At 42.3% G+C, this 60,948-nt stretch overlaps 1 protein-coding gene across 3 annotated transcripts; it reads right to left on the reverse strand.

Annotated features, from left to right (window-relative positions):
• Positions 1-32,122: 32,122 nt before the first annotated feature.
• LD (Homeodomain-like superfamily protein) lies at positions 32,123-48,864 on the reverse strand. Of its 3 annotated transcripts, none has more exons than XM_087697937.1 (14): positions 48,281-48,864; positions 45,114-45,141; positions 44,492-44,622; positions 38,074-38,414; positions 37,883-37,976; positions 37,658-37,751; positions 37,472-37,555; positions 36,229-36,268; positions 36,078-36,141; positions 35,933-35,994; positions 35,779-35,852; positions 35,052-35,552; positions 33,529-34,976; positions 32,123-33,424 (listed from the first exon to the last, which is right to left on the reverse strand). In XM_087697937.1, exons 1-14 carry the CDS (start codon positions 48,470-48,472, stop codon positions 32,591-32,593), a joined length of 3,987 nt encoding a protein of 1,328 aa, XP_087554063.1. In that variant the 5' UTR covers positions 48,473-48,864; the 3' UTR covers positions 32,123-32,590. The 3 variants fall into 3 exon arrangements, with proteins under 3 accessions (XP_087554063.1, XP_087554062.1, XP_087554064.1); XM_087697936.1 differs by having other exon boundaries at positions 35,052-35,561; XM_087697938.1 differs by lacking the exons at positions 45,114-45,141; positions 48,281-48,864 and adding an exon at positions 40,804-40,940 and having other exon boundaries at positions 35,052-35,561; positions 44,492-44,620.
• Between the last annotated feature and the right edge of the window lie 12,084 nt (positions 48,865-60,948).

Below are 60,948 nucleotides of genomic sequence, written 5' to 3' on the forward strand. Positions count from 1 at the left end.
GTTCTAGGTATATACAATCCTTCATTAGGGTCTATTCTTACATTCAAGAAGTTTGTGTGACCCCTCATAACCAAAATCATTAGAATCGAGTTTATTTTTGGCATCCTGGAAACTCGTCTGCAGGAGTCGGATACCATTACGAGAGTATGATTCCCAAAATAAAACTCGGATGGTTGAATTTTTGGAGTCAGACCAATCCATCTTGTTCGATCGAACATACCCTTTCCGATTTTGAAAATTGGACATTCTAGAATCAGACACATGAAAATTAGACCAACCAAAATTGGACATCCCATAATCGAACCATCTAAAATTAGACACTCCAAATTGCACACTTATCAAATTGGACTTTCGACTTCCAGAATCGGATCCACAAAATCGGACGTTTCCATAAACAGATGTCCAATTTCCAAAATTAGACTCTTAGAATCAAATGCACGAAAATCGAACGCACAAAAATCGGATCACTGGACTTGGATCTCGTCCGATTGGACCAACCAGAATTGGACGTCCAATTTTGATAATTGGACCTCTGAGAATCAGACACAAAACTGTCAAAATTAGACAAGTGAATAGAATACAGATTTGACACATCTAAGCCTTGAAACCGATCAGATACCGTATAGAGTTGAAAGCACATCATAGATCTATCACCGAGTTGAAATCTAGAGCAAATAGTTCAAAACTTGGCTACGAAGAATGGTTCTTCAAATTGCGCATGATGGTATTTAGCATAATGGCTCTACAGACCGGGGGGACTACCCCTTAGACCCCTACAAAGGGGGATCTACCCCCTCTGCACCTCCCCCAAGTAGGCTGGAGAGAAAATGTGCATCATGACAGGTCCTCCAAATCAGATCCTAGTGTAGTAATGGCTCTACACAAGCATATATTCTCACTTACAAAACAACAACCAAAGGTCCATACCCGAAACAGAGACACTAAAACCTCAATGGGCCAATCTAGCCAACAAGGGCAAAAAGGCCACACCACAAAAACATGTATATATTGCACATCAAGCTACAACTGTGAGGATGACTAGACATGACAGTCTTGATGAGAGATGCACCTTGAACGGCATTGCATAGACCACCCAAGACATCATTAGAGAATCCACATCTGGTTGTGCAGTTGGGGACTTAAGGGCATGTATCAAAAGACTTGAATTTATAAGCCAAGACATGGAAGATGAAGATATAGTAGTACCACTTGCTTATCTTAGGGTCAAACTCACTGCCAAAAAAGAGCATAGTGTTGATGCTCTCATCGATGAAGGAGTAGATTTTAATATCTTGACTTATGAAGCATGGACCATACTAGGCCAACCAGAGCTCACACCGACTAATGCAACTCTTAATCCTTATGGGGAATACCCACAAGCCCTTATAGGAAAGTGCAAAATCCTTGTAACTATTGAAACGGAAAGCTTACCTATCCTATTCCATGTTCCTCCAAATAGTGCAAATTGGGGAAAGGAAACCATCGTAGGAAGACCCTTCAAAAGGGTGACGAAGTGTGAGGCTGATTATGTAACATAGAGGATACACTTGACACTACCTGGTGTGAGGATAATCACAACTTTAGTAAGGGTGACCTCATCAAACCTCGAGGGAAAGACAAGGAACATTTTGACATACCAGTAAGGAGAGCAAGGACTTGTTGAAAGAGTTGATACAAGCGCATGATGTTGACCAGAGAGAACCAGTGAGCGAGGCCATGCTTGAAATAAGAAGGTTAGGAGACAATGCCAAGAATAGGATTTGGACTTACAAATATCGTAGAAGACCACAAAAGAAGCCCAAGCCTTACATATGAATGTATCGATGGAGAGCCAGCACAATGCCACAATGAATATCCAAAGTGTTGCTACATGCTCAAGGATATTACACAGGTAACCGATGGATTTGGGTACCAAAACCCCCCGCTAAACCACCTTTGTTAGCTAAAGGCAAGGTCGTATCAAAAGTAAAGAAGCGCAGGAGGAGATCTAAACAAAAATCCAAGTTGCAAGTTAACAATATTGGAGTGACTAAGCCCCTCACGATTGAAATCAAGAAACCAAACATGACCATTTGAAAGGTAGATCCTCAGTCAATGAGATCCTCAGTCATCCAGCATGCTTAGCAAGAAGATATCAGATGTAACCATTGGGTGTTTGTTAAGACTACTAGTGTCCAAGGAGCCTTTGACTTCCCAAGAGGATAATGAGCACCACATGTGCAATGTTGCTCATTATAAGGCTAATTGCTCAATAAAGCAAATGGTAGAATCGTCTAATAGCCATGAGTAAATCTTTTAGCCAGTGCCAAGTCCACATAGGAGTCCCAAATCTCCTATACCCTCTTTCCCCAAACGGACACAAGAGGCACAACAACAATCGTCAAGTGCAATTTCTCAATCCCAATCTCTATCTCCATCTGAGCTTTCAAATGTCCAAAGTGTAGGACATAACAGCACCCCTAATTCTCAACCTAGGGATATGCTTGCGCAATCCATTGTGGCTAGCTCAACTGATGCTCGATCTATACAAGTGAATGTTCAAAGGGCAACAAAAGACATAACCACTTCCGATCTGCCTAAGGACTTGACACTGCAATCTACCAACAGTAGCTAGTCCACTGAACTAGCTGCTACTACTTCCAATCAAGAATCACAACAGTCACAGCCTTTGGCCGTGACAACACCCCTTGCGGAATGTGTCCTTGTCAATTCACATGTGAAAGAGGTGTCACAACCAATATCTTTGACACCTCCAGCACTTCCGAAGAACCTAAAGCCTAGGCTTGAGGAGAAATCTCTCGAAGATTTGGCCAAGGAGATGGCACATCTGACCAATGAACCAAAGATGAATTGCATGATGAAGCTTGATCAAAAGCTGATAGCCATCACACGTGTGTATGTCCATGTGGACATTGGAAGGCCAACACCAAAGCACACAAAGCTCATAGTTGAACCCTTGACTTGGGACACAACAACATGTTTGCTCCCGCTATGTAGCGGTCACTGAAGAAGTCATAAAGGACATCCCAAAAGCCATAGCTAGGGAATTGCTTTTGATACCCTCACGCTACACTGCTAAATGTGAGACAAATAAGGAAAAGCTCAAAGCAATCAAATGAAAAGGGAGAGGACAAGGTAACTTTGTGCGGAAATGGTACATTGGCAACCAAAATTTGCCATCGACTAATGATACTCGTTGAGCAAAGGAAAGCCCTTTGGACATCAATACATGATCCCACGTATGTTGCCCCAACCTCATTACGAGTGTCGGCAGTGGTCCATGAGGTCCAGCTTTTTGCCACTGTCCAAAAACATCCCTTGTATGATAAACTGCTTCTAGAAGAATATCTATACGTGGCTAGGAGGCTAGGAGTAGGGAGTATGATACTATCTACATGGTCAAAGTTTGCAACCCCTTCAATGCCTCATCCAAAATGCTAGTGACTTGGCTTCTAAGGATTGACTCAATGATCTTTCAAAGAGAGATTAGCCACTTTTCAACCCACCTATCATCTTAGTGTAAAGAAGATGACATGAGAGAAAGAAGGAAAGAGAGAGAGAAGATTGTAAGAGAGGAGAGAGAAAGAGAGAGAAGAGGGAAAAGAAAGCCTAGAGAAGGAGAGAGAAATGCAAAAAGAGAGAGAAAGGAGAGGAGGAAGCCGTGGAAGCTCGATGAAGATAAAGAGATTATTCTTTGATAATTTGTGGTTGCCCTAAATTAGGTCTCTTACACCTTTTATGCATCGGTCAATGTGAGTAGGTATTTACTCATGGTTCTTGTGTGATCTCATTATTTACACTCTATCCCAACCTCAAATGTTTTTGCTCTAAAAAACAAAAGAAAATGGGGAGAGAGAGGTGCTTATTATAGTGGCTAGGGAGTGGGGTTGCAAAGTATTACTACGATTAGCATTATTTTGAGAAGATTTGATAAATGGGGAGCTCATATCCAAGAAGGACTAGGGCATCTGGATATATATAGAGGATATACATAAAACAAGCATTGGCACATAGGAATTGGGCCACCAATTCATCATAAATGAGGTCTTGAAGACTATGGACAACATGCTATCCACTACATGCTTGCTAGAGTAAAACTTTCATAACTTTTGACAAGCTACTCAAAATGGGGTGTGCCACATGTCAAAATGGAGCTTATGATGAGTACTTTCAGTCCATGTTTGAAGCTCTTGGCTATAATTAATATATATACAAAATTGCTTTAAAATAGAGTGTTGTTTGCATGTTGTCTAGGATCAAAACATGGCATATCCAATTAGTCTTCAACTCGTTAAGCCACTCTTAAGTGGAAAAATTGCTCGAAAATGGTGGCTGGTCACCAAGCGACTTCTTCCAGGGATAAGCCTTGCCATCTAATGAGGTATTATGTGATGGGGTGAGACCTCAAATTCTTATCACATTGCCCAATGATTGCCTTAGGGATATACTAAATGATGCTTTCTTCGTCTTTAGGTGGTAACTCCTCCACATAGTCCATTGAGGTACCAATAAAGGGCTTTAGTTGGTTGACATGAGATATGCAATGAATCTCAGTTGAGGAGGGGAGTTCTAAGTGATAAACCAAGTCATCGACTCTCTTTATGAACTGATATGAACCATAGAACCTATGTGTGGGAGCTTTCGCTCAACTGCCAAGACCCACAGACTGCTTGTTGTTTCAAGCGTTCCAAGCGAGCTCTAATGGCTATCTCTCACCTAGCCGATGCACCGTCGATCCTATGAGTGTAGTGAGCTTACCTTGATGCCGATACGAGTTGCCTCCTCTCTCACACACACCGGTAGCTCCACGATCCTAGATGCGAGCTCAAGCATCCTCAAGCCTCCTCCGTCTCCAAGCTCCATTCTCCATAGCCGCGCGCGTAAGAAAAGAGAAGAGAAGAAAAGAAGAGAAGAGGAGATGGTGAAGAGCTTCACCCTCTTGATCCCTCACTCTCACACACTCACTCCCTCACACTCTCACACTCCCTTTCTCAAGAGCACGCACAAGCAAGAAGATGAGGAGAAGAGAAGAAGAAGAAGACTCTTGTTGCCACACACCAAAAGAATGAGCTCTCATTCACTTTTTGAACTTTATGTATACAAACCCTAAAATCCCATGGGCACCCATCCCTTTTTTACATGACCGGCCCTTGTGGCAATGTCTTTTTTCCATTTCCCTCTTCTAGCCTTATGCCTCTAGCCTACACCTGTCTAGTATTTTACAATTGGCACAGGAGGGAGCCTGACTCTTTTACAAGAGTTTTCCGATTTTTTGAGGCGCCCTTCATTTAAAATTGCACTTTTTGCCCTGGCTTGGTTTTGGAGGTCGCTTACGTATCTTTGCTCTTTTCCATGTTTTTTCTGCTTTTTTCTTCCTTTTTCCACTATCTCGATTTGGGGTTAACATTACCCCCCTCCTAGATGGGTGCCAGTCCCATCGCACTTCTGTGTTGTTGTAGGTTGGCAGGCAATTGGCCAAGTGGTGCAATGGTGAGGGCCACTTGGAGACTTAGGTGCTTGTAGGGGCTGTGAAATTTTTGTCTGAGGAGCCAAATGGGTATTACGTGGTTGACCGGCCTCTGAAGTCGGTGGTTTGTTGCTCTCTGATGTTTGGAAGGAGAAGGTGCGGTGCTATTCCTAAGGGGAGTGCTTACCTCAGCGTGTTAGTGCATTGTGCTCGTGCTGGTGGAATGAGGAGGTGGGTCTAACCGCAGGCGAGCCTAGGCGATGTCCCATACTTGAGGACCCCATTTGTGCCAAGGGGGATGCGGTGCAAGTGGCTTAGGGTGACAGGTCTAACCATAGGTGAGTGTTACCTCCCTAGGTATGTCCTGCCCTTGATGTGCCCTAAGCGTGAAGTGGGGGAGCAAAAAGGGCTAGGGGGTTGGGAGTGGAGCCGGCCGTCCGAAGCCACTAGACACGCCTAACTTAAGAACCCCTAGGTGCAGTGATCGTGCTTTATGTGGTGGTAAGTGCTTCTGCAAGTGGGTGGTGTTGTCCAGTTAGTGTTTTTATTGCTGTTGTTTTCTCAGCTTTTTTCTTTTTTGCCAGTAGTGGAATGAATGACAGCCAGGCATAATCCTCTTCATCTGAATGAGGGGGGGAAGGAGGGCGGATGGATTTGCACAAAAATTGGTGGCTTTGCATGTACCCTTTCAGGTTCTGGCAGACGTGGAGAGAGGTGATGGAGAGGAAGGGGTGATTACACCTAGTAAATTGGCTGTCACTCATGTCCTCTAAGAGAGCTAGGCAAAAGCAGGGGAGTAGGCTAGCTCTCATCATTAAGCGTGCCATAGCACAGCTATCAATAGCATTGAGATAAAAAAAGAGGGGGGGCAAGCCATTCTCCTGCAGTGTCAGATCTTGCTTGAGTAATAGCTTAAGAAGCATAAGGTAATTACATGTAGTTATAAAGGCGGGATCTGGACAGGAGGAGAAGTTTGTGAGAAAGCGCGTCATGGAGTCAATTAGGTTTCCTAAATAAAAAAGGAGGGCATTCTCGAAGGAGGTGGCATTGGAATTGTAGATGATGGGGAAGTCATGCCGCCCATGGAGGGTGGCAACAAAATCCATGCCTACCCTATGAGGATACGCCATGAATGTGGGGTCGTTCCTCTCGTAGGTAGGGTGTTGCAAAATGCCATCCAGGCAAGCATGTTAATATCACATATTCGCCTTCTCCAGAGAGGTTGGCAGTTGTAACCCCTTACAGTGTGTGGCACCTTGAACACTTTGACTTGCCAAAACTCTGCTTCCTCCATGCCCCACAGAGTAGGGGTCTTTGCCGTGTCTTCCAGCCATTTTTGGCCCAGTCAGCTGCCAGCCGCGATCACCTCCTCCATTACTTTAATCGGCAGGACCCTTCCCAGGCTGTTAGGCATAAGGAAACTGAAAGAAAAAGGGTCCTTTTTGATTTCCTGTTGTTCCCAGATCACCAGCTCCACGTGGAATTATGTTGGGAGATCATCGGGGCATGGTGGGAGGGATGCACATGGCTGCATGATTGGCTTGGCTTGCAGCTGCCTTCTGGCTTCTTCCACCAATTTTCTCCGTCGCTCCTTGAGCGTGGTTTGTCTGTCCATGGGCGGGTCAAGTTGTTGCTGTTCCTGATCGTGCGGCGAGGGGGATTGTGGGATTATTTCTTCGCTGGTTTTTCTTATGACGAATTCAATGTCAGTGTCCTCCCCCTGCCAGTCGTCTAGCTGCACCCCTTCCTCAAAGCCGAGTGCATCCGCCTCCTCTTGGGGGGTTCTTTGCTCATGTTCTCTTGCTCTTTCCTCTCGAGGTGTAGTTGATCGGTCATGGACTCGATCTCTTTTCGTTGTTGCTCCCTCTCTTGTCTTCTCTCCTCTTCTTTGACATTTAGTTCCTCCATCATCTACTCAATGGTGGCGGTTTTTGCCTCCAGTTCCTTATATTGCATCAGGAGAAGCTTGTATTCTCGCTGCATTTGCACAAGTTCTTGATTCTCGTCCTCAAGCCATTGTTTGTAGCTTTCTTTCATGTCCTCTTTTGCTTTCAATTCTTGCTTGAGTTCAAATATTTGACGTTGTTGCATGGCGATGATGCGGGTTTTCTCCAGTTGGAAGGCCGCCACTGACTCTTTCTCTGCCACCAACTCAGCCACCGCCATTCTTTTTTCCTCCTTCGCCCTCTCCAGTTGGGAGAGCAGCTCGGCGACGTATTCATTGTAAGTGGCTGGTGGCATCATTGTTGCGTGGGTGGGGGTGGTTGAGGCCTCCACACGTGGACGCTTCTGGTCCTGCCTCGATTTTGCATTTGCGGCTGGCCTTTTTGGCCCTATGGTCATGGTTTCCGTGCTCTTCCCTTGGGCCATTTCTTTACTGATGAAGTATTGTATCCAAGCCACCAGGTTGGAAACTTCCAAGCTGGTGGGGATGCTAGGAGTGAGCATAGTGGGTTCAATGGAGGGTGCCATGAGGGTGGGGATAGGATGGAGGGGTGCTTTGCCTTTTCCTTTCGAAATTGCAGGCAGCGCGGATTCTGGTGCCTGTGTGCTGGAGCTAGGCCCTTCTTCCCTCGGCTGGTTCTAGGATTTTGGATCATCCCCCTTGCATTGCTGCTCAATGGACCGGCGTGTGGCCTCAGCCAAGTCCTCCTCTTTCTTTCTTCTTAACTCCTCTTCCTCCTCCACAACTCTTCTTTTTCTTTCCTTTTCGGCCTTTTTGTATTCTTCATCTAGTTTCTCTTTTTCTTCCTGCTCTTCTCCTTTCAGCCTCTTGCTTTGACGCCTTTTTAGCCCGCTTGACTTGCTCTGTTGTTTCTTCTTCTTCCTGCTTCCTCTTCCTTTCTCTTTCCTCGGCCTCCATGAGGGATTGTCTTTTTGCTTTTTCCAAGTCTTCCTTCTCCTTCCTGCGGCCTTCATCCTATTTCTTTTTCTTCTGCATTGCCTTCTTCCTGGTTTCCTTGACCTGCTTTTTGCTTTTCTATTCTTCCCCTCCTTCCTTGGTCTCAGTCCTGTCACTGGACCTCTCCTGGTGTTGATGAGGGGGTGACCTATCAAGCGTTTTCCTCTCCCCCTCTTCTGCATCCTACGTCTCTTTTACAGCCTCCTGGATGAGCGCTATTAAGATGCTCCCTTAGGCGATGAATAAGGCTTTGGAGGGGGCCTTCTTTCTTTCTACGGCCTTAGACGCTGGGGATTCTCCTCCTGTGGGCATGCTTCCTAAGGCTAGTGCTCTAGCTGCCTGGTTTTGCGCATGTAGCCATTCCAGTCGACTTCATGCAGGATATGGGCCACGACATTCTCTAGTATCAACACATTGATTCGGTGCATCAATGCATTGTAATGCTGGATGGAAAAGAGCGCATGTATGAGTTTCGCCTGCAACCTGGTTTCTGCGTCGGGGATATCTTGGATGTTGATGCTGTCGTTTGTCAGTACGTCCTCCTTCCTCATCCCTAGCATGGCGTGCATGTCTCTTTTTTGATTCTTTTCCATTTTTGGTTCTAGTCCCAGTGCCTTTTCCACCAAGACCGGGGTTAAGTGAACCAATACTTGCTTGGTATTCTGTCCCCTTCCCACTGTGACGGTGCCACATTCGTTGTCGGGGTCGTAAGACCTGAGAAATTTCACACAGCCTGTGTGGTCGAGTTCTTGTGTGAATCTTTCCAGGTACTTGTTGAAGTTGTAGCTTTCAACGACTCTCCTGGCCGCCTCTTCCTTGGCCACTAATCCTTCTATATTATGAATAGTTCGGAAATTTAATTGGTTGTAGGCGCGACTCTCCAGGGTGATGCTATATTGTGTTCTCCCTCTTTCGTAAATGGAAGCCGGTGGGCTCGGTCTTGTTGCGACATTTTTCGTTCCTGTCATAAACCGAAATTTTCATTAGTGCTTTCCACATAGTAATTTGCTGATTGCAGAAAAAGAGCTTTATGCTTTTTGAATGAATTCATTAAGAACCATTGTAGATTTTCCATTTCAGCCCTTGACTTTTTGCATGTTTTTCATAATATATGTTTATGTGTTTCACTAATTTTGCTTTGGTTGGCCTAATTTGATTCACCTTATTCACCCCCTCCCCTTCTACCTTGAGAAGAATCATTCCTAGGATTTAGGGTCAGAAGGGCAATGGCGTTTTGGCATGGTGGCGTAGGAGTTACTTGTGAAGGAGCCAATCATTGAACTGGGGGTTGTACTCTAAGTGAGCGTCGCGGTCTAGATCAGAGGGTTGAATCCCCACTTGCATGACGTATGTGAGAACATCTGTTAGGAAGTCACCAGAGTTGACACGGCTAGCAATGTCTAACTCTTCCTCAGTCAACAAGCGGTCGAGGTAGGGATGTCTTTTGATGTGTTCTTCCATGGGGCGGCCCCGAAGAGTGGTTAATACTCGATATGAGATTGGCGCGACATATGTGGGGTCGTATTTCGCTGTTTTGATAGCGCGGTGTTGCTCAGCGTTGGTCATTATGCGGCACCCTTCGACGTTCCATTGCAGCCTAAAGAGTGTACCAATGCTTCAAGAATGGGGAGTTAGTATTAGCAGCTTTGATAACACTGTGATTTCTTGATTAGTGATAGCAGAAGTGGTTCGCTGATCGTATGACATGATGAGGCGCTGCTTGATGGCTTGCTCCTGGAGATCTCGCTATTGAGCAATTCAGCGGAGCGAGAAGCATTTGCGAATGCGAATTCAAAGGTTTCCCAGGAGCAGGGCATGGTTTGAACTTCAGTTGCAAAGGGTTTCTCCAATAATCCTAAGTCCAAGCAGTCATAGCTTAGTGCTAACGACATGAAGGTGGTGTCTAGTCGTTTAATGCATTCTACCACATCATCCTCGGTGTCCTCAGCGAGGTCGGAGGCCAGCGCTAAAAAGGATTTGCGTTCATAAGAGGGTGTAAGGTCGATGGGTGGTCGCGGTTTGCTAGAACTAGCGCTCGTGGCAATGGCGAGTTGCGGTTGGGTGTGTGCTTGAGTCTGTGGTTGAGCTGTTTGGATTATGGGTGGATTAGGAGCAGCCACAATGGACGGGCTGCTGCATTCAGGGTGGATTTGGGGAGTCATGTTGACTTGGTCGGGTGATGACTCATGTGACGGAGTCTGTTGTTTGGGCCGATAGACTTGTGTGACTTTCTTGGGTTTAGGCGTGGATGAGTCGAATGGCTGTGGTTTTGGAGGGCGCTGTGGCGAATGGTTTGGAGGGTTTATGGAACTTGGGTTGATCAAGCTTGAGGGCGGTGTATGAGTAGCGCCTTTGGCCGTGTAGGCCTTAGGGATCCACAGCCAGGTGTTGCCCATGTAGTAGCCTTGCGCATGCAAGAGGGTTTTAGGGACCCATCTTTGCTTGATCATGCGGTGCTTGTTGTGACTGCGTCCTGGCCTCTTAGATTAAGCGTTTTTGGTTTTATAAGGATAGGAGCGGCGATTCTTAGGCGGCGGTGCGGCTGCTTAGGCTGCCATTGAGATCTAGGTTGTTGGGCTTTGGGTTTTGCTGTTGCGGGCTGTGATTCATGAAATCTGGGGGGTGGCGGTTGCGCACTATCCCCCTCCTTGGAGTTGGTTACGGATATTTCTACCGGTGGCGTTGCGGACAGTGGTGAGGTTGCATGGCCCTTGCTGAAGGCAGTGACAATGCGAAAGTTGCCTATTGCGAGGTGGATGCGCTGTGACTCATAATCAACATTGCAGTGAGTCTGCTTTTTGAAAGTTTGCCCCAGTAGCGACTCCGTGCCTGCGTGTTTAGCATTTGGCAATACATAAAAAACCATTGGAACATCCTCAGACTCGATAGAAATGGCAGCTCTGCACTTGCCGAGAAGTGTGTAGGAATGGGCCCCATATGGGCTTAATTTCACATTAGTAGGTTGAAGTTGTGGTCTGCCAAGTTGAGTTCAATGATCGTGAGTTAAGACATTGAAGTTTGCTCCCTCGTCGATCAAGGCGTTGAAAGTGCATGTTTGTTTTGCAGTGACCGTAATATGGAGGTATGCGGGCTCTACGGCTTCCTCATCCTCATCATCAACCTTCGTGATTGTGGCCACTCGTATCTTGACAAGCGGTTCTAACATCAGGGGCTTGTGCAAAGGATGGGTGGGAGGGTAGTACTTCTTGATACGACTGCCATTGAAAAAGCCTATGCTCTCATCATCTAAGGTCTCGAGCTCGACATTGCCTGTGCGGCTGATAGCACGAACCTTGAAAGGTCCAAGACCTCTAAATTTCATTTTCTGCTTGTGCCCCTTAACTGAGTAGAGGAGCATTAAGTCGCCCTGTTCAAAGTCGCGCTGCTTGACATGCTTGTCAAACCAAGTCTTGCGTCGGGCCTTCTCATATATAAGCGCATGGGTGGCTAGAAGGCGAGTCTCTGAGAGGCACTCGAGTTCGACCAGGCGCTTCGTCCATGCCTCCTTCCCTTCCCATCATTCTTGAAGTGCTATTCTTAGGCTAGGAATGAAGAATTCTAATGGTAGAACCGCTTCAGTTCCATAGGTCAGCCTGAAGGGGGTTTGATCGACAGCCGTTTTATAAGCTATGCGGTAGTTCCACAGAGCTACCATCAGCTTGTTGTCCCAGTCGCCGCGTGAGGCTGAGACCACCCTCGTCAGGACATTGATAAGAATCTTATTTGTGGATTCTGCCTGGCCGTTTGCCTGAGGGTAGTATGTCGAGGATTTGCGATGGATGATGAGAAAGGTGGACAAGAGATGTGCTATCACTTCGTTGATGAAGTGCGTGCCTTGATCACTGACCAGTTTCATGGGGCAGCCGAATCGTGAGATCACCTGCTCCCAAAAGAACTTGGCAATCATCCTAGCATCGTTTTTTCGTGTCGCTCTCGCCTCTACCCATTTTGTGATGTAGTCCGTGGCCATAATGATGTATTTGGCCTGTGAATACTGGGTCGTAGAACTGATGGGTCCTATGAAGTCATTTTCCATTTTTCGAAGGGTTGTCATGCGATAATAGGGGTCAACTCCATCTGATCCTTGCAAATCGGGACTTTTGTCCGTTGGCACTCATCACAATGCTTGACAAATCGGGTTGCATTGCAAAAAAGCATGGGCCACTACAGTTGAGATTCCAATACTTTTCGTGCTATTGTGTCTCCGCTAAAATGCCCTCCAGCAATGCCGCTGTGCGTTGTGAGAGCACATCGTGCATCTCATGTTCGCATATGCATCTGCGCAGCAATCCGTCTTGCCGCAGCCTGTAGAGTTGGCCTGTGATCAGCTGATAGGGCTGGATCTTAAGGATTAATCGCCTAAGTCGGGCTTTTTCTATCGGTCGATCAGGTAGTCCGTGTTCAAGCACTTGGACTATATCATCCGCCCAATATGGTGTTAGATCAGCCTTGAATAAATCTCTCTCGCTGGACAGGGTAAAGAGATGGGCGTCAGGTAATTTGTCAACAATGCCTTGTCCAGCGGCCTCTCCCATGGGAATGCGTGACATATGGTCAGCCATGTAGTGCTGTTTTCCTTTTCGTACAACCACGAGAAGTCGAATTCCAAGAGCAGAAGGAGCCACCGAGCTATGTGTCCTATAGCACAAGGTTTGTTTACTAGATAGAGCAGGGCTTGATGGTCCACAAAGAAGGTAAAAGGTGTGGCCAATAGATAGTGCCGGAATTTCTTCACAGCAAACACCATGGCTAACCCTTCTCTTTCTGTCGTTGAGTAGTTCATCTCCGTCTCAATGAGTTGTCTGCTAGCAAAGCTCATTGGATAGTCTAAGTTGTGTTCGCCAGGTTGGCACAACACTGCCCCCACGGCAAATTTAGAAGCATCGATATGCACGTGAAAAGTAATGGTCCAATTTGGGGCTCGTAGAATTGGTGCTATGGTTAGAGCCTTTTTCAATTCTTCATATGCTCGTTGGCATGCCTCGGTCCATTCAAAGACGATCAACAGCTTGTAAAGGGTTCGCGATCAATGCATAGTTCAGTACGAACCACCGATAGTACCCCGTATGGCCTAGGAAGCATTGAACTCCCTTGTAGTTGATTGGGGGTGGAAGGTCGACAATAACCCTAACTTTTGAAAGGTCAGTGGCAATGCCATTCTTCGACACCACATGCCCTAAGATGCATCCATGCTATACCCAAAACTGGCACTTTAAGGGGTTCAAGGAGAGACGATATAAGTGACACTGCTCAAAGACTGTGCGGAGTTTGTCTAAGTGTTCGGTCTAGGTCAAGTGAACACAGAGGTCGTCGACAAAGACTTCCAACTCCTTGCGAAGCATGTCTTTAAAGATGGTGCACATGAGGCATTGGAAGGTGGCAGGGCCATTTGTCAACCTGAAGGGCATGACTATGTAAGCAAAGACGCCCCACTCAGTGGCGAAGGCAGTCTTGTGCCTGTCCGCAGGATGCACTTGCACCTGGTTGTACCCTGAGAAGCCATCCAGAAAATTGTAGGCTTCCTTGCCCGCCACTCTCTCAAGCATGTGCTCAGTGTACGGCAATGGATAGTTGTCCCTCTTAGTAGCAGCGTTCACGTTCTTGTAATTGACGCACACTCGGATTTTTCCATTCTTCTTCATCACAATGACTATGGGTGACATTCAGTCTGTGTGTTCAATTTCGTAAATGAATCCCGCTTTCATCAGCTTATCAATCTCCTCTTTGACAGCATGAGCGTGTTTTGGATTCATAGGGTACAGTCAATGCTTGACTGGCATTGCGTCTAGCGTCATGGGTATGTTGTGAGTCACAACACTCGGATCTACCCCCTTAAGCTCGTCTAGGGACCAGGCGAGCACATCTATGTACTCTCGCAAGAGAGTGACAAGACTCATTTCTTCTTCCTCAATCAAGTCATCGGCAATGAATACCGATCGGGGTGTTTCCCCTTCCTGGGCTAGGTTCATATCCTTGACCTTGGCTGGTCCCTCAATTGGTTCGCTCGTTTGCCCTTGACGCTTGACATCTAACACAACTACTACCCTATCCTCTTTTGTGAATTTTGTAAATCATTTAGGGAGGTCCTGCGGTTTTCGTTGTTCTTCCGTTTGGGTGTCCCTGGGTTTTTTGCATTTTTCTGCCTTAATAGTCTGCGCCTCAGGTGGACGGGTAGATCCCCCTTTGTGCATCTAGCTGTAGGCAGCCTAGGGATTTCTGGATCACTATCCGAACTAATCTCCGACTCAGAGTTGAACTCCCCGCCGTCGCTAGAAGAGGTGGTCTCCCCTGGTGGGTGTAGTTCGGACAGCGACTCCATCTTAAGCACTGATGTCGTTCCTAGTTGGGCTAGGCCTGCTTGCTCAAGATCTATGGCCCCTACGTGTTCCAACCAGGTACGATCGCATTCCATGCGCATGACTCCTCGCTCTATCATGAAGATACTCTTTTTCTGCGGCTTGGAGTCTGCTCGTATTTGCTCTATTTCTTGCCCCTCAGTGTCGTACTCTACGGTGTCTACCTCACCCTCGCTTTCGTCATTGAAGGATTGGCTGTTTTCGTATTCGTTGTGAGAGTCCTCTCTGTTAGACTGCTCATCGTCTCCTAGGGCTTGGTATATCTCTTGTCGTTGGTTAGGAACTAGGGCCTAGTTATATATGAGGTTTAAGTCATGCACTCTGGTCCATTGCCACTTGGATTCACCCAGGAAATCCTGGAGTGGTTTGAAGTTGGCAACTGGAATGCCAGCTAGTTTGTCCGTTAAGTATTCCAGTATCTCCTGGAGTTCCCTTTTGTTGGTTGGGACTTGGAAGTTGACAGGTTTAGGTTTCCCCCGAAGGATTCTTGCCATCATGCAGACTGGTGGGAGGATGTGTCGTTAGACTTGCTGATTGTTTTGATGGCTTGCTCATATGCCTCGTGATCGGAGAACGGCAGGTCGATTGTAGCGAGAATGTGCATCCAATCCCGCTCATCCTCTAGGCATGGGATATACTTGGTCAAGTGCCCATAGGAGCTCTTGATCTGGGTATTACCCTTAAGCATAGCAGAGATGGCATCTAAGTCGACCGCTGAGGTCTCCCAAGTGTCCATCTCTATTCTCACGGCGTCCTTTCTATTGCCAAGGAAGATCAAGCCGTTTTCGATGACTCTAGCATTGTGCATCCAGGGTCGGCCTAACAGGATATCGTAGTCCACTCCCTTCATGACTATAAAGTCCACAGAGAATTGGATACCTGCGATCTTCACTGGCCAATTCTTAAGCACCCCGAATGGCTTGACTCTCATACCATTTGCTAATGTGACATTGAACCTAGCAGTTTCGATAGGCAGGTTTCCCCAAGTCTGAAGCACCGCGTGGCTAAGCACACTAACCCCAGCTCCTGTGTCCATGATCCCCTTTCTCGTTGTATCGCCTAGTCTGAAGCACCGCATGGCTAAGCACACTAACCCCAGCTCCCGTGTTCACGATCCCCTTTCTCGTTGTATCGCCTAGGGCTAGAACCGGTAAGACCACATGCATCTCGGAACCTTCCCAGAAGGCATTGACGTGTAAGGATTTAGGCATAGAGTGCAGCGTCAAACTCAGTATTTGCATCTCTACATCATGGTCATGAGGGTCTGCCGTGACCTGCTCTCGTGACCCTTGAACCCACTGCTTAAGATCCTGCCATAGGGTGGGATGCTGCCTAAGCAAATCCCCTAGGCTAAGTGTTACAGGGGTAGTTACCAACGAGGTCAAGAGATTGTTGGGTGCTCGTCTCTCTCCTAACCTAGATCGTCCTGACCAATGGCTGTGACTGATCTGCGGTTCTATAGCACCAAGGCTTGGCCTTAGCGGCATTGCTTCTGGTGCAATTGCTTCTCCCGACTTTGGTTGAGGAGGTGAGGTTGGCGTGCTTATGCTGGAGAGGTCATCGATTTCGTCCTCTATGATGGGCTCAGCGTCTTTCAGATGCTCTTGAGCCTCCTTCACCCATTCCTTCACTTTTTCTATGGCCTCTAACTGTCGCTTCGGATGCGGGTATTCCCCTACCTTAGAGCTTCCCTTTTCGGCTTTCTTAGGGGCTGAAGTCTCTGGCTCTGCGTCAGAGACCTTCTTTCCAGCAGGCAGAGTTGTAGCACTCTCCGTTTTTAGTGTGATTTTAGCTTCTGACCTTTTCTTCTTCTGCCTACGACTTTTCTTCCCTATTGAAGCTACGTCAAGGTTGCTAGGTCCTGGCAGTGATATGCCGGCTTACTTTGTCTGGGCACGTGTCATGACCCGTAACGGAATAGATGTCGCCTCCCCATCGAGGTTCTCAACTCCAAATAGCCCCAATGGGATAGATGGTACGTTGGCTAAGCTAGAAGACGGCTTCCACTTTGGGCAATCGACGAAGAGATTAGTGATTCCGTACTCAGCACACCTTTGGTCAACCTTGTCTCTATTTTGCTGCTCCCTTTCAGGGCAGCGTGATGAGACATGACCTGGGTGACCACAATTCCAACAGGTGATTGGATCCTGTGTCTGCCCTCCTAGGCCTCTACCTCGCCCTCTTCCTAACGCCATCACTGGCGGGCGATAATCCATGAGGACAGCATTCCCCTCATCGTCTTGCAAGATGTAAGGGCATATGTAAGCTTCTTCCTCATTTGGTTCTTCCACGTAGTGGACTGGCGCATCGCTCGGTGGATGGGTCACGTAAGGACCAAGTGGTCTGGGTATGCCAGTAGGGTTTATGCCCATCCTAGGAACAACTGGCTTAATGTCATTAGGTGCAGGAAGGGCTAATGGGGCTCCCCTTCCGAAGAATGGCTGTGGCCTGTTTGCTAGGTAAGGCTGGCTGTAGGCTTGCGAATATGAAAGTCTTCTTGGTAATCTACAATGCGCGACGTCATGACCGAACCTACCGCAGTTAGCACAAGGTCTTGACCTAGGGTCTTGGCACTCGGCTAGCAAGTGGTTTCCACCACAGTACACGCATTGGACGTGTGGGCGCGTTGGTCGTCTCAACATGTCTTGCAACCTGGCTAACTCCATCTTTACATCGGCCAAGTCTTGGTTCGTCTCGATGGCCTTCCCCTTATCTTGGGATGATGGGATCGATCGCTCACTAGAGGCCCACACTCTCTTTGAGCTTCACAAGTTGGTCTCTTCTAGGTTTGCACTCCTAGAGCTCCACTCCTTCAGCTGATCATCGACTCTGATGGCTTCCTCAAACACTCTAGCTAGCGTGTCTCGCTGCAAGCTCGAATTGCCTGCCAAAGGCTTATATAACTCCTCATCGCGAATTCCGCTGATGAATATAGTCGAAACTGCTCTTTCAGTCGGTCGCTTGTCTATAGGGATTCTCTTGAAGAGACTCCTCATGTGGGTTACGTAGTCGCGAATGTCCTCCTTCTCTTTCTGCTTAACGTTCATCAAGCGTACTAGCAGATTGTTAGAGTATCCAGGCTCGGCAAATCTCTTAATGAAGAGATCCTTGAGGCCACTGAAGTTGGCTCATTCTGCGGCATCTAGGCTTGTATACCAAGTCCTTCCCTTGTCACCTAAGCAGAGCCCGAATGCTTGAGAGCATTGAGTCAGGTTGTTGAGGCCGTTGGCTTCGCAGACTTGTTCAAACTGCTCTACAAAGCTGTATGGATCGTCGTGGGGTTAGTATTTGTCGAGTTGCTTGGCAATGATAGGGATTTTAGACTGGCTCTTTGAGCCTTGGTTCGCTCCTAATCCTGAGAGTAGAGATGTCGCTAGTGCCGCAGCACTTTGCTCTGCTGCCTGTTATCTAGCAGCTGCTTCATGACAAGCTCGCTCAACGTCAAGTCTCCTTTTAGGGCTCTCTCGTGATCTGTTCGGTTTCTTCTTGCTAGGTTCAGCACTCGCTGCACCTCACGCAACTCCGTGCTTTGCCTTTGGCTCCTAGCCTATTGGTCCCTATTGTATTCGACTATGCTTTGCAAAGCCTTGCGGGCTAGTTTCCTCTCTTCTTCCAGGTATGCGATGATAGTGTCTGCCATCCTGCCGCAGTGCTCGTACCGGGCGAGTACATCGTAGCCGCCGCTGACCAGCTGCTGCTGAATAGCCTCCGGGAAGACTTTCAAGTTGAGTTCCTCATTAGACCTATGGTTTGAGCCTTCTTCTGCCATAGTCGTGTTGTTGTGCTCCGCCAAGCTGTTGATCAGGTTGAGTAGATTTGTCAGATCCACGTCGTTGATGCCACTTGCTTGGTCCTACTTCGTGCGTTGATGGTTTGTCTACGTCTTGGGTCCTCTCCTACCGGTGGGTTCCTTGAGTGGTTTAACTGAGTGAGTTCCTTCAGTTATTGAATACAATCCTCAATTTATGGTCACTCAGCGTGCGCCTCGCTCCTAGTGCACTTGTGCTCAACCAGACTTTCAATTTCTTTAGGTGCATTCAAGTGCGGAAATTCAAGGTGAGTGCAACAAACAGCCTCGAAGCGTCTTAGGCACTCTTGCTTTGTTTCGGGCCTGATAGGCTTGTTGGTCAATTTTCTGACTGCCTTGACAGGGTTCAGGGTCTTTCTAGTATGTTGCCTCATTTGTTCTTGGCCAATTAGGTTTTAACTGCTCAGCGCTTGGCGTCTAGGTCTCTGGGTCTCGCTGCTGCCTACTTCAAGCTGCCAAGCAGCTGCTCCCTACGATTCTGTCTATTCTAAGTGCCAAAATCGACTTCTGAGCATCAGAAGGACTTTAGACAGTTTGTGCTGCTGAGCTCCAGTCAGGTCATGTCAAATTTCTGAGAATTTGATAAAAATTTCCACTCGGCCCAGCTGGTCCGAATGTAGGGTTTGAGTGGGTCACTCGGACAAGCCAAGGCGCATGGACCAAGGGCCGGATTCGGGACTTGGACAGGGTAGGCTCGGACGGGCCGAGTGGTCAATTCGGACGAGGTCACTCAGACGGGCTGAGGGACTTGGGCCGAGGGCCGAGAATGACACCTGGCCGAGGGCCGAATTGGTTGATGGTCCAAATGGTCGACTCGGACAGGCCGAGTAGGGTTTCGGGCTGAGTGGGTCGAATGGCCGAGAGCTGATTCTGGGACTCAGTCAGAAGTGACCGTTTAGACGGGCCGAACGCGATGCAAAGTTGACATCGAGAGTTTGATTTCGGTCGTTTCGTTTGATTTACTCAATCCTATCAAGCACAAACCTCCAGATCCTATCTAGGGGGGTAGAGTAAGGGATTCATATACCTGGATAGAGCGGTAGGCTCATTGATGGTGCGATCGGATCGAATCAGGCGATAGCTCTCTCTCTCTCTCTCTCTCTCACTCTCTCACTAAAATGGTCACAAATGAGCTCTACCTTGCCCTCTTGGCTCTTATGCCCCTTTCCGGGTATGGTGTTGATGCCTCCAATAACTCACTTGCCGATCTTAGGCACCACAAGCGAGCTTTTTGCCAAGTTTTGCATGATTTTTTCCCTCCTTTGCAACAGTAAACCCTACCCTTCTCCGGTGCGATATCCTAATCCTAATCTACTCTAAATGCAACAAGAATCGAAAGCAAAAAACTGAAATAATTTCTTCATGTTTCCCAATCATCAAACAAACAAAATATACCAAAATACTTACTTGTTTTGAAGATCAAAAACACCCAAACTTCCTACCTATCTCAAGCTCCGTTTCAGGGACGAATCCCTTACTTCGATGCTCGATATGAGGTGCACAAGTGCTCAAGCTTGAATCCGTTTGTCCCAGCAACAAAACCAAAATGTGGGAGCTTTCGCTCAACTGCCAAGACCCACAGACCGCTTGTTGTTTCAAGTGTTCCAAGCGAGCTCTAATGGCTATCTCTCACCTAGCCGATGCGCTGTCGATCTTATGAGTGTAGTGAGCTTACCCTGATGCCGATACGAGTTGCCTCCTCTCACACACACACCGGTAGCTCCACGATCCTCGATGCGAGCTCAAGCATCCTCAAGCCTCCTCTATCTCCAAGCTCCATCCTCCATAGCGCCGCGCGCAAGAAAAGAGAAGAGAAGAGAAGAAGAGAAGAGGAGATGGTGAAGAGCTTCACCCTCTTGATCCCTCACTCTCACACACTCACTCCCTCACACTCTCACACTCCCTCTCTCAAGAGCACACACAAGGAAGAAGATGAGGAGAAGAGAAGAAGAAGAAGATTCTTGTTGCCACACACCAAAAGAATGAGCTCTCATTCACTTTTTGAACTTTATGTATACAAACCCTAAAATCCCATGGGCACCCATCCCTTTTTTACATGACCGGCCCTTGTGGCAAGGTCTTTTTTCCATTTCCCTCTTCTAGCCTTATGCCTCTAGCCTACACCCTTCTAATATTTTACAATTGGCACAGGAGGGAGCCTGGCGCTCTTTTACAAGAGTTTTTCAAGTTTTTTGGGGCGCCCTTTATTTAAAATTGCACTTTTTGCCCCGGATTGGTTTTGGAGGTCACCTGCATGTCTTTGCTCTTTTTCCATGTTTTTTCTGCTTTTTTCTTCCTTTTTCCGCCATCTTGACCTGGGGTTAACACTATGGGCCAGCTTGTTACTACTATCATCCTTGAGAGTGGAGTAATGGAACTTTGACACTTTCAACATAACCAACTCTTTTTCAGAGTACAATAGCGGTAGAGTGCTATTGGCATAAAGCTTCATGTGATCTTGTGCTTTTTAAAGATTCACTTTACATTGCTAAAGTAGGGCATACTTGTGCTCTAACTCTTTGCTCTCAAGGATTTATCTTGTCATTGAACATGACTGTAGGGAAGAGGGAAACCTAATATAGTGCCTAAAAAAAAAGAGAAACCCCAATGCTAGAGTGAGTGGAGTTGTTATATGCAAACTCAACTAAATGGAGCCATATATCCCAACTATGTTGTACATCATGACAAAAGTACCTTAGGTCTTAAGCCATTTATTGACCTTCTAGATCTAAGCATCAATCTGAGGGTGGTATGCTTTGGATGGAGCAAGCTTAGTGCCTATAGATGTGAAAAATGCTTGCCAAAAGTTGCTCATAAACTTGGCATCCCCATCATGCACTATGGCCTACGGTAATCCATGCAATGTAAATACATGCTCCGTAAACTAAGTGGCCACCTAAGTTGTGGTATACTAAGTCTTAGTGGGGATCAAGCAGATAACTTTAGTGAGTGTGTTGACTACCATATATACGTTGTTCCATCCTTTCTTGGTTTTGGACAAGCCTATAATGAAATTCATAGTGATGTGTGTCCATTTTCCTTTAGGAATATGCAAGGGCTGCAATAAACAAGCTAGTCTAAGTGTATTGTCCTTATTATGCTAGCATGGAACACAATTGGACACAAAATCCTTGACATCCCTCCATAGACTCTTCTAGTGAAAGCGCTTGGCAATCCTATCATATGTATTAAAGCCACCCAAGTGACCGAAAATGGGGTAAGAATGCATCACTTCTACGATCTTCTGTGTGAAAGGAGAAGTGTGGGGGATGACAATCTTGCCATGGGACCATATGAGTCCATTCTGAAGTTGATATTGGGAGTTTCCTTCCATTAACCCATGTTGTAGTTTTTGAAATATGTGGATGAATTCTTCATTCAATAAGTAGGCTTCCTGGAGCTTCTTAATCCAATCACTATCCAACTCTAACATGGATGGCATCTTGTATGCCCACATCCGTGATGATAGTGATTCTACTACTATGTTATCTTTGCACCTAGTATGAGAGATGCCAAAATCATAATTCTACAAAGCTGCCACAAATCTCCTCTACTTAGGAATCAAATTAGATTGAGTTCGAAAGTACTGGAGGACTCAGTGGTCACTCATCACTCTAAACTGGCTACCATAGAGATAATGACGCAATTCCTTAGCAACATGAAGGATGGCCAACATCTCCTGATCATAAACATTCATATCATTTCCTTTTCATCAAGCTTACAACTCTAAAAAGCAATTATACCATGTTCTTGCAGTAAAATAGCACCTTTACCTTTGCCACTAACATCACACTGAATGGTGAACTCTTTTGAGAAGTCAGGTATATGAGGATAAGGGCTAAAGTAAGCATTTCCTTTAGTTGATTAAAGTTGTGATCAGCAATAGCATTTTAAAAAAAAGACTCCTTATTTAACCAATCTGTCAAGGGTGCTGCAATTGTGGGATAATGCTTGATGAATCACGTATAAAATTAGGATAGACAAAGAAAACCACATAAGAAAGTAGCATTGAAAGGTATGAGCTAGTCCTTTACAGGCTACACCTTTTTTGGGTCGGCCTGTATACCATTTTCACTCATAATGTGCCCCAAGTACTCCATTAATGTATACATGAATATGCACTTACTTTCTTTAGCAGATAGCATATGCTCTCTCAAGACATCAAACACCCTTCTGACATTTGCAAAGTGCTCATCCCATGGTTTGCTATAAATAAGAATATCGTAAAAAATATTAGCATAAAATTTGAAAAGAAAAGGGTGTAAGGTTTTATTCATGAGGCTATGGAATGTGGCGGGGCATTTTTCAAACCAAAAGGCATCACTAGGAAATGGTAGAGTCCACGGTTAGTCCTGAAAGTTGTTTTTACCTTGTCACCCTCTCTCATATATATTTGATGATAGCCCGTAAAGTACCGTGCCCCTTTTAGCTCATCAAGTAAGGTACCGTGCCCCTTTTAGCCCGTAAAGTACCGTGCCCGTTTTAGCTCATCAAGTAAGTCATCAATCCTAGCAATAGGATATTGGTTCTTGACTATGATTCTCTTTAAGTCCTTGTAGTCAATGCACATGTGGAAAGAGCAATATTTTTTCTTGACTAACAAGACGAGGGATGCATAAGGGGAAGAACTCTACTAAATAAATCCCATCTCAAGTAATTCCCTAACTTTCTTTGCAAGCTCTTTGCACTCATACTTCGAGATTCTATGAGGTGGCTTATTCACTAGCTTAGAACGAAGCTCTAAATCAATAGGGTAATCCACCTGCCTCTTGGTTGGGGTGGGGGGGGGGGGGGGGGGGGGGGGGGGAGAGGGGGGGCGGAGGGGGGGTTTGTAGGCATCTGAAATAAATCATTGTACTTTTCTAGTAAAGCTTTCAATGTTGAATTCTTAGCCACTTTTGAGGACTACTCTATGTTCTCCTTATTCAAGTGCAAGACAAATATATGTGAGCATTTCTTAAACTCTTGTTTGAGTTGCTTTATTGTAATTAGTTGAAAATCTACATTATCATGAACTTCTTCTAAATGGATGAGCTATCTATGTATAACAAACTCCATGTAAAGGTGAGAGAAGTCCATAGTTTTTCCCAAGTGTTTCAACCAATCACAATCCAAGACAACATCAATGGGGCCCATTTCTAGTGCAATTAGATCAACTGATACCACCCACATAGTTTTCAGCTAAACATAGGGCAACCTATGAACATGTATGTGTGTTGATTTTTTCATCACTGTTTGCCACTTGAACCTTGAGAGGGTGTTGTAATTTTATAGGAAAACATTTCAACCTATTAATGACTGATTTATTGACAAAATTGTGTGTGCTACAACTATCCACCAAGATGAATACATGATTCCCATTAAATTTTCCTCGAATGCGTAGTGTAATGGGGCTCTAGAGCTAGTCCATGCATCCATAGAGATGGAGCAAATGAAAGTGGTAGTATGAGAGGGTGTTGCAAGAGTAATCAAATCAATGTCATGAGGCAAGTAACTGCCTGGGTCAAAGGGAAACCCATTCGCTAGATCATAGAATTGGTCTTGGTCTAGGCCCTCTTTATAATCCATATTTTTAGTATGTACTAAGTTATTTGCAACGCTTATAAAGCATTTGATTCCTCATCTTTATTTTGCTAGTTCTCCATAACATACATGGCATAAACTTTCACCTTTGTTGTTCTATAAGGGGATTTTGAGGCATGGTCCATTGTGTACTTATCTCCACACTTAAAACATAAGCCCTTTTCCTTTCTATCCTTCACAACATTTGGTGAGATGAATTTTTGACTACTTGGACCACTCAAGGCTAATGCATTTCATGCCATGTTTTTGGCATACTTGCCATCTTCACATGGGCTAAGTGTTATCCCAAAACTGCAATGTTTCCTTTTAGCATTGAGAGGGTGGTAAGTGGGGATTTTGGGGTTGCTAATGGGCATGGGATTTTCTCATTAAACACCACCATATTGACCCTACCTCATTGAAGTTCTTGGATGCCCAAAACCTTGCTAGAAACATTCATTCTTACAGTCCTTACATATCTTTCAACCAATTCAATTGCATCAAATAGGGTAGAAGGATTTTGAGCCATGCCATCCACAAATAAGCTTGGTTCTAACCCATTGATATATTTGTGCAATTTGGCATCATCACTGACACTCTCAGCATACATTGTCAAGTTCACAAATTGATTCATGTATTTCCTTACTGTGAATTGTGTTGGTCAAGTTGGTACCATCATCTTGCCAACCACTCCTTTTCCACAGGGGATACAAATACTTGAACCATGTGCATCTTGAAGTCTTCCCAATCAATGAATTGATGATTCTCTCTACTTATGTAGTGCTACCATGTGTGGGAAGAACTTTCCAAGTGGAGAGATACAAATATAATTTTATGATCATTAGTGCATGGGTAGATGTTGAAGTATGACTCTTCAATTTGGAAGTCCATTCTTCCAAGTCCAATGGGGATGGTGATTACCCATTGTACTCGATAAGAATGATCTTATCATGGAAGTCATTAAGGACTTGCTGCCCATGAAAACCTTACTATCCATACATACCATGTTGTGCATTTATCCCATGATGCCCATTATACCCATACTGTCCATGAATACCATGTTGGCCATTAATGCCATGCTATCCAAGATTTCCATACTGGCCAGTAGAACCATGCTATCCATGATTGGGTTGGGACACATAATTTCCATTGGGACTTCTATGGAGAGTGGGGGAGCTTCTACCAATGGTGGGCAAGGGTCTCACTGGAGAGTTGGCTGCATGGACGATGAGGGAGCTCCAAGGAGGCTCACCATTAATGTAGGAGGCCTTATCGACCTCGTAAGTGCTCGATGGGATACCCTATGAGCCATGTATCTACTCCAATGGTAAGGGGCACTATGCTTTGCGCTTGGACTCATTTGCCTTTTCTTGCACCAAAATGGTAGCTAACTAGGTAACAAAAGTGGCGAGCTGCTCCAATATTAGTTAAGTCCTAGTATTGAAGAGGGCCATTTTTTTTAACCTATAGGTTAATCTTAGAGAGAATTTGACGATGGTTCGCAACCATGTCATTGTGCCTCTCCATATGATAAAGCTCATGCTGACATAAAGTGTGATTGAGCATGCTATAGGGGTCCATATACTACACTTCTTCTTGCATTTCACCATTATAATCTTGGGCTGAGTTAGGTTCATCATTTATTGATGCTTGGGAGTGTCTAAGCTCCTTCTGGACCTTGTTCTTAGTCTTTCATTTGCCTTTGTACCCTATCATTTTAGTGTAGTCTATTGGACCCTAGTGCACAAAAATGGGCATAACTTTCAACTCGTAACTCCAAATTGAATTTTTCTTAAATTCAAATTAAACATGGAAATGCTCTCTACAAGATGATGTAATTTTTTTAACGATAGAATATATTCAAAATTTTATGTAGCTCACTTTTGATGATTGTAAATGGGTTGTCTGCACACCTTGCCCTATTAGACCACTGAGCACTAAAACTACAATATCTTCCCAACCATAGCTCCAATTAGGGAGATTTTTTGTTCAAAAAAAAGGAAAAATTTTCCCTCTTTGAGATGAGCTATAGGGATTTTAATTACTAGTAACACTCAATTTTTTGTAAATGGATTAATGTAGCAGTTCTAAAATTCCTACACCCAGTGCCTTGTACCAATGAGTCAATCTATGTGTGCAATCTCAACAGAGATTCTGAGTGACTTACATCTCCCATTCCCTACATACATCCCAAGATCATAACATACATGTCTTACCAATACATTTTCCTTGTGCCAAGTATATTTCCTTCAAGATTTGAGCTCTTTGTTGAATGTACCCACACTTCCACACAAGTATCTTGGGCTTCATATCATCGAGAGGTGGACAAAGCTCTACTCAAGTAGGGTGGTGCACCACTTCAAGGTCTTACGTGGTAAGAGAGGGTCATCTCTCTTTTAGCTTATCACCTCGGTCGGCATCACCCTTTTCGTCAATAGGAGTATATATGGAAAGATATTTTAACTAAGCAACTAGCATGAAATGCATTCAATTGAAAAGAAACTTTGGGCCTCTCATGAAATGCATAGAATAGACAACAAAGTGGATGGGGTAGGGATTACCTTAGCAATCTAGTGAATCACTGGATGTTAACTTACCCCTCTTTCCAATTATGTTTGGGTTCTCACTAATCAGCATAACAAGTAAGACAATCCATGATCAGGAGATTACAATGAGCTCATAATGATAATGATATGGGATAATCAATAGACACATGAGTGCATGGATTTTTACAATGTAATTGATAATCTTTAATGCATCAATTCAAAGAAAGGATGGGCTAATTGAATGACTAATGCAACTTTTCCATTTCAATAAATAAAGAGTTCTTGATCAAGTAATTTCAATGAATTCTTGGGCAAGATTCAGTGGCTTACCTCTCCAATGGAGTTCATAGCTTCATGCATGATGATCAGTTTCCCTTGAAGCTTAATCCTACACAATGGGGAGCCACAAGCACTTGAGGGTCCAAGGAACTTTGATGAAGAAGGGTATTCAACTCTCTTGAGTGCATGTCCACCAAGATTAGTCCTCTTGACAAGAATCTTCAATAATTAGCCCATAATTCCTTTTAATGCTTGGATCCTCTCGAATCTTGGACATGCTTAATCATTGCTTGTTGGGGAGGGATATTGGGGCTGAGAATTCTAAGTTTCTTGAAGAGGATGAGAGTTTGAACTAAGATTTAATGGTTGTCTATTGTGTATTAGGGTTTCAAAGGTATGGGAGCTCCAAATGTTGAAAAGGAGGGGTCAAGATCCTAAGCAAGAGGTAGAAGGTGATTGCATGAGGCCTTGGGGGAGCATCATATAGGAGATTTTCTATTGAGAATTGGGGGGGGGGGGGGGGGGGGGGGGGCGCGCAACTTGATTAGCACAAATTACAATGCAAATTTTGGGCTAGTTCCTAAAGGTTATAGATCCACAAAACCACTCAAATCATTGCTCTAGATGAAGCTGGAGATGCCAAGATTTTTATGCTGAATGTGTTTGATGTCTTGGAGGAGGAGGAGAGAGATATGAAGAGATCTTCCGCTAGAGATCCATGGTAGTTTGGGTGGGAGAAGAGAGAGAAAGTCCTCTTGCAAAAAGTGACTAGGGTTTCGACCTCCTCCAATTGCTGGAACCCCAAATTTGACCTAGGACCTCTAAAATTTGCATGGAATTGAATGACTACCAAATTGGCACAATTACCTCCAAATAGACCTCCAACTCCTACCATAGCTCCTGCTTGTCTTCAAGAAAGTTGCTAGCCAACTATAGTACTCCTTGTTGTACATGTACCTACTCCCAAGTAACTAGGGTTCCTTGTTTTGAAAAGAGAGCTAGATTGAGAAAAGGAAAGGGAGAAAGGACCAAAGCAGCTTGATGCGTTGATACCAATTGTAAAGAAGAAGATAAGATAGAGAGAAGGGAAGAGAGAGAGAAGACTAGGGAGAGGAGAGGAGCAGAAAGGACCAAAGCCTAATGCTCTAATACCAATTGTAAAGAAGAGGACATGAGACAGAGAAGGGAAGAGAGAAGAAGACATGAGAGAAAGCCTAGAGGAGGAGAGAGAAAGGAGAAGAGAAAGCCACAAAAACTCAATGAGACTATTCTTTGATAATTTGTGAATGCCCTAAAACAAGGTCTCTTACACCTTTTATATCTTGATCTATGTGATTGGGTATTTATATGTGGTTCTCGAGCAGTCTCATTCTTTACACTTAGGATTTCTTCAAAAGGATGCCTAAGTTCTTTTAACTTTGTTCGCTAGTTTTTAAGACAATATAGCGAGTTTTCCACATATGCAAGCACTTATCCAAACTAGTCAGAAATTAGATTTACTAGGTGCTTTAGAATGTTTTCTCTGCACTTACCCACCCCCAAGAAAGCATATCAATGTGCTAAATAACTTGGAAGGCAGCATGCTCAATATATGAAGACCTTCATTATAATCTGTTATGGATTACTGTGGGATTATTTTGCCTCCTTAATAAGCTATTTATTTTCTTCGTCTCCTAGCCATTTTCGTTTTTGTTGATTAGCCTTTGCTTGATTTGAGTAGGCAAAATTTCACCCATTATTTGAAACTTTATTCATTAAGCACTTCAATTATTGCATGGCTAGTATGTGATCTTCTATGGTAGAAATTCCATAATTTTGTCTAACCATGGGACTAGCTAGTTGAATTTATGTGCTAGCAACACATCTCATAGATTGGTCTCTAACAAGGACATTTCTCAAAAATTTCTTGCTAATTACCCTCTCTCTCTCTCTCTCTCTCTCTCTCTCTCTCTCTCTCTCTCTCTCTCTCTCTCTCTCTCTCTCTCTCTCTCTCTCTCTCTCTCTCTCTCTCTCTCTCTCTCTCTCGGCGAGATGTACCCAACGGCTTTCTCAATTGTCTTGGCATCACCACCCAAGCCAACTCAAGAGTCAAGTCCTTATGAGGAATATCTACGTAGGAGAGCTAACAATTTGGAAACATAAAATGTGGTCTTGAATTACTCACTTTTAAGGTGCATATGTAATGGGCTCAACTAGAGAAGTTAGCTATGGAGATGACTACAGCTAACACTAAGATCAAAGACAAAGTCAATGACATGACAATAAGAGTACAAGAGGAAGTACCAAAGGAAATTAAAACAAGAAAGAAAAAAGTTAAAATAAGATATGACAATCACTATTTTTTCTTTAGTTAATGAAGCTGCATTGCAAAAAAAGATTGAATCTCATGCACATCTTGGAAGACTCCCTAATAGGTGGCATGAGGAAACATGATGAATTATGGGATGAAGATTGCTAAGAATGTTTTGAGTCGTATAGGCTACAAACCAAAGTAAGGCCAATATTCAAAAACCAAGGGTTCAATTTGTGACACCATGTCGCATCAACAAACAAGGGAATAACCAAGCAACTTTGGAGTTTGAAGATGTACAATATAACATTGAAGCACTAAAGTAATCAAAAGGGAACCAAAGTGTAGATCAAATATGAGCTCACACCAATACAACTCAAAGCACAATCAAGTGAGATCACCAAGATAAAGGCAACTCAAAAAGTGAGCAAATGGGCGGTTTATCAAGATGGCAAATCCATCATAGAAGAGCTCAAGAAGCCTAAGCATTAGGCTACATTAGGGTCATCAACTTACATAGTAACTCTTGCAACCTTAGTGATTCATATTCATTCGTACCAATGGCACTCCGCAGTGGATTGTAATGAATCTTGAGTTGTCATATTGTCCTATGTGCTTTTGAGGCATCTTGGAGAATACTAATATCACACACACTCTCTCTCTCTCTCTCTCTCTCTCTCTCTCTCTCTCTCTCTCTCTCTCTCTCTCTCTCTCTCTCTCTCTCTCTCTCTCTCTCTCTCTCTTTATACAATGACTTGAGTTGATGTTTCTGACAACACACCAAAAGCTTGTTTAACTAACCCTAGTTATTATTGATCATCGAGTCAAACGCACACACATGCACGCGCGCATGCGTGTGTCAAGCGGCCAAAAATGACCCTTGGGAATAAGAAAGCAAAATGCAATCTCACCCTCCTTTGCATGTTGGTGAGAGGGCAAAGTCGGGATGAAAATTAGGTTGCCTAAGCTATGAACAACTCCTCATGATGATATCACATCCTCTAACAATCAATGTCGGTGGCAAACTCAAGATGTGGCCAAGCTACATGTGCTCTTCCAAAAGTGCCTGAAAATTGGTGTCGACAGGTGCATATAACATAGGCAAACCAGGGCAACATGTCCTCCATCTCAAAGCATTGTAGCTCACAAATCCACATGTGCTTCACACATCAATCCTATCCATGCTCCTCACTCTTATCTCGAAAGCAAGATACTGAAGATAGCAAAAGTATATGATCATCTCATCCTAAAGCAAACTATGTTGTGTCTCACCATTAAGAGATGGGCATACCTATGTAAGGTTGAGTAGGTGCCTCGTCTTGAATTTATTGCATCCAACAATTGAGGTTGATATGTTTGTGTTCTCCAACTTTAGACCTTTCAACTAACGAACATTTATCTCAAACTACATGTGCATACACACAAAGATTTGGGTCACATTTATCTAGCCCCGATTAAGTGTATTGAAGTTAAGAAAGGGTGCAAATTACATTTGGGAGTAGAGAGAGAGAGAGAGATTTTGATGTAGTAGTAACAATCCACTAAACATCCTAAAAGACACATCCCACAATCCAATACTTGAAACTTGTTGGACTCACCATTAGAATTCTGTGAATTACTCCACGAACAATTCTACCTAATAAAGGTGACAAAGGGTGAGTGAAAAGTCTATTTATTTAGACAACTCCTACTACTCTCTCTTCTATTTGTTGTGTAGTGTCACATAGACAACCATTTACAAGAGAGTAAATCTAAAGTGGTAGGAGAGATCCTTAGGTGCCTTTTAAGTCGTATCCCACAATCCAAGATCCGAACCTCGGTGGGCTAAATTGAAACTCCAGCTAAATTGAAACTCTCATGAAGGTGATAAGGTGGCTAGTTGGAAAATCTCCTTTTATTGGAATTCGCAACCTCTATGTTCTCTTTTTCCATGTATATTGCACAATCCAAGATTTGAACCCTAGTGCACTCAAAACTTCAAAGTTTGGAAACTCTTCCATACCATTTTACCCAATAAAGTTCATGAAGATCATAAATGGAAATGTTTTGTTAGGGTTTTTCCTTTTATTCGTTTTGTTAGGGTGTTGACCAAAGGCAGTTGCATTCATTTCACTTTCCCCACTGCCTGTTAAGTATTCTTGAGCTGTTCATGTCAAGCCCCCATGGATTCTAAGCAATTCTACCCAGGTTCGCAGCAAACAAGCCAGTAACAATGTAAACAATCTATGAGGAGTCTCCTGTTGGTAAATTGTGCACTAGCAGACGTCCATTAAGCAATTCATAGCCTGCCATCTCTTGCCCAGTTAGAACGAAGTATTGACCTACAGAACATCAGGATGAAGCAATGCTCACAAGACACCTTGCCACTATTACGGTTTGTAATCATTAGCATAAGAGCTCTTGATCTCACATGTTGCTGCTCATTTCCTGGAGCAAAAGCAGGAAAGTGTCAGCTTCGTCTTTTCCACCTAGAAGTATACTCCAGGTTTGCACATGAATGACACCAAAAAGTGTCTGAGATCCGGAAACTATCTTTTGGCTGACAGGATGAGGCCACAAAGTACCCCTCAGATTTCAGTATTTATCTTGTAACTGACAGTTACATTTTCATTTGATCAGTATGATGATCTAAATGCCTTTACTGCTGTACACCAACACGTACCAAAAGGTAAGAAAGTATCACTCCATGACTCCGGATCTTGAGAATGTAAATAAACAAGATCAATGATAGAATATTTAGACCAGTTATAAACAATCCCAAAATGCCAAATGATTTCGAACTTGTTGATAAACTGATGATGCCCAAATTTCAATTTTATGTGTGTTTTACTAAACTGTAACATTCAATTTGCACAAATAACAGCACGCTGGCAAAAGGACATGTACATATATCAACACAAGTAGAGACCAACTTCACAAACTCCATGCTCCTTTTCTCACTAAAGCCATAGGCTTGATAAATGAAGCTGCCAAACCAGACTATTTTGAATATGGATGCCAACTGAAACAATTTGGCAATTCCATCAAAGAATGTTTTACTATAGAGCTGCTTCAAGCAATAAATTAGAATTGCCCTTAAGAAAGTGGAATGCACAACACCACTGGTGTGAGAAAGTACATACAAGATCAAGGCCAGCTGCTTAAACCTAGGCAAATGCTATTCAAATTGTTTGGATATGCTTCAGTAAGCTTTCTTTCGGAGACCGGTTCAGTGAGCTCCCAAACCAGCTTTTTGTTCTGCTGTTTGGAACTGAGCTTCTGAATCTACTTTACATGCTCACTCCACGAGATTAGGCTCTGATCCACAAGACCTAGCAGGAAAAATCAGATCAAGAATGCTGGAGTGCAGTCTAGCTAAGATCTGATCCATACAGAACCTGTCAATGTTCCCTCCAGTTCGGCCTCACAGATTTCTGATTAGCAGATTGAGCAGTCAGATGTTGCCAGACAACTGCATCCCCTTGAGGCCTTGGTGAGAAAGGCCTCAAAGGGGGTGGAGGCTGCTGTGCAGAAGATAATCTGGGGTGCAAGGACTTGTGATCCACATTAAAGCCATTGTAAGTTATTGGAAGAGGTGGTGGGTGGTTGATATTCAGAACCCCTCTTACATTAGGCATCGATGCAGGCATCTTGGGCTGTTGAAATCTATTTTCTGGATGGGCTGAGCCTGTTGGAGCACGCAGAATGCCAATTGAAGATGCTGCATCCCTATTATTAACACTTGCTTCAAAATGTGGATTCAATCCTGCTGCAAAAGTAAGACCATTCAGCCTATTCATTTGCCCATCCAATCTCTGTATGGCTGAATTCATATTGGTGTGATCGTTTTGCAGAAAAATTGGAGCTTGAGCCCTTCCATCTACGGGCATATTGGGTGGGACCATTTGTGCTAGTTTTGGCTGGCTGGACCTGATTATAGGAGATTGACCTGGAGGCCTTGATGAGCCATGAAAAGCGTGAGGATGGTCACCCAACCCAGTGCTTTGATTTAGATTAGGCCTTGCTGCAGACAACTTATCTAATGTATGCCTGGTAATATGCACAGTGCCTGATGGCCCTTGAGGAAAATCAAAAGCATGCTGAGACCAGTCACATGCGTTGCTTTGTGAAGGTACACCATCAGATTGCCTAAACGTAAGCAATTCAGCTGATTGTAATGGTGATTGACCCAGAAACTGGGTGGGTATTGTCTGGTGGCTCTGAACAGTCTGATTCTGCTTCCAACACCCAAAACCACAAGAATGTCGATGCAGTGAGTATAATGAAGAAACCACACTGATTTTTCAAAACTCAAGATGAAAAGTGCAAGCATACTCACTGTTTGATCTACAGCTGGCAGGACAGGATGCAACACTTGTGGCAGAGGGAGCCTTGATTGCTGCAATGTTGCAGCCGGCCCACTGTTTGAAGGCATCAAACTGCCTGCATGGGATGGAGGAGCTGATGGTGGGATCCCAAACATAACCTTCTCCCTAAAGTCATTTGAGATCATCATTGACTCTACCGACTTAGGGATATCCTTGACAACCCTTTCAGCTTGACTTATATTGAGGTGCTTCTGGTTGCTACCATCAGCGTTCATACTCAAAACTTTATCTAGATTCGCAACATCATTCAAATCTATGGATTGTGAAGAGGTTAGTGCATACACCAAATCTGGATTTTTCAGAAACATGGAAAGAAGCTCTAGATCAGCGCCAGAGCCACCACTATTATCAGCAAGCTGCTGCAACACAACTTTTAGCATGTCCAGACAGGCTTCTTTGCTCAATTCAGAAAGATTCAGCCCAAGAACTCCATCCACTGTTCCTTCCTCCTTCCTGCTCATTGTATCCTGAGCTTTACTCACTTGATTAGACAATACAGGTGGTTTGGTTGAGTCCAGTGAAAAATTGGCAGCTGCATCAGTTCCTTTCTCAGGTACAGGTAGACAGATTGCAACATCATTTTGACTAGATGTATGTACCAATGGGGCCACCATCGAAAGTTTGAAGGTACTTGATGAGGTGGTCGGAGTCTGCACTGTCTGCTCAGACCGGAAACTCTTGACAACCTCTGCCTGTTCAGCACTTGGCTTTTCCAAGGGCACCCTTTTCTCCAGTTCAGAGTCCCTTGACAAGCTACTATCAGAAAGCTGCACCTCACTTGCACCCCCCGATCTAAGGAATGTGGATCTCGAGATATTAGCACTTGCAGTTAGCACACCATCATCATTCGGAGACTTGGCTAGTCCAGACTGCATAGCCATTGCTTGACTGTCTGGAATAGAAACAGGTGTCATTTCATGTAACAAGCCATCATGCATATTTGTGCTTCTATCTGGCTTTGGAGGCACTGGTATGATCTTGCTCGGATCGGCTGAACCTTGCCCCAAACCATTTACATTGATGTCTGATGCTGAAGGTTTTGATCTGGTCTCAATAGTTTCCTGAGATCCTTGCCCCGAAGCATCACTAGCAGAATGTGAAGACACCTTGCTATCTGCTTCCTGCCCTCTTCTTTTTTCTAGGTCAGTTTCTCTTGGAGACTGTAAAGAACAATCCTTCTCCTGACTATCTTCATCCAGCGTCTCGAGTAAAAGTTCGGGTACTAGAGTATCATCAACAAAAAGTGAACCTCTCTCCAGGGGTTCCTGTGGATTAGATGGAATACAATCAAGAGTTGCATAAATGACTTCTTGCTCAGTTTTTATGCGCAGATACTGATTGCTATTTTCTGTGCTTTCATGACCAGTTGCAACTCTCCATCGAGGATCAAGCACAAGTCCTGCAGCATGAAAGATGCTGTGATTTAATAAGGGCAAACACAAAGCACAACTATTAATAATGCAACAGGACTTACTTGGAGGTAAACTCCATAAGATGGTGTTAAAACCCAGGTCATCAGCTTCTATACTCCTTTGAGAGGTAGCTTTAATTGCAACTTCCTTGTTAAAAACTTGTTCCACCCCATCCTGAGTGACCTGAATGTTGGATTTACCACCAGCTCCCTGATTGAGTATAGCCTTAGGACAAGTTTCCAATGCATTGCCCTCATTCAAAGCTGCTTTCTGTGAGATTGTACTGTTTTTGTTGACTGATGAGGATGCATTCCACCCTTTCAATATCTCTTGATCTGACACATCCATCGTGCCCAGTTGCATTAAATTAGAAGAAACATGGGGAGACTTATTGCTCAGACTTTGCAGAAGCTGAGCACGTCTCTTAGCTTTTTTTATATCGTCCGCAGAAAGTGGCCGAGCAGCAGGATCAAAGCTTGAGGGTCTTGCTAGATCTGCCTCTTTTCGTCTAGAAGCAATTCTAGCCTCTTCAAACAACTGCACTTTCCTCCGCTCTTTGGTGCCTAGCGAATCTCTTAGTTGAGGAGATTACTGTGCCATCCATTACAAAGTTTGAGACCATTACAAACTTGTATCAGCTCTATACGAGTAATAAAATTTCTACTATAAGTGGAGCTAAAGAACAAAGAGAATATAGGACAAAAAAGCAGACAAGCATTGTTGCTAATGATCACATACAACACAATATACTGTGCGATGCAAACAAATCAACCCAAAACTGAAGGATACGAGTGCCTTGAATCAGAGAGGACCCAGGCCGCTTTTTAGTAGGGTTGATCTCAGGAACTGCCTCCAAGGGTTCCCTGGTCCATTACAAAACAGCATGATTAAAACACCTTCAAGACAGCCGTTTAACTTCCAGTTTACTTGATCATTAACTTACATTGGCTTCTCCACAAGGGACGAACTGGAAGCAGCATCTAACCCAAGCTTGGAAGGGTTTTCCTGTGAGATGAAATGAAAGAAAGTTCAGTATTAAATAATTTTGATGAGGTCCAAAAAGGAAGTATTCAACCACCAATACTCACAATATTATCAGATTTTGATTTCTTTTTCAATGTGTCCCCCTCCACTTGTGCACTGCCATTATCCCTGATAAAGAGAAATCTTACTAACTTTGGGGAAGCTATCACACAAAGACACTCTACAAACTTACTAATACGTCAAACTGCTGCTTACCTGTTGCGTTTTTGTATTGGTTGAGACATGCTATTTGAACCTGCCATCACAGATCTGGGCTTAGCTGGAAGACCTCTATGTAATCCCACACAAAAGCCTGATAGCCTTCACACATTTAGCAGGACTTTTGCCTACCACACCGAATACCTATTGTAACTCACTAGCACAGCACATAGATACATAGTTGAGGGAAACTTTGGAACGGGAACAGGAACAGGAATGGGAATTTTCAAAAGAAACCGAAATCGGAACGGGAATGCCACATCATCAAGGGAAGACAAATGTTACATGATATCCTAGTTAATAAGGTTTAAAGACTTCCACTTAAAAAACTTAAATTTATCAATATGCAAATACTTACAATTATAAGTTAGAAGATGTTAATGAAGCTATAAGATGGAAGATGTTCTTAGTTAGAGAGAGAGAGAGAGAGAGAGAGAGAGAGAGAGAGAGAGAGAGAGGGAGGTCTCTATTGGTCATAAGTGATTGTCATAAGTGTTGGTCTTGATTGATAGGTTGTAGTTGGAACCAAATTGTGGCCACGATCCTTGTTTCAGTTGTTCACTTTTAATGCTCACACGTGGAAGAATCACAATTTTGGCTTTATGAAAGGTCATGATTGAAAGGTTGGGTCTCTTTTTGCTTGTAAAGGTTGTTATTGAAATGGTTAATCCGATTTCACTTGATCTACACTCAAGACGGCACATTTGTGGCCTCAAATATATATATTTTAAAAAGACACAAACTTTCAATTTTTGACCATAATTATTGCATCCTATTCGATGGAGAGCTTTTATGTCCCGAAACGTTTTCTGAAACATTTTGGGTTTCGCCTGAAACACAACGTGGCACCATTTCAAGATTACGAAACATTTCTGTCCAAGAAACAAGTTTCAAGAGATTTTGACCCCATTTCGGTGTTTCACCCCTTCCTAAGTCCCATTTCGGGCCATTTCATGTAGCTATACGTAGACATCCATAATCCAATTGACTGCCAACACACAATCCAAGTGTTTTTCTTCTGAACCTTTTCCAAAATGAGGACAATTCAAGCAAAACAATCCCTGCTGCTAGATTTCTGCTGCAACCCATGGAACATTTACATCCCACCTGGCTAATGTGTTTACCCTTATCTGCATGTCACTGCAAGTGGCTGGAATAAGGGTTTGGACATACTACATTTGAAAATCCAAAGCCCTTCTGCAAACAGTAATGCATTTTACAAGAGGTAAAGAATGACAACCTGCAGCAGACAGTTTTCCGTTGTGGCTCCCCCTAAGAAACCGGCTCCATTTTGACAAAAGTGACCTAGCACGACTGGCAACATCTGATCTTCACACGGATTCATAGAAGATGCATGAATGATTCATAATTCACACTATTTCCAACTTATCCTGCATGATTAAAGGCGAACATAAAACATGATTACCTTGTGCTCGATAAAAACGAAGCTTGTTAACAGTCTGCAAAAGAGCAGACATATGCATGGGGAGCGCAGAACCAAGTGGTAGTTGGCCAACAATCTGCAGACATGTCAACATCCTAATCAAAATCGATTATTACCAAAGCACCTTACCTAATACCAGTGCCATATAAAGGATGCACAGGTGCTGGAATGCAAGGAGGAAAACTGTGCAAGTGTGCCTTAGACAACCTTAAGTAAAGCCCTTATGAGACTAGTCTGCTCCTCTGAAACAGCTTGCGTCAGCCACTTTATAATTAGTTGCAACCCACCTCGTATCATAAACCTAGAAATAGAGACAATACCTAATCAGTTAACTAAAGTTTCAGAGATTTAAAAAAATTCCTCCCTGTTCAGTTCGAATTATCATACACATCTCATACCAGCGGAAAAAAGGTTCATCTGCCTGCAAAATGACATGTGCAAGTTCACTTTGTCCACCAAAGGTGTCTTCTTGACGCATTATGGTCAAAAGGTTTTGAGCTCTTTCTGCAGCAGAGGACTTTTTGGTAGCACTATCTGTCTTCTGACTGACACAATCCAGCAATGACAGGTAAGTCCTTTCAGTCCCAGTAGCCTGTGCAGGTTCTGGTGCTGAGCAATTCGCTGAACCTGAAACTAATTCATCAGGTTCTGAGCCCCTGCTATCACTGCCTGCATCCTCATGAGAAAGCTGCACCAACTTTCTAACCCGTGACCGCTGCCCAGAAAAGAATTCTCTTACCTACAAACATGCAAAACTTTTCCTCAAAACCTTTGAAAAACAAGCTTTCTTACGACACAAGCCCCTTGAAACATTCTTGGCTAGGTATCCAAGAAACACATTTCATGCCTAGAAAAATCTGAACCACTATGATTTGAATGTTTGTGCTTGAATACCTGGGACACAGAATAATGTATTCCATCCAGCACAACAAAATACACTAGTCCCAACGTTCAATACATGCCACCACATGCATTTCATGTGAGTTCTATAAAGCTCTTTGTGTTTGAATACAAGGGGGTCAATTCTTGTATACACATAGATTACGTTAAACCACGTGAACAACTGCAACTCAATCATGCCGATTAAAGGAACATTCATGTATGTAAAAACCAGTTCATGAACTCTAAATGTTTTGCATTTATTTAACAAATGCGATAAACAGCCACATGTATGACAGAAAAATAAAGCAGATCAGAATACTATGTAACAACCAGTTCATGAACTCTAAATATTTTGCATTTATTTATCAAATGCGATAAACAGCTACATGTATGACAGAAAAATAAAGCATATCAGAATACTGCTGAGTCCCACACAGGCTCTATAAAGCCTTTGGAACTAAACAAAGGATCAGTTTTTCTACACAGATATGGACTGCTGTAAAAGTTGTGAACCGCTAATTTTTTTTCTCTCATTCATGTATCAAGTTAATGAGTGAACTTTGTGGGACAATCAAAGTAGCCTCACTTTGGAAAGGATCCTTAAAAGTAGTAGACTAGTAAACAGTATTTGGCTTTAACTTTACTAGGCACGCAAATTTCATATTAGGCAAATTGTAGAATTATGATATTTTAGCATGAGCTCCAATTAAATGTTATCAGCACACTAGTGTGCCTTCATCTACTCATATAGGTTGTTGCAAAATTTTTCTCTTTTATTACATCAACTATCCAAGCATAAGTCTCTAGTATATGGATTGCTTATAGCGAGTTGTATAGTAAATTCTTTAGTGAACATTGAATCCGAACTTGTTAAGCATTTCAAGGACTGGGATTGGGAATCTACCTAATAACCACAAAATAAGCATCAAACTTGGCATTGTGCAAATGCCTCTACAACTTGGCCGATCACAATCCTACATGATGTATGCTAATTCAAGGAGCATAGTATGCCTTGCTTGGCTTCACCATGATTTCAAATGTTGTAGCCTCCATACACATACTCACAATTTAAGTTCACCAATACCCAACAATCTTTAGTTACAACTTCATCCTTAACAGCTTATGCATTTTTTCATCACGGATGCTAATGAGAGTTTTCAAAGTAAAGTAATATAAGTTTATCCCAACAATGGTATTCTTTATACTTATCTACCATATGTCGTATTCCTAGGCTTCGAATCATATGCAACTTATTTCTTTCACATTTCACTATACACATACTTCCTCTATATGCAAGCATGTAGCGAACAAGAACGTAGCATTCACTAGACAAAAGCAATATTTTGGACCATGCATTTTGGAAATTAGTGTTGCACACGTCAAGGTTTTAATGTCCATGCAAAATAGTGATAATCTCTTAATAATGTAATGCAATAAAGCAAAAGATGAATAGAGCTACTGTTGACATCCGTTAAGTTTGCATTACCTCTAGCCTTTTCTTGCACTAAATGCTAACTGGTGCATTAGAACCTCACCTTTACTATAATAATTGTTGAATTAGCTGGATGGACAATGTTTGCATCATTTGTGTGATGTTTTCTTATTAATCTTTTTTGTCATATCCACCTCCCTAGAAACCACCTTTCAAGCTTAAAGCACCACTTGTTGAGAGAAACAACTCACTATGGTTTGGTTTTGTCAAGCACTTGTTGAAACTTTGTGGCTAATGATTGAATCAACTTTTGATCTATGCAGTTAATCAACAGTTTACATTGTGATCATATTCAGTAACCTAAAGTTTCACATGTATGCTGGGAGTACATCTTAATAATTGGAATGTGTGGCAAAAGATCGAATACTGTGTCAATACTGATAGAGAAATGTTGAAGTGTGCATTGCTGTGAGAAACCTGATTATTATGCAGAAGACAGAATAGTAATTGAAATATGGAACTATAAAAGTTGTCAACTGGAACTGCATTGGCATCAATAAAACTGATTGTACTGGAATCTGACTATCAACCTGATCACACTTCCACAAACCCCCCACCTCAATCTCCTATGGGGGAAGTACAGATATCAACTCACACAAATCCTCAACACTTGCTATAACTAAGTTACTATATCTATTGAGACATGTGTTTTGTCAATATAATATGTGCTGGAATCATTGTAGTTCATTAGCTTTCAATGACCGTAAAGCTTTTGCATAGGATAAGATTTGATAAGTATCGAGTGAAATGTTGCCTGATTTATCTTCAGAAATGAACGAGTTATGATTCCAGAATCATCTATTTCCAGGGGCATTTGATCAAATGAGAGTAGAATGTTGCGTGCTTTTGTAACACAAACTACTGGAGAAGAGAGCAGAAGAGATTAAAATTCTGAAAACAAATTGCAAAAAAAGGTGAGTTAAGGAAAGTAATTACTTTGGAAGAAGGTTTACACTAATGACTCTCAGAACATATCAGACTCCATCCCAAAACTACCAAACAGCAGCATCTATGGTGGAATGTGTTAGACAGCATGCACTGAAGAAACACACCTCTCTTAAAAATCAGTCTTAAAATAAAGAAAAGAGGTAAAGGTTTGCACTGCCTAGACTCATAATGACCCCAAGAAAGTATTTGGTAGAAACACGAATTTCCTCCTGTAGTCATCTGTGCACAAAAAACTTAAGACTCATAAATTTTGGAACTAAAGAAGGGATTGAAAATGTATGCACGAACTGACATACTATCAACAAATATGGAGACTAAAATGAGATTCTTTGAACTGGTGCACAAAATACTAGATTTCCAAGTAGTTGAAACAGAAGAGAAACTATTGAAAGCTGATGTGTGAAACAGGTGCATTAAACCCAACAGCTCATTGCATATTAAATAAGCCCATTGGCCGCCCCATCTGAACAAGCTTCCCATTGATTACACGCAGAGTCTTTTAAGTATGAAGGCACAAGAAAAGCCTGCTGCTGCAAAAGCAAATTAAAAGAAAAAAGAAAAAGAGAAAACTGAAAATTCAAACCTAGAAAGATCCTCACCTTCCAGAAATGGAGAAAAAAGTAATCAGACATGCACTTTGCAACTCATTATTAGCATTATTCTTATTCCTTTGCAAACGGGATTAACAGTTATTATCAGGAGAAAACACGTGAAGAACTAACAAGGCACACAAATGGGCACAAGAACCAAAGGCCACCTTTGACAACTGTAGTATCGTCTAGTTAGTTATTGAAAATTTCCATGTAAACTGAGAATATTTTCTGTGACATCTTTGTTCCCATTAAGATCAACATTAAACTCAAGCCTGCATTTGAAAAAACAAATGTGATGTAAAGCATGGGGGGAGGAGGCAAGAAGGAAGAAGAAAAGCGGAAAAGGGGGGGTTTGGGGGGTGTTTTTTTTTCTTCTTTGCTAAATGTTCTTTTTGGGTTTTGGTCCTTTTTTTGCAGGGGGTTGGTTTTGGGGCAAGGGGGGTGGTGTGGGGTGTGTGGTGGTGGTGTGGTTTTGGGTTTTTGGGGTGGGTTGTGTGTTAGCAGTATAGTCAGAGCTCATGAGTGAGTCTAGGATGTGCCAAGCATTCTAGTATTACCTAGGTATTTTTTAGTGGTCATTATGGTGATTTTCTGCCCTTTTTTACTGAAGGCAACTGCATTTAATGCTTCCTTGACTACCTTTTTCATCTGCAACATTTGCATTTTCAGCCTTTCAGGCTCTTGAAGGTTGGGCAACAGCGTTTTCAACCTCTATCTGCCTTCTCTTGGCTGATTCTTCCTGTTTTTTGCAAATTTTGTGATCCAACACTACGTGTGAACTCTGTTTAGTGCAATCTCTGACATCCCAACCTCCCAACCGTAGAGCCAAACAGGCTCACCACTGAGCCTAGGAGCTAGTAACACTTTGTGCCATGACCATATCCAGAGGGTTGGTATCCCATGGGCCATACCACCAGCCCACACCATCTCAGTGTGCAAATGCATTAGCCAACGTGCCAAAAGCCTAAGAGAGGTGTTCACACAATGAATGTGTGCAATAGGAAGAATGCACTAAGGACACTTTGTAACCACCATGACCAATACTACTAGTGCCCATCCAAATGTCCAAGGACATCACACAGTCATTTTTTCTTTGTGTTACACAAATACAGGATCAGCTTTGACACATGCAATCTGCCCTTGCCGTTCATCTTGTGGGGATTGCGCTCTACAAGCTCTCTCCAAAATTTGATGGAGTAGCAATGCTTTGCGGGTCCAAATGTCATCAACGCCAATGAGCTTTACACATGTCCTCAATGCTACTTGAGCATGAGGCATCTTTGTGGTTACAAGGGAGGCTTCCATCTCACTATGGTGGCTCCAATGAGGCATTTGCAGCTTCAAAGAGAGAAGACATAAAGAAAAAGTCGAAGGCCCTATGTTATCACTACCGTAAGAAGAGACATTTGCACAAGGATTGCAAAGAGCTAGCAACTTTGAGGAAGAAAAAGCAACATGATACAAACTCCTCTACCAAGTTATCTGCCTCCTACGACTCCAACTCGGATCCTCCAACCAAGGCCTCCAAAGGATTAATCTTCTTCAGATCGCAGGAAAGGCTTGGCAATCGCTCTTGCTTTCTAGTGTAGGTGATGTGGTCAATCCTCACAACTCTCCAATGCCAAAGAGGGAGTGTGAGATGGTGGTGAGATGGGGATAGTGAACCTCATCTATGCTGGTATACAAGTGCACAAGTTCCAAAGAGAGACTTCCTTGACGCATCAACTAAAGTCTAACAAGTTTTGAAATTTTGGAGTTAGGATTGACATCCACGCTCATGATGGGCTATTTCTTGACGGAGAGCAAGATTGTCTCCTAGTTCAAGCTTACATGAAGGGACACTTTGGTGGTCTTAGCCAAAGGCCCGAAATCCATGGTCATGTATCCTACTACAAGGCATTGTTGACAAACACAAAGAGCTGCTATGGTCCTCTATTTTCAGGTTCCAGTACGATTAACATCGACATCAAGTTCTCTTTGAGGCACCTTGGTGCTGGCTTGATTACCCATTGCTTGGATATCCATGGTCCTATTTTGGTGATCTTTGTTGTATGGACTATGACAAGTCATTATCATTGTATCATTGTACTATAATAGATCACCCATGATTTGAGAGAGAATGTTAGCAATATAGTCGGCTCATGAGTGAGTCTAGGATGTGCCATGTATTCTAGTACTATATAGGTATTTTTTACTGGTCATTATAGTGATTATTTTAGTATTTTATGCTGGCTGTCCTGATCACTTTCTTGGTGCTATTTTGTCCTATTTATTCGAGCTTCTCCTCCACATTCAATCATTCATCACTTGCAGATCCAATGCATGCCTTGTTGGAAGAAGGAACCGATGCCAATGACTCAATGTTGTATGTGATTGTCTCATGTTTGGTATATGGATTCCATTTCCCGAGCATATGTCTGAGTTCTCCAATTCTCCTTAGCATTATTCTTGTATTCTTGTGTTTTCTCTCTCTTCCATCAGCAATTTATTTCAGCATTCTTTCACACTTCCATTGCTGCATCCACTTTTGACCCTGAGAGGCGGCCACCCGGGGAGGGGGGGAGTGGGGCAAGAGGAGGGGGAGGGGGAGGGGGAGGGGGAGGGGGAGGGGGGATATAAATGCTGCATCTCTCCATGCATGCTGATTATAAAACATTTATGCAGTCTTTTCTAAGACTGTATGCACATTTACCCAGGTTATAGGTCAGTGTGTGAACTAAAATCTAATACACAAGATACACAAAATAGAGATGACCAATTGAACATACATTTGCCAAGTCTACTTGGCAAAAAGTCTTGAAATGCTTATGCCGTTAAGATCTTTGTTGCATACTTCGAACAGTTGGGTTGAGTCCAACCACAGATTCTCATTTTAAAGAGACGAAAGACACCAACTTTTACCTGGGTAACTGTGGCTCCACATAGAGCACTTATTTCACGAGCCTCTTTTTTAGTGATTGTGTCTTTGATAGAAAAGACATTGTACAGAAACTTCAGTGCTTTTGGTGTCAGTGGTTCTCCACCTTTTCGTCCTGAAAAGAAGCAAACTTGTTATACACATAGACCATCCAAAAAGAACTGTTGATTTGAAATATTTAAAAATGTATTTTGTTCCAAATGGGGTGCCACAGAAACTGCAGGTCCCAGGAGTTGAAGTTCAGAGGAGCCCAAAATAAACAGTGATCATATTTCTGAATTATGTTAGCACATTTCTTAACCAGATGAGAAAAAAGAAAACCACAGCTGCAACCTCAACCATTGATGGCATGTAAGGGCAAGCCCATATATACTACTCCTACTCTGCAACTTTTAAAAAAGCATGTTAAAAGGCCACTCAATCTGTTGAAATCATTTCCAGATGCAATGAGCACCTTGGATTACAAAAGTTAACTTGAATGCATGAAAAGTTGAAACTTGATTCCCTATACATGGATAATAATGTTTAAGCTGTTATGAGACAAGTATTCAAGATACTCCTTGACAACTGACTCTTAAGCGGGACATTAAAGATGGTAAAATGTACCAGATTTCTTGCCCATCACAGCAGCTGCCTGCACAAACATGTAAATAAAATAGTCTCAGTTTCAGAACAAGTAACCAATACTAGGATCAACCAAATACCCAAATATAGAACTAAAATCTACTAGGACAACACCAGAATTTCTTGTAATATTACTCAACAAGTGTGCTTACAATTGCCACTGGAAAATGGCAGCTGCATGGGCCAGGCCAATTTGGAAGTTTTCTCTTTTAAATGCTGGTTGAAACTTGGCAAATATACAAAGTTCCCAAGCAACATTTGTGAGCTTGTGCATATCTTTCTAAGTGCATCCCATACTTATATGATTATCTGTTGAGGCAAGACGTATATGTTGCAACAACAAAACCTACCTTCCAGTCTCCCTTGCCACTTCCTTCATCTGCTCCTGCACTTACCTATTTCACAGAATCAGTGGAAAGCATGCGTCTTTGAAAGATTGTACTATTAATTTTTTTAGGGCGTGTCTTAAGTCCATGCATGCTGCTGACTCTACCTATTGCTGAAAAAAGCCCAAGCATATTGCTGACTCTACCAACTGGTGCTACATCACAACTTTGTCATAACTGTCAAAACTATCAAACGTGTTAAGCCTTTCTAGGGCTCAGATGAGCGGTTGGTGAGCTTCTGGATCATAAATTGCATCTGGGCCCTGGTTATTATTAATGGCCAACATTTGTAGTAGGACATTTGGTGTTTTAAGATCAGACATGTTATTCAATCCTCAGTTTCAGCCTGCAGCTTTTTTGCTCTTCCAAGAATCCACTTGGTTCTGAGTTGAGAGCAGCACTCAGTCTCTCATGCATAGGTGTGAAATTCACTGTCAGAGCAATAGTCCAGAAAGTTTAAGAACAACTTGCATAGTGCTGCCCAAAAAAGTTGCCAGCTGCCTAAGCTCCCAAAACAATGCAGGGCTACTGCATGTTTGCCAAATCAACAGCCTAACATCAGTCCCAGCCTAAGAGATCTGGCACCTTCTCCAGAATTCCCAAAGGAACGCCCAGCAGAGCTTCCATACTTCACTGCAACACCTGTATTGTCCCAGAAACAGCCTTAGTATCTTGCCATTATTGGAGCAGCAGTTTTGTTTTTCCACAGAGCAGGTCCAGCTTGCTTCACCTTCAGCAAAAAACCTTTGCAATGCTGCGTCTCCATAACATCAACAGCACTTCTGAAGGGAACTCTTCCCACCTCCCAGGTATGGAATCAGTAATTTCAGATCCTTGTTGGAAGAGCATATGGTGACCAACCCATTCCCAGAATCCAAATGTAGGCCCTGTATACTATCGCTAGGTTGACTCTTGCAAATGACGGAGTTCAAGTATTGCTTGGATCGCAACTCTCAAAGCTCTTCCCCAATTTTGAAAACCTTCATCCTCCAAGCTTTAAGGTTTCTTGCTATAAAGGCATCCTTGTTCTTTCAGCCACAATACTAGGTTCTTCAAGAATACTTGAGTCTTGTACACCATTGTCTCATAGACCTATGAATGCACCTTCAAAGAATGGTGATGGCCTAACCATCATTCTGAGGGCACGATCCCTGTCCCACTTTATTAGATAAGAATCTTAATGCTTGTTGAAGTGATGGAGACTCCTTCCTTCTCTGGCTGCTATGGTGGCTGTTCCATGCAGACTTAGTGCATAGGATGGTTCACTCTTGGAAGCCCCAGCATTTTGATAGTGTTCTCTTGCCTCACTCCACATAAAGGACTCAGCACATAGTTGGCCAACCTCACATTAGGTATGACCACAGCTGCACATAGGGCATGGCATCACTAATGAATTGCTGGATTCACGAGGTTCCAATTAACCTCAACACCAACATGAGATCACACAAAGATCATGCATCCTTTTAACTCTTTTCTCAATTCATCACCAACATGAGATTGTGTAAAGATCGCGCATCTTTCTAACTCTGTCTCAATTATTCATTCGATTAGGCCCCCTATTCCCTAGTGTGCAATCAGTAAATTCCTTAGCAGAATCATAGAGGGTGAGTCCATTTCTTGTGGAGGTGGACCCAACTGTCTGATCTTGAATGGGTCCTATAATCCACCATTACCATGAAAAAATGTGGTGACCCTAGACCCACATACATAAATCGGTCCACCTTCCACCAAGTGACCTTCAATGAATGATATTTCACACAAGAATCAAAAGAGCACACGTTTTGCATTTAATCTTTGCTTGAGGTTTGATGATTCTTTCCTGGCCCATGTTAGGGTTACTGTTGCTGGTAGCATGTCAAAGGATATCCCTCCCTAACAAGTATGCAAGAGCTAGGAGACTACTCTTAAGTGAATCTTCCAAATGACCAATCATTGACCATTATGCCTACTCATCTACCGAGAGAATAATCAACCATTTTATGAGAGCACCCACCCTTGTGAAACACTCTGAGAAATCAAGATCCCAAGCCTGTATGAGAATGGTTCGAGGTGGGACCAAGTTTGTACAGAAGTGTGACCACTAGCTTATGAAGTCTACTTGAGAAAATCAAATACCCTGTGAGGCGCAATGGCTGCTTGAAAACTCCTGCTCAAGACATTGTTCAACTACAGAAGCACATTGCAGCGCAGACTAGTGAAGTATGATATCCAAATGGGACAGTGTGACAACCAATATAATGCAAAGACTGCATGTGCAAAAATATCTAAGCAGTTTCTATGGTATCGCCTTCCGCATGTCAAACTTATGGATATCTCACAGACCTACGCCACTTAGATGCCCTAGAACAATTTCCAGCCACCAAAGCTACAAGTTGATTTGATCTAATTTGTAGGGAAAAATAATTCCTCTCGCTAGTTGTAGTTGCCGATGCAAATGTGCACATTCATACTCGTGTTTGAATAATTGTTGCCCCTCTCCTTGCTTCTATGGGAATATACGTTATGACATGCCCATAACCCTAATACCTAAAATTACCCCTGCGTTGTAGGAAGTGATACCCCTAATTATTCCATGAATCCTTTCCTGTGGCTGTTGCCAGACCCAAGACTCACACTCACATCATTCAGTCTGCTCGGTGAAGTCCTAATCTTCAATCGATTACTACAATGCAGAGTGTTAATTCAGTGTATCAGTCGAAGCGAATGCATGATAGCTACACTAATTTTGCGTCTCGAAGAGTTATAGCAGATGGGAGACTTCACCATTTCTTGGGCAAGCGGGTTTGTCCCTGTCATCTGGCATTGCAGCACCACAACCCTCTGCAATTCTTCCACCTGCTTGCGGATAAGAGAGCGCTGATCATCCATCAAGTACTTCAGGCGACTGAAATCGTGTGCCGGAGCAGTGGTGGCGGCAGCGGCATCCGCGGGCGGTACCATGACCTGATCCTGCATCTCCTGCTAGCTTGCCAATTGGAGGGCCTGCAAGTTGGGCCTCTGGTTTTTTCTTTTTTGCGGGGGGAGGGGGCGTAGGGCTAGGAAGGAAGAAGGGAAGCCATGTCAGCAGGCCAGTCAGGGAGGCGTAACGCCAAGAGGGGAGGGTAGAGCGAGGGGCTGAGAGTGGCAAAGAAAGAAAAACGATGGGGGATAGCAGGGGGGGATGATGGTGCAGCAAAGGCAGGAAGAAGGCGGCAGATCTGATGCGTGGAGGCTCAACAGAAGGGCAGCCATGGCTCGACCTTGTCGTCGTCTTCCTCTTCCCCCTCGCAGTAGACTGTCACGACATACCCTGTTTTTTCCTTCCCCTTCTTTTTTCAGTGTTTTTTTTCCCATTCTCCTGTTTCCCATATTAGCCTTAGCCATAAGACCACATTCCTAGTTTCTAATTTTATTATATACATTGTCCATCCATCAAGAGCTCTTTTGATACATTATACACGATCATAATGCCTTAGGGGCAAAAAAAAACCCCGATTGGACCTTCAAGTTTGATGTTGAGCATACATTGATCATATTCATTGAATGCCAGTAGAGTCAGGGGAGTGGGTGTAATTGGTCTCTCCCTAAGGTAAACATTGATCATTGTGCATAGATGCCACTCAAGTGTGCAACCATTGATGGAGTGTCCAATTGCCCTAGAGAGAAGCTACAATTCATCACTCCTTAAATTTGCAAAGTTGCTTTCATGCACTCATCACAAATTTTCAAACAAGTTGTGGGATTGGTTACTTTCATGGCAAGGGGTGTCTACCAGTATGTTAAAAACCAATGAGAACCGTACTTTAAGTGGTGTGCACACCTCTTGCTCTCTTATTCCAAATTAACATGCAACAATACATCGAGAAACTCAAGAATATAGTCAATTGCCTCTTGAACACACCTTGTTGCAAACTTTTCTTGCCAATACTTGCTAAGTTTGGTGTATGTGTTATATAATTTGCCTAGCAATGAGGTTATGCTAGATGCCCATGGGGACCTTTGCAAATATCTTCAAAGGCTTGATGATGTTAAAATCTCCCTTGAGGAGGCAAGCCAAAGAGTAGTAATAGACTTGTTGAAATGCACACATTGGTCACACAGACACAGACACAAAGAGGAGAGAGGGGTGAGGAGAGAGGTCCAATGTATGAGAAGAAATCTCACTACATAGGTCGACCAAGGGCTTTTATAGGATTGTAATAGAGTTCTTAGAGCTGGGGTATGATGATTGACGCAGTATTTGACAACATAGTTGATTGTCTGATGGTTTTATATGCTAGGAGTATCCAGCTCAACTTTTCCTTAGAATAAGTGTCATATTTACAAGTTTGCACTTTTAAAATGTTAGGGCTTTAATAAGATTGTATATAGAGTATGAAATTGGGGATATTTGACAACATAGTTAACCTTATCAAATGAGGTGATGTTTTAGGAGTTTCTTTCTCAATTGAACTTTGGTAGGTGTTCCAATATGCAAGGTTGCACTTTTTGAAGTGTTCTAAAGAGAAAGGTTAGGATATCGACCAAGTTGCTATAGGCAAAAGGGCAAGTAGGTTTCTATCTCGATCTCTCCAAAATTGTTTATCTAGTCACATCAAGGGTGATAATACCACCATGGTTACTTTATTAACTGGTAAGGGATTCTATAAAGAGTTTGATAGTTTGGAGACAAGGAAGATTGCTCGTGGAGCTCTCCCCAAAAAAGTGGAGCTTTATTGGTTTCAAACAATGATTAAAAATTGAGGCTTTGGCTTAAAGCCTTAACTATCTTAGTCTAAGCTTGGGACATGTTTTGGTGAATCTTCTCTTTTGATTATTGGGTCCATAAACTTGAGGGCTATTACTGAACTAACAGTTCCATGCTCTAAGGTGATCTAATTGGACATGTTTTTGTCTGGTTAATGCAATCATTATCATTCTGATATAATTTATAGTATCATGTACATAGATGACACATGTTTGATATGATAGGCATAACTATATGGTGAGTAAGACAACATTTGCAAGTGGTGGGTAATCACCTCCCTAATTAGAGGGGGTTCTAGTTATATAAGATGGTTGGGTCTATATAAGAGCATGGTTGGAGGAATAACCCATTTTACAATCATGGAATTCTCTCATTCTTAGCAAAGAAATTGCAAGCTCAAGTAAGGAGACTATGGTGCTGCAAGTTAGGGGCAAGCTGATGCAACTTTATCACTAGCTTTAACCCATTTTTAAACTAAATTGTACTTTCCCATGTCTTCTTTAGTGCTGTCATCATCAAGAGCACACAATGAATTGTTTCATCACCATATTATTGACTTCCATTAACATTTATGATCATTCTAGACACAATTAAGGGCTAAAAATATACAAAGATAGATTGATTATCTTGTGATAATTAAGATGGGAGTGTCTGATAGAGAGAGAATCTTGCAAAGTAAATGATTCTTAGAAGTTTATCCAATAAAATTTTGGCATGTTGTATATACAAAGGGGCTACTTGAATCTTGGGAACATTCACATGATGTTTAACACTCATCATTGTGGCTAGTAAATTTCATGAATATAATGTATGCCTCTCTCTCTCTCTCTCTCTCTCTCTCTCTCTCTCTCTCTCTCTCTCTCTCTCTCTCTCTCTCTCTCTCTCTCTCTCTCTCTCTCTCTCTCTCTCTCTCTCTCTCTCTCTCTCTCTCTCTCTCTCTCTCTCTCTCTCTCTCTCTCTCTCTCTCTCTCTCTCTCTCTCTCTCTGTTAGTGATGTGCATGAGCATACTTTGTTAGTGATGTGCATGAGCATACTTAGAAATGTCAAGGTATATTTATTTCTATCTAGGAGGTTTTCTTTCCCCTAGTCTTATATATGCCTATTTTACTATAGGATATACTAAGTCTTATAAATATTCTTTAATAATACCACTCAGTACACTTTATATTGTGTGCTCTCAAGCTTCTTCTTCTCAAACTCTATGTGTGCATTCTTGTAAACCCTAAATTCAATGATTGTATCACTATGAGCTTCAATCTCTTGGATAGAGTTTTCAATACCCTCTACCTGATTTCCTACAATTGGGATGAGATTTGATGAGCATTTGCAAGTCGCCATATACCACAGTTAAGCCCATAGAATTTGACATTCATCAAATTTTCTATTTGGGTCCATTTTGAACTTTGTTTGCACTATTGCCAATACTATGTAGGGTACTCTCATGCCTTTGTACATAATTTCAATAGCAATCATTTCTATAGGTAAGAGCCTTTACAATCAACTTTGTGCTATGCTATATAATACAAGTTGGTTTTGTGTAGATTTGCCTCTATACATGCAACTTTTGCGTCAATGATAGAATGAAAAGACTACTATAGCCATTGATTGCAATCAATGGCCATGGCTAGTAACAATGATATATTATTCCCTATGTTGGCTATTGAGGACAAGTTGGATGGAACTAGCTAACAATTGTGCGCTTATATGATGCATTATGTATTGTTTGCAAAAGGGATCTAAAACATTGTGCATGGAATTAAAGTATGTGATAGTATAGTTCTAGAAGTTACAAGTGCACCAAAAACAAGTGCTATCAAGGATGTTGTGGGTTCTTGTTGTGCTCCAATAAACGCTAGAGCACCACTACCAACTACTCTTGAGCAGATTCATTGGGATGGTAGAGAAGTAGAGACTTGTGTCATGATCTCATTATCTATTAAATATAATGATCCCACACATTCACTCATGTAAGGCACCTAAAGATGCTTGGGATATGCTTGCATGTTTGTATCAAGGAAGAAATGAGGCTCATGTTGCTTATCTGTGTAAGAAATTAGAGGTGAGCATATGGATCAAGGTTAGTCTATGGACATTTTTTTGACAAAAGATCAAAGATCATAAGGGGAGCAATTGATTGTTGCAAATGAGATTTTGCCAGATTGTGTATATTCTTCTCAATGGTCTTCTTAATTTTTATTAGAGTTTTATGTCTACTCTTCATTTGATGAAAGACAATCCAAATGTTATGTCACTTGATGAGTTGGTTTCTATTTTGCTATGAGAAGAACATCTCAGAAAAGTAGGTCCATTATGCACATTGCAAATATGGCTTTTGTAGCTACTCAAAAAAGTAAAGGACAAGCTACATTTTTTACACATAAGTAGAACTCAAAAAATGCTATTCAAACAAAGAAGGCTAGCAAGGATGAGAAGAAAAATGACGGTAAAATCTATTGTAGGTCTTGTAAGGCAAGAGATCATGCCATTAAGGATTATGTCAAACTTGCTAGAGAGTGAGCTTGTTTCTTTTGAAGATGTACAAACTTTAGAAATTTGGATTGCTACTATCAAGTCTTTGTATTGATGCTATTGTCAAAAATGGTACTTAGTTCTTATGTGACTTGCTTCTTACCAAAAAAGACCATTGGTACTAAGCGGGCTTACAAGTTGAAACATAAGTTGGATGGTAGTGTTGATCACTATAAGATTAGACTTGTGACAAAGGGCTATGCTTAATAGAAGGCATTGAATTTCATAAAACATTTCCTCCCACTTCATGCACCACTTAAAAGCATCAACTCGTCTTCTCCTTGTTTACTTTAGTGCTTTCCCTGAGCTCATTTTTTATGTAGTCCCCAAGATTGGTTATAACCGACCATAACTTTGTCATATAGGCTCCAAATAGGGTCATCCATGCACTCGAAATGAACAAACAAACTTGTTCAACAAACATTCATGAATAAAATTATGAAAATCCTCCCAGAATTGTTGTAAATGCTATTTTTTTATAAATAGATTGGTATTTATTTATTTTTGACTTAGATGACTTGTATCACTCAAGATAAGTCTTTGCGGATATTTAGATTCATTCTAATTTATCATTAAGCCATTAGAACTTGATCTTGGATACTCAAAGTATTTCAAAGTCTAGTTTTATTATTAGAAAGCCTTATAAAAACTCCCTAACATGCTACCAAAGTGATTGAATATCTCATAAAGACATGGGATTAGTGTTTCATATGCATACTAGTGTTTTATTGTTCCATGTGCATACTAGTAAAACACTATTGTAGATGGACCTTTTTATTATTTTTCCAATATTTGTACTTATGGTCACATGGGTAGTGTGAAAAATTGTGCCCTCTTCTTCTAATGGGTCTTTTTTACGCCATGGAGGCATTAGACACCAAGAACTACTTTTGAGCCTCGACACACTTCATAAATCAAGTTGTAGATCACAAAAACCAATCTATTCTCTTTTATGTTTCTGGCAAACACAAGTAGAGCTTTTGCTTAAGGCCTCAACTTAAGCCCCTTGCTTAAACTTGTTGGGGGTAAAGGTGCCTATGCCTAGCCGCCAATGTATTACTACACTAACAGTACCCACACACTTGTACACTATAAGTGGTAGGTGCCCATCACTGTCACTTCATTCTTTGCTATTTCAGTGACATTTGAATAAAGGGAAGGCCGATCACACATTGTGGCTGTTGGAGTTCCCACGTCTCTCTCTCTCTCTTGCTCCTGCTTCTACTTACGTGTCTTCCACTCTAGGCTCACTCCCTTCAATTTGTATGAGAGCCAACCATTCAAGGAGCTTCTTCATCCTTTGCTTCAGTCCAAATTCAAAGCTTCAACTCAAGGTTTCATGACAGCCACTGTTTCTTTCTCTTGAAGTATGCATTGAGTCTTTCCTTCTTTCGTCTTGTTCCAGCTTGCTTTATTCTTGTTAAAGAGCTTCCCAAGGCTTAGATAAGCCTTGTTAAGTGCTTGTTGAACTAAGGATAATCCATTTTATCCATTTTTGAGTGGATACAGAGCATGTTGTAGAAGTCGTGGATAGCTATAGTAGCTTGACAGTAGTGTCATATTTTGGCTGTAACTTTTATATACAATATTGAATTTAGACATTCTATAGCTAAAAACAAAGAGTGTGATGAGATCTACAAATATGGGAACTCACAAAGTTGATTTGGTGTAAGTTTCTATTCTTTGTTTTAGACGAAACAAAATAGTTCTGATTTGGACAACAAATAATAAATTCCATAATGTATGTTTGATGCTTCATGCATGCTATTTTGGTACCCAAATGGTATGGTTATGCTTTTGGGACTGATTTGAGCTTGGAATAGCTCAGATTTGATTGTCATTTCAATGCCATACTAACAGGGCAATAAGCATTTATATGTGAAAAGCTTATGCCTAATGCTCATTGATGCTTTACGGGATACTCAATGGATCTACCATTACTTCTATTGTTATGTATACTTCCTGATATGCTACGGCATGCTTTTGAGCTGAGATTTTAGATCTATTATATTGATATTGGATGTCATTCTCATGCCATTACATGCCTTGGTTACTTCAATGGCTTATGTAGTTACAGGCTTGAATAATATATTGGGTTTATGGTTTTGGTTGTAATGCTCTATGGATCTTGGATGCCTAGATGTCATTCATATGATGTTTTGAGCTTTGCTTGCTCATTTGGCATTCAACTTTTACTTCAATGGGAGCTACTTAGATTTGTATATTGAGCTACATTGGCACTTGGATGTACAACAAAGCATTTGGTTTATGTAGTTAGAGCCTGAGCTTATCACAATGATATAGTGGGACTCATTGTTTGTGACATGTACATGCTCTCTTGATATTTATTGAATGTAGCTATCTTATCATGGGCTGATTGGATCTCTTCACTTGGACTTGGTACTTATATCTGTTAGGGTGTTGTCAGTGGTATTTATGTGCATCTCAGTTATGTATTTAGCTTTGCTCAGTGGGTTATGCATATAGCAATTCTCTTCATTTACCTTTGGGACCTACCCTGTGCATGATGTCTATGCTTATTGCATGTATGGTTTTTGACACATTGCAGTTGTGATAGTCTTCAATGTCGATTATTCCTAGCTTCTTCCTTCTTGGTTGCTCATAGTTAGTTGTTGGCATATTGCTGCAATTTATTACAACAACCTCTCATCTTAGTTCTATGCATTGTATTTGAGGGCAATCACCTGGACTTGATAGTCTTTTTCTTACAATTTGTGGATAGCTCATTAATTTGGCAATATCTACTATCTCCTATTTGATTTAGCAATGGTTTTGGGGTTGATTTGCAGGGTATTATACTAGCCCATCTTGCCCTTCTTTGTACTTTCTTAGTCTCATTATGGCTAGTGGTTCTCGCAACAGTGCTATCTTGAATATCGAAAAACTAGATGGGACCAATTACAACTATTGGAAAATCTAGATGTGGCAGGTTTAGTGCATAAATTGTAGGTAAAACCACTCAAAAATGGGAGTGCCAAACCTGAAGACATTGTGGTTGAGGATTGGGATGAATTGGATGAGCTATGCAAGTCCACAATCATTTCAATACTCTCTAAGCAGCTTCACTACAATGTTGTAACTAGAAATTAGACTACATATGAGCCTTGGATACATATTAAGAATCTTTATGACAAGCAGAGTCCTGCATCTCAAATGTATTGGCTAAAACAGTTGATGGACCTTCACATGAAGGAAGGGACTTCTATGTATGCACAGTCAAATGAGTTTCACTCCATCATTAGCCATTTAGCTTTGTAGGAGATTGAGTTTAAGGATACTTTGCATCCGTTATTTCTACCTGGTATTCTCCCTAAGTTGTGGAACACTTTCCATATGCCTCTCTATGCTAAGGATGGGCTAAAATTATAGGATGTTGAAAGTGCCCTCTTGACAAAAGAGGTGAACACAAAGAATGTGAATGCTTTTGGTACGTCCATGCATTGATTGTGAGAGGCCATCAGGCTGGAAATGGCCATGGTAGAGACTCTAATAGGTCTTAGTCTAGGACATGTGAAAAATCTTGTAGCTATAAGTCTGGTCTTACTTGTCATTATTGTGGAAAAGTAGGTCATATTCGATCACAGTGCCATAAAATGCGCGAAGACAAGCACAAGAAAAAGGAAAAGGGTAAAGTGCATACATAAATAATGATCGCATTATTGTGCCTCTAGCAAGTCTATGTCAAGATTGAGGAGATTAATGTGGTGTAGCCTGATGTATCTATGATCTTATCTTGATAGTTTTTTCTTTGGATGCTTTACATATGACTAATGCTTTGTGAGAATATACTTAGTATTGGTTGATAGATTCAGGGGCTTCCTTTCATGTGACCCCTCGTAGAGAGTGGTTTCACTCCTTTTGTAGTATGATTGGATCTGTCCATTTGGGCAATGACTTGGCATTGACGATAGTTGGTATTGGTGATGTCCAATTGTATTTTGGTTCAAGCAGTATGTTCATCCTTCATGATATACACCATGTAGCGACCCTCACAAAGAGCCTTATCTCTATTGGGACCTTGGATGATGCAAGTTATGTTGTCTCTTCTGGTGATTCCTCATGGAAGATAACTCGTAGGAATCTTGTTATTGCACATGGTGTTGGGATAAATATTGGATGTGCAACAAAAAAGATCTTGAATGATGGGAAACAATAGATAGCATTGTCTTCTCTTGGATGAAGAAAGGTACAAAATCTCACAAAAAATTTAAAATTCCCCCAAAGGTTGTATTGAAGGCTAAAGAAAGTCTACAAGAATCCATCAATTGAAGATTTTTCCCTTGAATATTTTTAGGGATATTAAAACTAAGGTGTTTATTAACACCACCTTTTTGAGTTTTTTTCAATTTCTTGGAAACAACCATAAGCAGTAATATGTTTCATTGCACCAAGTTCCAAATTAATTTCGAGTGTTGTGATCATTGTTTATATGGTAAGCAGACAAGTAGTACATATAAGAAGTCTAGCATGAAGCACCTGGATGAGCTTTTGGCTCTTCTTCATTTAAATGGATGTGGTCCCATGCCCTATCAATCCCTACTTGGTGCAAAGTACTTTGTCACATTCATTGATGATTACTCATAAAAGGTTTGGGCTTATCCTATCAAGTAGAAATCGGATGTCTTATCCACCTTTCAACATTGGCTTACTCTTGTTGAGAACTAGTCTGGATATAGGCCAAAATACCTAAGATTTGATAATGGTGTGAGTATGTCTTGAAAGTTTTTGAGCAATTTTTTGATGATCGAGGTATTAAGCGTCTGTTTACCGCTCCTTACACCCCTCCCTAGAAAGGTATTGCCAAATGCATAAACAAGATGATTCAAGAGAGAGCCCACAATGTGATTAGCCAAGTAGGCTTATCAGAACACTTTTGGGTTGAGGTAGTTACTACTACTCTACACTTGATTAACTAGTCCCCTTACACTACTATTGATTTCCGAGTTGTAGAGGAGGTTTGGATTGGAAAATCTTCATTATATGCTTATTTGTGTGTCTTTGGTTGTGAGGCATTCTACCATGTTTCCAAAGATAAGTGCAATAAGTTGGATTCTAAGTCTGTGAAATGCATGTTTCTTGGTTATGGGAGGAAAAGATGTCTAAGTAGTCTGAGCAGGTGGTTGAGATACAAAGGGTGATCTTTTAGGAGAATCCTCCTACTCTCGTACATCTAATTAGACCGACTCTGCAGCAGCAACAACTAATGCTCCAATGGCCTAGGCTCCACCTATTGTGCAGGATTAACCTACTTTGAGATGCTCTACTAGAGCTAAATGTCAGCTTGAGTACTTTACACCCTGCATATATTATGTTATAGTGACATATGCAAGTGATTCTCTTTCTTATGATGAGGCCATGCACAGAGCTGTTAGTCACTCATGGGACAAGGCTTTGCAATCGGAGTTTGACTCCTTATAGACTAACCATACGTGGGATTTGTTTCCTTTACCTAATGGCAAGAGGGCATTACCATGCAAGTGGATATATAAGTTGAAGCGTATCCCTGGATGCTCCAAGTCTACTTATAAGGCTAGATTGATAGCAAAGGGTTTCAAGCAGGAATATGGTGTTGACTTCGATGAAGTCTATTCTCTGTGGTCAAAACGACAACCCTACGCTTGGTACTACCATTGGTTGGTTAGTAGATCTGGATCTTTATTAGATAGATGTAAATATGACTTTTTTACGTGGGAATTTGCAAGATAAGATCTATATGTAGCAACCTAAGGGCTTTGAAGAAAAATACATGGAACACTTAGTGTGCAAGTTGAGAAAGAGCCTATATGGCCTTAAGTAGACACCTAGGGAATGGTACCACAAGGTTGGTGCTTTTATGCATTCAAAGGGATATAGCCATAGTGCTATGGATCTGTGTTTATACATGAAGAAGGCTTGTGATGGCAGCCTTATGATTTTGGTACTCTATGTGAATGATATGCTTATTGCTGGGAGAGCTCATGATGAGCTGGATGCCTTGAAAACTCAACTCAAGAAGAGCTTTCAGATGAAGGTCATGGGATAGGCCTCACATATTCTAAGGATGTGTATCACGCAACATAACCACTCTAAGGGGCTCCTTTATTTGTCATAGAAGGAGTATATCTAGAAAGTCTTGAGCGGTTTCAAATGCAAGATGGTAAGCCTATTGGCTGTCCTCTACCTTCTCATGTGAAGGTTAGTCGGACTTATTATCCACAGTTTGATGAGGAGAAGGCCGAGATGGCCAAGATCCCTTATTCATATGTCGTGTGGGTAGTTTAATGGATATATGCCATGATAGTCACTCATCCTGACATGATAGTTGTAGTGGGTGTTGTGGCACACTATATGGCTACACTTAACAAATGGCATTGGGATGCTGTCAAGGGTATCATGAGGTATCTAAAGGGAATGGTAGCTATGTGCATATGTTATTTTGGCTAGGATACATGAGTCGTAGGGTACACCGACTCTAATTATGTAGGATATGTAGATACTAGGAAGTCAATCTCTCGCTATGTCTTCACCTTTGCTAGAGGTGTTGTTTCTTGGATGTCCAAGGTGCAAAAATACACGTCTTTCTCTACTATTGAGGTTGAGTATGTTGTAGCCATTGAGCTTGCAAGGAGGCTGTCTCATTAGGCCATCTGGTTGTAGACCTTGGTATTACTGATGTAGCCCCTACATTGCATTCAAATTCTATGAGTGCTATCCAGTTAGCCAAGAATTTGGTCTTCTATATGAAGTTCAAGCACATTGAGGTGAATTACTACTTCATTAGAGAGGTCGTTGAGGACATATTTGTTAACCTTGTCAAGATCTTCAACTGACCAAAATTGTTGAAAATGCGTGGATCTAGACCATGGCTATGGCAGATGGACACAAAAACAATGTTCATGATGACATAGAGTGGAGAGACCAACTGTTACTCAAGTGAATTAGGTTCCAAGATAGAAGCTTGGACTCATAAACACAATCTCGAGTACGACACAAACTATAACTGAAAGGAAAAAGTACAATAGTATTCCATCATTGAATGATAAGAAGGTACATCACTTTATAGGCTCATGATGGTTCCTTTTTTCTCCACTGTGCTTATGGGATTCAAGCATCCTATATTTTAGGCATCCTTTTTAGCAAACTGCTTGTGTCTTGCCCTATTGCTCCATACAAAGAGGCTGTCACATGGGTGTGATTGCATATTTCTCAACAAAAATCATGCAGATTTTCTCATGAAAAGTCTCTCAATGGAGCATTTTACCATCCTTAGGAAGTTGATGGGCGTTGGATGAGATGACTTCTTTCCTCATCTTATTGTACTTATGTACATTTATACTTTGTCACCTTTTTCTTATTCTCTTCTTATTAAGGGTATATTTTCCTTTAAGTGGGAGGTTATTGGGGGTAAAGGTGCTTGTGTCTAGCCGCCCGTGTATCACTACAATGATAGTACTTGCACATTTGTACACTGCAAGTGGTGGGTGCCCATCACTATCACTTCATTCTTTATTCTTTTAGTGACATTTGAATAAAAGAAAGGCCGATCACACATTGTGACTATTGGAGTTCCCACATCTTGTATCTCTCTCTCTCTTTGTCTCTCTTGCTCTTGCTCCTTCCACCATAGCTCTTGCTTCCACTCATGTGCTTCCACTTTAGACTCACTTCCTTTAAAACCCTTTGCTTACAATAAACATTGGGAAACACAAGTAGAGTCTCTACTTAAGGCCCTAACTCAAGCTCCTTGTTTAAACCCTCTAATTGCAATAAATAGGTTCCCTACTTCTAAGAGACAAGATGCTCCCTACTTAAGCAAGCCCTGAGCTTGTATACATCAAGAACTTGTACCAAGATCACTTCTTAAGCATCCAAAGTCATGCTATTTTTCTTCAATCCTAGCCACTAGTGACTGCCCAAATCGACTTAGATCTAGACCTCAATGTTGAGAATAATGCCTCTATCAATGTATAGGAAGCAAGGATCAATGCCACATAAGAAGTAAAACATCTTGATCTTTGCGATAAAGCTTCCCTCCAATGCTACTCTAATACTAGTTGAGAGGGAAGTAATGGTGGGACATGAAGTAGAAACTATGGAGTGTAAGAGGGTTCAGTGAGAGAAAAGAACATAAGAGAGTTACATGGGTATAAAATACATGGTACACTTATTCTATGT

The sequence above is a fragment of the Lygodium microphyllum genome, chromosome 17 (assembly GCF_053477565.2).
Source record: "Lygodium microphyllum isolate KBCC chromosome 17, Lygodium_microphyllum_v1.1.10, whole genome shotgun sequence".
Taxonomy (NCBI): Eukaryota; Viridiplantae; Streptophyta; class Polypodiopsida; order Schizaeales; family Lygodiaceae; genus Lygodium; species Lygodium microphyllum.

Bases quoted from the DNA above. Each gene is read 5' to 3' on its own strand.
- LD (XM_087697936.1), bottom strand. From the start codon at position 48,472: ATGCAGGATCAGGTCATGGTACCGCCCGCGGATGCCGCTGCCGCCACC. The intron at 44,623-45,113 runs GTACATTTTACC...GCTTCTTTTCAG, and splicing joins TGTGATGGGCAAGAAATCTG to GACGAAAAGGTGGAGAACCA. The intron at 35,995-36,077 runs GTGAGTATTGGT...TTCATCTCACAG, and splicing joins AATCAAAATCTGATAATATT to GAAAACCCTTCCAAGCTTGG.